The sequence below is a fragment of the Pelobates fuscus genome, chromosome 13 (genome assembly GCF_036172605.1).
Source record: "Pelobates fuscus isolate aPelFus1 chromosome 13, aPelFus1.pri, whole genome shotgun sequence".
NCBI classification, from domain to species: domain Eukaryota; kingdom Metazoa; phylum Chordata; class Amphibia; order Anura; family Pelobatidae; genus Pelobates; species Pelobates fuscus.
The window spans coordinates 56,734,401-56,806,489 of record NC_086329.1 but is presented as its reverse complement, the minus strand read 5'-3'; positions in this window follow the sequence as shown (position 1 = coordinate 56,806,489).

The window sequence follows — 72,089 nt, the reverse complement described above, 5'->3', positions numbered from 1 at the left end:
ATTTGTGTTACGATGGAACCTTTGGTGGAAATAATAAGGAAAATATCTAAATTGAAGGTATCGCGGTAGGTGACAAGGAATACAAGATAGGTCTTTCCTCAGATGATATAATCTTCTCACTTACAGTAAAGGAAAATTTTATTTGATCCTCTGCTGATTTTGAACGATTTTGAGCACCAGACAGAGGGAGACTGGACGTTATTTTGTACCAACTGTTTTCACCTTCCCACCAAGCTGCTTGGCAATGGTCTTGTAGCCCATTCTAGCCTTGTGTAGATCTACACTCATGTCCCTGACATCCTTGGACAGCTCTTTGGTCTTGGCCATGGTGGAGAGTTTGGAATCTGTGGACTGAGATTAGGAGCAGCTTGTTACCTGTATAAGAGACACCTGTGAGCCAGAAATCTTACTGATTGATAGGAGATTGTAACGGCACCCCCAGGCATAAAGGGGGTTAAAAGCCGTTTAGTAGATCTTCCCCTTCCAGAGATACAGGCACAGCTACTGCAGAACACCAAACTCCCAAACTGGATACAAAATAGCACTCCACCTCCCGAACTGGAACCTTACAAATAGCTGCTTGTAGACGAACAGGAAAAGCAGACAATCAGCTTACACTCCTGGCAATCAGTCTCTAACAGCATACAGTGAATCCCCCCAAGAACGAGACAAAGCTCCGTGTTGAGGGTCAAGCAGTGGTCAGACAGAACTGTGGGTTTATTGTTCTTATATACACATTAGTACCACCCACAGGGTTTTGGAAAACAACCAATAAACACGCACAATACACTCAGACACTCCCACACAAAATCCTCCCCTCTGCCTGTGATACAATTACCTTACACAATGGGTAATGTAATTATCACAAGCAGAGAAATACAGTTTTTCCACATTATTCATAACTTTAAAAGTATGCATGACATTCACATAAACTTACATTTTCAGAATCAGCATACTCCAAATACAAACATACATCAAAATCATACAAATTGGTCCAGTGGTTCAAAAGATAGATCGTAGTCCTTTGTGACCAAATGAAGCATGGCTTTTCTGCCCAAAACCAGTTCCACAGAGTCTTCTATCCTGGAGATAATTGGAAAGTAATCCAATTATCTCCAAGCACAGAGGCAAAACTCCATTGAACACATGGCAGCAAAAGACAATAAAATATATCAAAATATATAACTGCAGCCATTGCATAAAACAGGTACATTCAACATATCCCCAGATAGCTTACATCTGAGTGTACATTATTACTGAATGGCGCTCAGATCTCATACATACAGTTCAATTGCCATGGAGCCAAATTCTTTCACATAGTTTTTCATTATACGAATGGGCTCCATGGCATAGCTATCTGGGGTATCACTATTCAAATAGGGCAAGTACCGAAGGACCCGGCTTTCATGTCTTTGCAGTGGAAAATCAAGCGTTTCAACATGGGGCCATAGTCTAAAGGCAGCAGGCGGGCAACCAGGCTCCTCCAATGCACAGTGGCGAGATTGGTCTCGTCACATCTCTCCCCTTTTCCAAACAGACTAACAGGGTATCTGACCTCCTGCCGGTCAGTGCCCTGGTTAGTCCAGCAGCCCACCCACAAAACACAATCAGCAGTACAGCCCACCCACAATAACTGGTTACTACACCTGGGTAGAGGAGAAACTTGTCCATGTCCAGGTGCCTCACCACGGCTGTGCTGGGTACTGGTAAGCTGCCTTGGTGGGTTGCTGAGTGGGCAGAGACCAGCGGAACTCTGCCCTGGTGCCAGCGCTACCACGGAAGTAGCCTGGTTGAAGCCTGGTTGTTGGAGGGTGAGACCAACTGTCTCCCCTTTGGATACACAGCTCTGCTGCTAGAGGGGGAGACCAACTGTCTCCCATTTGGCTAAACAGCCCTGTTGCTGGAGGACGGGACCAACCGTCTCTGCCCACGGTAGCTCAGACTGCAGCTGGGGAATGGAGACTGGACTCCCAATTCCCTGTACAATGCTCTGCCACTGGGGAATGGAGACTGGGCTCCCAATTCCCTGTACATTGCTCTGCCGCTGGGGAATGGAGACTGGGCTCCCAATTTCCTGCAATTCACTCTGCCGCTGGGGGACAGGACCAGCTGTCTCTGCCCCCTGTAACTCAGCCTGCCACTGGAGAATGGAGACTAGGCTCCCAATTCCTAATAAATCACTCTGCTGCTGGGGAATGGAGACTGGGCTCCCTATTCCCTGCAGAGCACACTGCCGCTGGGGAGTGGAGACTGGGCTCCCAATTCCCTGCATATCACACTGCCACTGGGGAATGGAGACTGGGCTCCCAATTCCCTGCATATCACACTGCCGCTGGGGAATGGAGACTGGGCTCCCAATTCCCTGCATATCACACTGCCGCTGGCGATCTGAGCCAACCACCCAGCATCCCTGTAGCTCACCCTGCCGCTGGGAAGGGCGGACGCTGCTCTCCTCTCCCTGCAAGGTACACTGCCGCTGGGGAAAGGAGACATGGCTCTCTATTCTCTGCAAATCAATCTGCCGCTGGGGATCTGGGCTGACCGCCCAGCATCCCTGTAGGGCCGGTGAAGAGACCTCAGTCCCATCTCCACCTGCCGCCTGGGGTTCCTCCCAGTAAAGCTCTACAATATCTTCCCAGCTGAAGGGGTCTGGATCTGGGTCTGTCACCTTGCTGTCCTGCTGAGCCTTCTCAATGGAATGGAAGAGATCTCAGTAGTCTTGGTCCAGTTCCCACTCCAGGGTTGCTAGGTGAGCCAAGTCTTGCTCTATCTCATGGGGGTCATCCCAGTCATGCCTAGCCTCCCTCTCGTAGAAAATGTCCTGAAGTCTGGTCTGCGCAGGGCTCCCGAAGTCAGGCTCTGCAAAGGACTCCCATAAGAAGCCAGGACCATCAAACTCCTCTCCCTCTGGCTTGTCATGCTCGGCTGTCCAGGGTATATACTGTGCCATATACCACCAGAGTGCCTGGTAGGCATCCTCCAGCCATAGCTCTTGCCATACGCGGTGCTCTAGTTTCTTCACCCATTCCTCCAGGGACTGCTCTCCCAGGAAGGGCATCCACAGGGCCACTTGCTTCTGCAACCGCTGCTCTTCACTGGGGAGACTCAGTATTGAGTATTGCATTGAGTATTGTACATTATCCAAGGCCTGGTACCAGATGCCTTTCCTTAATGCATCCCGGCCATCCAGGTCCTCCTCCTCGTATAACACTGCTGGTTCCATTCTGTTGCTTTTAGGGTCGCTGTACTGGGACATGCGTTGCCCCCAACTTGTAAATCCACGGAATGGTGTCTCCTGTAGCTATCCGTCTGGCTGTGGGAACAATCCCGCCGCTTGCCACCAATTGTAACGGCACCCCCAGGCATAAAGGGGGTTAAAATCCGTTTAGTAGATCTTCCCCTTCCAGAGATACAGGCACAGCTACTGCAGAACACCAAACTCCCGAACTGGATACAAAATAGCACTCCACCTCCCGAACTGGAACCTTACAAATAGCTGCTAGTAGATGAACAGGAAAAGCAGACAATCAGCTTACACTCCTGGCAATCAGTCTCTAACAGCATACAGTGAATCCCCCCAAGAACGAGACAAAGCTCTGTATTTAGGGTCAAGCAGTGGTCAGACAGAACTGTGGGTTTATTGTTCTTATATACACATTAGTACCACCCACAGGGTTTTGGAAAACAACCAATAAACACGTACAATACACTCAGACACTCCCACACAAAATCCTCCCCTCTGCCTGTGATACAATTACCTTACACAATGGGTAATGTAATTATCACAAGCAGAGAAATACAGTTTTTCCACATTATTCATAACTTTAAAAGTATGCATGACATTCACATAAACTTACATTTTCAGAATCAGCATACTCCAAATACTCATTTGTGACCAAATGAAGCATGGCTTTTCTGCCCAAAACCAGTTCCACAGAGTCTTCTATCCTGGAGATAATTGGGAAGTAATCCAATTATCTCCAAGGACAGAGGCAAAACTCCATTAAACACATGGCAGCAAAAGACAATAAAATACATCAAAATATATAACTGCAGCCATTGCATAAAACAGGTACATTCAACATATCCCCAGATAGCCTACATCTGAGTGTACATTATTACTGAATGGCGCTCAGATCTCATACATACAGTTCAATTGCCATGGAGCCAAATTCTTTCACATAGTTTTTCATTATACGAATGGGCTCCATGGCATAGCTATCTGGGTATCACTATTCAAATAGGGCAAGTACCGAAGGACCCGGCTTTCATGTCTTTGCAGTGGAAAATCAAGCGTTTCAACATGGGGCCATAGTCTAAAGGCAGCAGGCGGGCAACCAGGCTCCTCCAATGCACAGTGGCGAGATTGGTCTCGTCACAGAGATCAAATACTTATTTCACTCATTGAAATGCAAACCAATTTATAACTGTTTTGACATGCGCTTTTTCAGGATTTTGTTTTGTTATTCTGTCTCTCACTGTTATATTACACCTACCATTAAAATTATAGACTTATAATTATTTTTGTCAGTGGGCAAAAGATCAAAATCAACAGGGGATCAAATTTTCCCCTCACTGTAGAAATCCAACTAAGTCAATTATACTGCTTTATTCTATTCTACAGGAGTTTAGCGAGGTCTCATTTTATAAACTAGGGATGTGCATGGGCAAAAAAATTGGTTCGGTTCGGAAATTTGGGTAAGTAAAAAAAAATCATCTGCTTCAGCAATTCGGACCAATGGCATTCAGTTTGGTTCGGCACTTTGGAACTGCAGAACCTCGTCACTTCGGAACTTCGACACTTCAGACATTTGTAAGCATCCGAATTTCCGAATGGTATGAAATTTGTACAAATGCACCTTCATAGCGAAACAAAGTGCACATGTTTATTGTACGTTTCACTGGACAGGGAATAATGAAACCGAATTGGGCAATAAATCATTACATTGTACAAAAGGAATTAGCTTGTTGGTCAAGATTCCTGTCATCATAGGTGACCCTGCTTTCCAGAAACACTATTAAGCCACCAATGCTACCTCAGCTTTTAAATTTAATCTAGATGCAAACTGTCCTAGATGGTTAGAAATAATGATGGATAAACTCAGTCATAACTCTAATAAATACACATTGTGACTACCATTGTCTAAATACCCTCGAATTACAGAGATGTTTACCACCACCAAAACAACTACCAAAGCATGGGATACTGTTTATGAAGTGGTCATGTCGCCCTCTAATTGGTCAAGAGCAATGCCTTTGTCTATATTAAAATACATTTTACCACAAATAAATGTAAACTACTGGCACTCTAACTCAATTTACACAACGTTTTACCAGGCAATCCCCTTATGTTTTCTAACAATCTACAATTTGAAATAAGATGTATATGACTTTATTAATTAAGAATATGATTTAATCACCAACAAGTTAATTTTTTTTCTATTTTTAATTTGTATCAGAGATCTAGTATAAAAAAAAATATTTTTGATCCTAATATAAGTAATACTATATATTTGTGCTACTCCTATATTATGCCCAGACCTGGGAACACAGAACATATTGGAGGATCGGCTTACTTTTCTTCCTGCTTTGTTCCAATCATCTGGAAAGCCATTTCAAGATCATCTAAACATGGTATTTTTTTTTTATTCTATATTTTTGAGTGCATGAGTGAACAAATCAGCTTACTCCGCCACAATAGCTTTTGTAAGCATGGTCATAAAACAGCGATTCAGAATTATGGCATTTAAGTAGAGCACATTTTGTGGTATATAGTTGCGTAATTTAAGCATATACATCTAGTGGTAACACATCACAGTTGAACTTAAAACAAAATGGCATAGAATGGTATAATAAACAGTCTTATAATGTTATAGTGCCAACGTTAACGGTGAGCAAAGTGTAAACTAGCAAGTCAACTGAGTTCAGGTAGAGGTTTATTATCTTGTTTGAGCTTGCGCTAAGCACGTTAATCCTGGCTAGGGAGGTGAGGGGTTAAGTGTATGGTGTGCCTGGTGGCCTACGAGGAGCCATGTAGTGCAGCGAGGAGAGTGCAGGCGAGCTAGCCTAGCGTACTGACAAGGCAAGATAGTTTACATGTGATAGGTGAAACTTGCTATGCTGCATAAGGCTAGTAGTTGGGGCAGCCCCTGGGGTCATGTCCCTATGTTTATATCTATGTTGCCTGTGGTGGGGCGAGATGACCTGCTAAATCACATGTAAAGTAATTAACGAAAACTTGAGAACATAAAGTGAAAGTGTGAAAGCGTTAAGACATTGAGTTAAGATAATAAGCACTGCAATGGTGACCCCCACCAGAGAGGCCAGCATCAGTCCATTCCCCTGCTCGGGAATGTGTGGGTGTTCCCGGTGAGTCCTGTCAGCCAATGCCCCTGCGCGATGGTGCCGGTAGGAACCGCTTCCAGTTGTCCCGGGAGTGCAGCATGCAGGAGTTCCTTATGGGTGGCGGTGCGCGGGTATAGGTCATGTGTGGGACAGTCCCTGTGGTGCATACGGGGTTGAGGCTAGGTTGAGGGTGGCCTTGGTGCTTTTCGCCTCTTGGACGCCTTATCCTTCCCCCACATTGGGCATGCTTGCGTCGCCCGCGCTGGGCCTTACCAGGTCGAGCTTTCCGCTCCCTCTGGGGTATATCAGTCTCTGTAATTGGCAAGGTATGTCCACTTTCAAGGGGCCTTTTGATCTCTCCGGCATAACACTTTTGGTAGTGATGGCGGGCCCTGCCTCATGGTCTGCGCTGGTTGAGTGCTTTAGGCTGTGCAACTCAGTTTGTCGTTGGTGGCCCCTGGGAGGTGAGTGTCTCCTCTGAGCCTGCAGGTTTTGGTCTGTGTTGAGTTGCAGCTTACTCCACCCGACTGACTAGGCCCCATGGCCAGCCACCGCCATCTTGGTTTCTGTGGTTTGACTGTGTGTGCTGCGTGGGCCCAACAGTGGTGAGAGTTGGGTGAGTGTGGCTGTGACATGTGGCCCGGGATGACCCCCGCCGGTCTGGGGGGGGAGTGTTTCACCGTGGTCCCTGTGCCTGCATGTGAGCCCAGAGAGCGGCATGTGTAGGCCACAAGCCTCGTTGTATCCAGTCAGCTTTGTCGGTAGCCTGTCCTGATTATGGGTATGATGGTCTGCGGTCTGTAGGTGTCAGCTTTCGGGCACAGTACCCCGTTTTTTGCCTCCAGACGTGGGAGCTCTTGTTGAGCACGACTGGGCTGCTTGCCTGCTTAGCTCCGCCCCCCCTAAAGATGGTATTTGGCCCATTCCAGGATACATACGCTGAACCTAACTAATGTCTCAAATAAAGGTTGGTGTAATTATGGCCTTGTTCGATCCTTGTCTCACATATTATGGTATTTCTCTAAACTTAGTACATTTTAGAATGATACTCATTTGTTGATTTAATTTAGTGGATCTTTCTATTTCAGTGTGAGTTAGCTTTGTTCAAACAGTTCTCATAAAGCATTACTAAGGTAGGCAAAATTATTATAGGTGATATTTTAATAGCTGCTACATATATATAAAGTCGCCAAATATTCCATCTGTTGCCTGTACTAAATAGTCTCAGATATTATTGGGACAAATTGTGTTTTGTTGGGGAACATCATCTAAACGCTGAGTCCGATCTGCTGCTTGCCTGCCCAGTCCCTATTTTGTCCCTATACATCTGTAGAGAAGTTACAACATGTCCAGACTATATTATCTTATCTATACACCAACACATGATTTCAATGACCTCTTCAAGATAATTTAAAAACAGATTAAATAACAGAGGACCCACAACAGAACCATGATGCATTTCACTTACCACTTTTGTCTATTCTGTACATTTTCCATGTATTACTCTTTCACTATTTAATCCTTAAGATAGTGTTCTATTCAAAAACAATATTTCAGTTTTACTAGTAACCTTTTTGTGTAAATATGTATCAATTGCCAAAATTCAAGTAGATCACATCCACGGGAACACCACAAACCATATTTCTACTAACTTTTTCATGGAATGCAATCAGATTTGTTTGGCATGACTTGTCTTTCATAAAACCATGTTGATTATTGCTAGTTATAATGTTATTCAAATTTTGTTTAATATTATCCCTTAACAGCCCTTTAAAAAATCCCCCAAGCACATATGATACGCTCACAGGTCTGTAGTTTCTGCATTGATACAGAGAATATATAAAATTGGTGAGAGCACTCAGAATAAAACAACTTTACCCAAACTTGGTCTGTCAGTCTAAAATCTCAGAGGTTCCAATATAAAGTCCTGATTTCCACTGCTTACAAGCCTGAAGTTTGAGCCAACTTTTAAGTGGCTCTGGATATGTGAGTGAGACCATTACATACTGCATTAATATTTTATGTTAACAATATTACCCTATGTCTTTCTTTTCTGTTTTAACATTTTAGACTGACAGACTAAGTTTGGGTAAAGTTGTTTTATTCTGAGTGCTCTCACCAATTTTATATATTCTCTGTATCACAGTTTTTTTGTGGCGGTGTAGCCCACAGAGGTGATTGTAGCACCATTTTATTTTAGGGATTTTTTATTCATCTTTTATTGTTTAGTTTCTGAATTGAGCTTTTGAACCCTTTTAAAATGTAGTTTCCATATCTGCTTTTCTCCAATCCTCTGGTATGATCACTGAAAGGAAAGAATCCTAAAAGAGTAAAAAGAGTAGTATGGATAGTTTGTCACTGAGCTCCCTAAGTACTCATGGGTGAATACAGTCTGGCCTTGGGGCTTTGATGCATTAACTTTTTTAAATTGCTGTATCACTGTATCCTGTATTCATCTCCCATTTGCTGTAAGGCCTTTGTAAAAGGGATTTGCCACTTTACAGCCATGCATTCTTCTTTTCTTATATACTGAAGAAAAAAAAAGTTTTTACCTTGTCCTAATCCTCTTCGATTAACACAACCATCTCAGATCCCAATGGATCAACAATTTCACTCTTACCGTTTCCAGCATTAATGTACTTAAAAAAACATGTTGGGGATGGTTTTATTCTCTTTGGCTATGAGCTTTGAATTTTCTAATTTTCTAGTTTAGCCCCTCTAATCACCCTTTTGCAAGCCCTATTGACATGCTTTTATGTATTATAGGATGTTACTGACCCAATTAATTTAAATGTTTGAATGCCCTTGTCTTATCGTTTATAACTTGACTGATCTTTTACTAAGCCACATTTGGTTTTAGTTTGCTTATTTTATATTTGTTTTCCAACGGTATGTATTTACAAATGTTCTTAAGTAGAATGTGTTTAACCCCTTAAGGACCAATCTTCTGGAATAAAAGGGAATCATGACATGTCACACATGTCATGTGTCCTTAAGGGGTTAAAGACCTTCCATTTATCCTCTGGGCTTTTGCCAAAATTCCTACCAGTTAATTTGTTGTAAAATGCTCTTATCCTATTTAAATTAGCCTTTTAAAATTGAGCTTTTTTTGTAAAGTGTATACTCAAGTTCAGTTACACACTTTATTACATTATCTAATGTAAACAAAAATGAAACTTTTGGTTCTATAGAAAATTAAAAAAAAAAAAAAACAATGTACAAAATAATAAATTTATTAACATTTTCTTTTCATTTTTAAATGATAATTTTGCAATATATCAGAGTTTTTATCCCACATAGTCTCTAATCCTCTCAAATATACTTTATCATATATGTATATACATATCTTATCAAATTACCTTTGACCTCATATTGCAGGTATGTTTCCACTTAAAACGTACACATGCAAATACACACACATACACATGGATACATGTTCACATGTACACACTCTGATATATGCACACATATACATAGAAACACACTGATATACAATGGCACACAGTTTTGTGGTTATGAGGGGGTGCTTGTGGTCTTGGTGGGTGTTACCAGATCAATGTATGTGTGGGGTGAGTGTGGGGTGAGGGGGTGAGTGTGACAAGGTGTGTTTGGGGTGATGGGAACATGTACGTTTTGGAGTAGATTGTGTGTAGGGACACTGTATTTCATTGATTGCAGAATATGACTTCATACCCTGGTAATAATGTATACATGAGCAACAGTGTGAAGGAATTAGTGGTCTGTTTTTGGAACACTTCTATTCTATTTTTAGATGATCTTAAAATGGGCATTGAAAGTCAGGTTACAGTTTTTGAAGATGCTTCCCAACTAGGTAAGGTCATACAATGTAAGTAGCTTATTACTTCGCTACAGAGGGATTTAAATAGATTACAGGAATCAACCTTCAAATAGCAGATAATATGTAATGTATATAAAAATCAAGTTATGTACTTCAGGGTGAAGAATGCACAAGCAGCTTACAACCTAAATGTTAGTGAATTAGGGAAAGCAACACATGAGAAGGGTATGGAAATTGTTATAGACAACAAACTAGACAACAATGTGCAATGTCGATCAGCAGTTGCTAAGGCTAATAAGTTATTGTCATGCATTAAAAGGGACATTAATTCCACACCTTGAATATGCCGGTATATAAAACTATACACAGGACTCATACACAGGACTCAGGGTTAACACATTAAGCCTGCAAGAAAGACGATTTAGTTTAAGGTAAAGAGAAAGGTTATTTACAATAAGAACAATAACAATGTGAAATTCTCTGCCTGAAAAGGTGTTTTTATCAGAGTCTGCACCGATTTTTATTTTTTTTTAATTCTTTATTTTTGCGTGTATTGGCAAACAAGATAACATAATTCGTGATCAGCAGGTAAAACATTTTTACAATACATGGATACTTTCGCCACTTAGCTTAGTCTACACAATTTTATTTTTAAATATGCGGGATTACCCAAGTTTCCCTGTCGTTTGTCCTCTAGCTCATGACTGGGTAGGGCGGTGATCTTGGGCCTTATGTGCCTTGTGGCCAGTGTACAATACGCCCTGGTAATTAAGCTATAGTGAGGCACTCATAGTTGGGCTTGGGTGCCCTCGAAGCCGGGTGTGAGGTCTCATTTTGTTAAGCTGTACCTGAGGGCGGGGGTTATGCTTTATGCACCCAGAGGGATGCTATTTTTGCGCTGGCACGCCGCTTGATAACGCTAGGGGGGGAGGGTGCTGAGGTACTGAGCTAGATCTAAGGTTTACGGAGTCGGCAACATAACATAGTAGTAATAGAATAACATATAGAAACATATAAGCAACTTTTGATCCCTTTTAGATAAAATGAAAAGGGGAATAATATGCAACATTTATAGGATTTGTGCGCGTGCATATGGTAGTGCACAGGCGACACTCAGTCCCAACGTTCAGGGTGGCTGTGCCATTGTCTTGGGTGCGCTTCCTCTTGGCACGAACGGGGTGATGTCTGCTACATTCCAGGCTGGGTGGGCTGTAGTCTGTGGTTGTGCTGTCGGTAGGCCGAGGGCTTGCAGGAAGTTCGAGGCTTCAGCAGGGTGTGAGATAGCGTGTGTCTTCCCTGCCTTGCTGGCAAGTAGCCTGCGGGGGCCCCACTTGTAGGTAATAGACTGCTCCTGAAGCACTTGGGTTATGGGCTTAAGAGAGCGCCGCCAGGACAGGGTGTTTCTAGAAAAGTCTCGGTAAAAAGCAAGCTGATCGCCTTCAAAGGGCACCGTGGGAGTACCCCTTACTGCCCCCATAATAATGCCCCGGTCAGCGTCACGTACCAGTTTGAGCAGGACTTCCTTAGGCGTCTCCTGGGCTGAAGTAGTTGTTTTATTAAGCCTGTAGCAGGAGTCCACTAGTATCTGTTTGGAGTGCTTGGGCATGAGAAGGGTGGCAAGGAGCCTCCTGCAGTAGTGGGGAAGTTCTGTATCAGTTATTGCATCCGGAATGCCTTTTATTCGTAGGTTGCGTGCCCTGGCTTTGTCTTCCAAATTGGCTAGTTGAGCCTGGTGATCGGCATATTGTTTCTACAGTGCTCCTATGGCAGTATCTGTGGCTGTCTGGGCAAGCTTGTGGCCTGCCATGCTTTCCTCCATAGTGTGCATGCGGGTAGTGAGTGCGGATACCTCCTCCCGTATTGCGCCAAGTCAGCCTTGAACATGGCTTGAATCTCCGCAACCAGGGCTTTGATATCTGCCCTCGTTGCGGGGGCCGAGTCCCCAAGCGCTGTGGCCGCCAGTGGCTCCGTTCGTCGCCTCGGTGGGGGAGAGAGGTCGGCTGTACTGCTGTCCTCGTCCGAGGACAGATGCGGGTAGACCTCTGCGGGCGCCATCTTGGCGTGTGTCGGCCTTGCTGCATTCCGCATGTAAGTGCCAATATCTTGCGAACCCGAGCCCGGGTCCGGTCGTAGCTTCTTGCTTTTTTTCCCCATATCGTCGGGGTTCAGGCAGCTGCCAGAGGAGGTCTGGTTGCGAGGGATTTTCGGGCTTTTCAGTCTTTTTCTCGGGCTGAGTATCAGAGCAGCTCCGAAACGCGTCCAGCTCGTTTGGGCGCCGGCTCCGCCCCGTCTGCACCGATTTTTAAACAGTGACTGGATAAATTCTTGCAAAAACACACTATTCAGGGATATAATATTTAATATGTGGGGTAGGAGCTTCTTGAACCAAGGAGAGTTCTGACTGCTATTCTGGGGTCGAGAATGACTGTTTTTTTTTTTGCCTTCTTTTGGATCCAAATGAGAAACAGATGAGAGAAGGCTGAATTTGATGGACACAAGGCTTTTTTTTACAGCCTATGTAACTATGTAATTTTCTTTGTTTTATAACATTGATAGGGTTAATAAAAGAATCAAAAGAGGGTACTCTATTCTGAGCCCAATTGCACACTAAAAATTAAGCAGTTCTCTAAGATATAATAGCCATTCCAATTATTGTATATCTTATGTGATTGCTCCGATCATTTGGTCTTGTGACTCAGAGTAGGAATAAAAATGCAGAACAATGTATTGTAGATTCTCTAAAATAATGCATTTAAGTACATTTATTTTACTTGCACAATGAAAACAAGATTGGAAATCTGAATTCTGTCAAATGCAATTGAAAATGGCTTCAATTTATTTGCTTTTACACAAATACTGTATCATTTCATGCCGTGATCCATTTTCCAAAACATTGCATTACAGTCATTCTCTGTATCTATTCAAAAGAAGTTTGGTGTTTCAATAGAAAGAAGTCATTGAGGTTGGCTTTTACACTGTATTCTCAATTGAGTTTCATTTGCAAGCTTTTTACAGCATTAAACTAACATTATCAGCTCCTAATTTTGGGCTATAATTAGGAGGATATTGCTTCTATGCATATTTTACATTTAGCATTAGAGTTATAAAATAAAATATACTATAAAATACATTTTATTTTTTGTAATATCAAAATGTAAATATTTGTTGTGCATAAATCTTTAATAAGTTCATGTGTTTTCAGAATTAAAAAGTGTAAAAGTATATAACAAGAAATAAAAAAAAATAGATATATGTACGGTTTATACATTATCCATTTGTGACGGACCCTCCACCGATGGATGCTCCTAGTGCTCACCAAGGACCATCAGCACCGCACCAGACACCATAAGCACTGCAGTCCCCATGAACCGCCGCTGCTTGGTTGGAGTCTCGCCGTCTTCTGCCCACCCTGGACCTACAACAAGGCTCCAGTTTCCAGTGGGTAACCCTCTCCTCCAAGAGAGTATAGCAGGATCAGCTGTATAGCTCTTACAAGAGCTAGTAGAAGCCAAGGGAGTATAATGATTATACCAATCCCTTTTGTGATTATAGCTGTTCCCTACAACACGAGACGAGGCTGCGAGTTTAGGGTAAGAAGATCTGAGAGTTTAATGGTACAGGTTGGATTTTTATACAACTTTTCAGGCCAGAGGAACACTCAGTGGACCTGATGGGGCACCAGGACACAAATTGTACAGACCAATACAAACAATGTAACAATGCCTGACACTCCCACATACAGTACACAATCCCTCCCCTCTGCCTGTGATACAATTAAGGTAGATAATGTATTAACGTAATTATCCCCAAGCATAAAAAGCACATATTTTTTATAAAGTACCATAAGTACCCCAAAACACAACATACCCCCATCCCCTGATAGCTTTGATCTGGGTGAACAACATACCCAAAAATTACCCAGATCAAATAAGGGGTTCAGAAATTTTATGGAAGTCCTATTTTTGCCCAGGCAAAGGCATGATCTCATGCCCAAAACAGTTCCATAGAATCGCGGCTAAGTGCCGCTGGAGGACTGACCGGGAACCACGAGGTTTTCATGCTGAAAATAGTTCCAGGGCATTCATGGCTAAGTCCCCCTGAAGTCTATTCGTGGTTTTGGTCCATGCAAACAAGATGGAGGCCACTTCAACCGTTCGGGAGTTTGACGAACCATTGTTTAAAGTCACAATAGCCACAAATAGGGTCTCTCAACCACAATAAATTAAAGAGGCCATAGTCACAGGGTAAAAGGCTGGCAAGAAGTCCTCTCCAAAGCCCAGTAGCGAAGTGGTTTTCGTCATACCATTGTGCAGTCAACAGAAAAGAGGAATAAACATTGCTGGAATTCATGTGAATTACAAATTATAAAAAAGGACCTAATCTAAGCCATCACGCATTTAACATATAATACTTAAAAGCAGAACTGTCAGAATGAACTTACCTTTATCCTATTGTTTTCTCTCCTCTTCCTCTCTCAGATTTTTTTTTCTATTTCTGATCTAGTTTTCTTTAAAACATGAGATAACGTAGGGACTAATTAGTCTTATTTTTTCCCACGCTTGACCAAAGGAGGAGTTTAAATCCACTCCATTTACTGTGTCAAGGAGAAGGATGAGTACTTTCTTTGACACAGGAAATGGAGCTAGCTTAAATTCCTAAATTAGATATCCCTCAACGCACTGCTTTTCAAGCTTTTTAAAAACACCAATGTTGAAACATTTACACACGCTAAGTTGATGGCTCAGTAATAGTCATTGAAATGAAAAAGTGGGGTGGTTCACTTTCTAGCAGATATAGGGAAGTTGACTAAAATATATTGATGAGCAATGAAAAGGTCAAGAGGACTGTAAAAAAGAAACAGAATTTTTTTTGTAATATATGTAAATATGATTGGTTAAACAAATTTACAAACGTAAAAATAGCATAGATAGAAAAAGAGAGTTAGTATATGAAGTTATGATCAAATATCGTCTGTTACAAATGTCAATGTATTTCATTATTTGCAACTAGCATGACATAATTCATAAATTTGCATCCACCTTTTAAAAGGAATATCATTATAAAGCCCTGTTTAACCCCTTAGTGACCAGACCGTTTTTAAATTTTCTTACCATTGAGGACCAGGGCTCTTTTAACATTTCTGCGGTGTTTGTGTTTAACTGTAATTTTCCTCTTACTCATTTACTGTAGTCACACATATTATATACCGTTTTTCTTGACACTAAATGGTCTTTCTAAAGATACCTTTATTTTCATCATATCATATCATTTACTATAAAAAAAATTATCAAATATGAAAAAAATATATATATATTTTTTTTAATTTGACCCCTAATATCTGTTATGCATCTACAACTGCCAAAAAACACCTGTGATAAATAGTTTTCTATTTTTTATCCTTAGTTTAGAAATACCAAATTTTAACATGTTCTTAGCTTTTTTTTGTGCAAATTATAGGGCTATAAGTACAAGTAGCACTTTGCTATTTCCAAACCATTTTTTTTTTTTCAAAATGAACGCAAATTACATTGTAACACTATCAGGAATCCCTGAATTTGCTTGTATATATTTTTAAAGAAGACTACCTAAGGTATTACATTTAGGGTATTTTTACTCTTTTCATGCAACTATTTTACCACCAGTCTATGCCAAATAAAAAAAAAATCATGCACCCATGTCCTATTTGGGACATTTTTGAAGCCGGCCAATGTAATTTACCCCCATCAAACCATATATTTTTGAAAATTCGATACCCTAGGGTATTTCAAATGGTGGTATTTTAACACTTTCCATGCACTAATTCCAACACCAGTCATTGTCAAACGTTTGGGTAGTCATTTATTTATGTTATTTTTCACACACATTCTAATTTAGGCATTGATTCTCAGCTCCTGTTAGGTGTTACTGCCAAAGAAACACCCCAATATGTGTTCAGCAACATCTCATGAGTACAGTGATACCACCCATGTACAGGTGTCTCTGGTTTTCTGGGGGCTAAAAGACCTTATTTGGAGGGTGCACATTCCAGTTTTCCAACTTGGAATTTTCACAGCTGGTCATCATGCATCCATGTCCTACAACGACTAATATGAGAGCGCAATTAATAATAAAAATTAAAATGCAAATAATAATATAAGATATAAAAAAGCAGCTAAAAACACACTTGAAACTTCCTTAAAATTTCACAATCAACAGTACAAAAAATTAAAATGTGTTACCGCTATATTGTATACACCCTGAATTATATACTGGGTACTCCACATATAATCTATGAAAAAAACAACAACTGAATATGCATAATTTCAATTAGTTATAAAAACACCTTAGAGGTATCTACAGCATATATTTTTCAATGTGTATTCTTTCAAAAATTAGTAAGAATATTGTAATGTCCAAGAGTTCTTGGGTATTAGTAGAAAAGGGTTAATCTTGCCACACAGGTAGGATCCACAGTCTAAGGATACAATGTATACCCCAGCAATAGTAGTACATTAAAAAAGGATACAAAAGAAATCCACATAGCGTAACACTGTATTTATTGGCATAACATTTAAAACCCTCTTCCCCAAATGGAACTCTTACATAAACAAATGGTGGTACTTGTTTCCAAGAAACCACAAAACAAGCGTGGGTATTAGAGAGTGAACGTTGTTACCACCCGTCCTTCTGATTGTATGGGTCGTGGCTGAATCCCCTTGCAGTGCAGCCAAGTGGTTGTGCTGGAAGGACGCCAAGTTTCAGAGCCGGGATCTGTAATCACTCCTCATTCACCCCTCTAAGTCAAAAGCCGTTAGCACTTCAACTCGTTTCGCCCAAACACCAGGCTTTTTCAAGATAGTGTAGCGGCCACTAAGAGTGTTCTTATATACTATCATATACGCTGTTCTTAAAGGACCACTATAGTGCCAGGAAAACAAACTAATTTTCCTGGCACTACAGGGTCTTTGGATCCCCCGCACCCTCAGGGTCCCACTCCCACCGGGCTGAAGGGGGAGGAAGGGGTGAATCACTTACCTTTCTCCAGCACCAGGCTCCCTCAGCTCTGGGAACTCTCGTCCATCTTCTGACGTCATCCGCCGAATGCGCATGCGTGGCAAGAGCCGCGTGTGCATTCAATCAGTCAATTGAGCATTTCTCAATGCTTCCCTATGGACGGCAGCATCTTCTCACTGCGAAAATCACAGTGAGAAGCGTGGAAGTGCCTCTAGCGGCTGTCAATGAGACAGCTACTAGAGGCTGGATTAACCCTAATGTAAACATAGCAGTTTCTCTGAAACTACTATGTTTACAGCTGCAGGGTTAACACTTGATGGAGCTGAGGTGGTCTGGGTGCCTATAGTGGTCCTTTAAAGTGCCAGATTGCTTCAAACGTTTTTACCTTTATATGAAAAGTGTTCTTACTAGTATTGTATGTTGCATAGGGCTTTGCAGGCACACAGAATCAATGACCTTTAAAAATATACATACTATATAAAAGACATTCTTATGTATAGGTATAATATATATTAAAATACAAATATCACACAACAAATTGATAAAAGTTTACATCCATGGGTGGCGAACCTAGTCCTCTATAGGCACTATATCGATGACTGCTTTTTTTATCTGGGAAGGGGAAGAGCAATAATTATTGATGTTTTTGAAATATAAGAAGGAGAATAGTTTTAATTTATCCTTTACATCTCAGCATTGTAAGAACAGTATTACATTTTTAGATCTGGTTTTATATGTAGAGAATGGAACCCTGAAATCTAAGACTTTTTTTAAGAAGGTTGATGTGAATAGCTTCATTTTAAGATCACGTTGCCACTATTCCCCATGGTTCACAAAAGTACCAATTTCAACACATTAAAAAGAACTGCACAGACCCTATGGTATACGAACAACAACTCGAAAAAGTGAGTAAAAATTTGTGGAAAAAGATTATTATTTAGATATTTTGGAAAACTCAATTACAAGGGTTCATACCTTTGATATGAATAAACTTCTAAATCCATCCAAGAAAAAGAATATAATAACAGATAGAAATTCATTTAATTGCCCAGTCATTTTCAACTATAGTAGCCAATCAAAATATTTAAAGAAAACCATAAGTCAACATGTTTTAAAACAGGATCCCTGTTTATCTGCACTTTTACCAGAAAAAAACGAGAATGGTTTTTAGAGGTGCCCCCACAATCAAAACTAAGTTAGTTCATAGTTTTAGACCAACAAAACCGGAGACACATTTTTTAAATGTGGAAATTGCAGTATATGTAAAGTAACAGGTCCCCATATGGGAATTTTTGTTAGTTTTTACTCTTCCATTACAAAAGAAACATTTGATATACAGGAATGTATTACATGCCATTCGAAACTAATAATTTATTTGCTGAGTTGCCCTTGTGGAATTCAGCACGTAGGGCAAATGAAAAGAATGTTAAAAGTTAGGCTGAATGAACGTGTACAATATAAGAAGGTGTATCCAAACATCCTAAGCTATTTTGGGATTGAAAGGGTTATTAAGTGTACCATCTTCTGCACTGTCTGCTTTCTTTTTTTTTCTCCCTCTCCCCCCTCACTCTGATCTTCAGAAAGATATTTATGACCCTCTGCAAGAATGTTGTCTATTTTCTATCAAACCTGTGTCTTATCTGCACTCATGTCGCTTTAACTCCTGTATTACACTCAACTTTGAATTCTATGTGTCGTCTTGCTTAGAAATGCTTCAGACTTGAGAAAGGGAGGTTCTCCCAAAAGCATGTCATTAAAAATCTCTGTTAGTTCAACAAAAAAGGTATTACAAGATACACTTTCTATCTGTTTTTTACATCTACATCACTGGACTAATACGGCTACAATCTCTACTTATATATAAAAGCAAAAAATCCTTGCACACAGGCTTAAGAGTTGTAGGTGCTGGGTGCCAGCTATGGTTGAAATTATCCAAATCAAAAGGGGGAAAAGCTGCCTGCACTCACGGTCTTCCATTAAAACTTCAATTCATTGGGTATGCATTAAAAGATCGACGTTTCAGTCCTGCAGCTAAGACTTTCCTCAGGATCAAACACATATATATATATAGAGCCCATGTTACCCCCAGATTGTCAGGGTTATTTACTAAAGTGAGAATTCAAAGCAAAATCAAAGTACATTTTAAATTTAAGGTTAAAATAACTTACCGTATATACTCGAGTATAAGCCGAGTGTTTCAGCACATACTTATACTCGAGTCAATACCTGTATTATCAATATCTGTATTATGGCAATTTACATTGCCATAATACAGACAATGGGGCTGGCAGCAAGCGCTTACCTTTCCTGCAGCTCCTGTCAGCTCCCTTCTCCTCCGCCCTGGTCCGTTCAGCACCTCTGTCAGCTCCCAGTGTAAGTCTCGCTAGAGCCGCGGGGTCATAGTGCGGCTCTCGCAAGACTTACAGTGTGAGCTGGCAGAGGGAGCTGACCGGACCGGTGCGGAGGAGAAGGGAGCTGACAGGAGCTGCAGGGGAGGTAAGTGCTTCCTGCCAGCCCCCCTCCACTGAACTGCCAATGCCACTGGACCACCAGGGAGTGAGAGCCCCCATCCCTGCCATGTATCAAGCAAAAAATAAATAATAATAAAACAATAATAAAATAAAATAATATTTAAAAACTAATAATAATAAAAAAATTATTAAAATAATAAAAAAAAATATATAAAAAATGCCCACCCCCCACCAAGGCTCTGCAACACACACACACACACTGCATCACACACACTCACACTGCATTCATATACACACACTGCATTCATACACACACTGCATTCATACACTCACTGCACTCATACACACACTGCACTCATACACACACACTGCACTCATACACACACTGCATTCATACACACACACACTGCATTCATACACACACACACTGCACTCATACACACACACGGCATTCATTATATACACACACTGCATTCATTATATACACACACTGTAAATAAATATTCAATTAATATAATTTTTTTACTCGAGTCAATCAGTTTTCCCAGTTTTTGGGGTAAAATTAGGGGCCTCGGCTTATATTCGGGTCGGCTTATACTCGAGTATATATGGTAACTCGAAATTATCTAAGTCACTATGCTTTTAGCTTGGCTACTCTGGCCTTATATGTGAAATTTTAAATTCGTATCCTTTGTTTCCAAATTGCATTGACCACAATGCAATTTATGCATAGCAGCAAAATGTCTGAAGGGTTAACAAAAATTATAGAACTTTGTCCCTATGTTTGTACTTTTCAGTCTGAATAGCACATAACAGAAACATTAAATGTACTGGTACTGTTTAAAGGGCAAACTAAATAGTGCACCTTTTCACAAGAAGTCTATATTTTACCTTCTTTTTACTGATATCTTAACAGAATTCAAAAATGTAAACATTGAACTGCTTTATAAACCTAAAATATATTCTTAGGAACAAATGCTAGGGCTTTCAGATAGGAAAAAGGCATTAAAATACAGAGTATGCACTGTAATTTGCAGATAATGCAGCTATTTTTTTTTTATTAACTTTTACCAAATCACATGAAAATACCGCCTTGTATGCGAACATATTTAATTTCCTTCATGGTATATAAATAATGCTTAAAACCAGCTGTGTGGTTATTGTACAAATCATAGGGTATTAATTTGCACACATGCTGATTATTAACTTGAACATATTTTGCATGTGCCAGAAAGTTGCCTTAGCAACAATGCTACCTATAGAGTTATGGTCCACCTGGCTACGCTCTGTTTTTCAAGTTTGATTAAGTCCAACAAGTTTGAATCTTGTACATTTACAGTGTGTTCAAGCCTTATCAAGGCATGGTTTAGCCATGTTCAATCCTGCTCAATTTTCAAGTTCATCAAGCACAAATAATGCCCAGTCAGTTTCCTGATACTGCCAAGTCACAGCACTGCTGCAACCGTTTCAAGGCAGACCCTTCTAATGGTTGTGGGGATCAAGACCTGCTCCATTATCCAGGTTAAGGTCTATAATGAGGGTGAAAATAAACAGATTTTATGGAGCTCACGGGATAGCCGTGACCACAGAATGTTATGAACCCTCAACAGCAAATGATATCAAACTTCAGTAATCTGAGGAACTTGGTCTCCAAAAGGATTGTGAATTCCTCATCAAAAGGCACAATAAAGAAAATATGTAATATAAGGAAACATGTTTTGTCCCCAGTCTAAAGAAAGCAGTGCATAGGTAAAATCATCTTTTTTTTTTTTGTTTGCTTGTTTTTTTGATGGGGCAAATAAGCAGCTTAATTTGCCATAGTAGATGTAGATGTAGAAATAGTCTCTGTGGTAATTAAATATATAAAAGAGAGAGAATACAACAAAATATAATGTGGTGTATAAAAATAAACAACTGCTATATAAAATCAATGCAGGTAGTAAACACTTAACACGTGTCGCCTCTAAAAAGACTTTACACAACTTTATAAAGTCTTCCACTGGGCCATATAACACCCTGAGCTAACCTGCCTACCTCTGGTCACCAGGCACCTAAGCATCTTATTGAAGAAAAAAACAGCTATCCAGAGGCTGGGATCATATCACCCAGGCGCTACAAAGTAGAGCTACTCAAGCTCTACACTCAGTAAGTGCACTAGTTCTTGCTCTGAACTATTTAATACAGACAACACTACACTATATTTTGTTGTATTATTTATCTGTTATATATTCAACTACCACCAAGACTACTTTTACCCCTAAAATCACAGCAAGGCGCTATCCCATCCTTCTACCATAAGCATTATTTTTGGGTGTTTGAGGCGCCTTCAACTGTATGTACTAGAAACCTATATTATAAATATTTCATAATTATTCATATACTTTAAATAATTTATTGTAATAAGAAAATTAAACCTCTCATCATCAATGCCACATATTACTACCAAACCAAAACTGCATCAGCAGTATTGTCTTGACTTCTGAGAGTTGGAACATAAGGACTACTGCCACTGCTGCATCCACCATTATTTGAAATGTTCAGCCTCAGCATTGTGGGTTTAGCAGCATAGACAAAGGGATAAAAAAGGATCAGCACTAATACACCAAACTAGAAGATAGATATAAAATTTAAAGTAGGCGACACACCTTAAAACATAATGCTCCCTCAAAGTCTTATAAACAAGAGAGATATGTCAAACAGGGGGCATAAAGGTAGCACCAGAAATGATAAAAACAGAGGTGTGTTATAACATATATATATATATATATATATATATATATATATATATATATATATACATATATATATATATATATATATATAAATATATATATATATATATGTGTGTATTAAGGCCATTTGGCCTGTATTTGTGGGAGGGGCTTAAATTAATTCACTCCCCTATATAAGGGACACCCCTTACCTGACTCCATATCGCTTGAGGTCAGCATCAGAATGATATCCACTTCCGGGTCATCCAGACGCCATTTTACCTGATTACTCCATGAGGTTTGCTAAGCTGAGCTGTGTCAGGAATCCAGCCACAGGCTTTTCCGGCCTACCACCTTCTTTCTAAACTCCATCGCCGTGGATGGTGTCCAAGTGACTCACCGTAAGTCAACCTACCCGTTACGCCAGGCATCAGTCCCACGGCACCATGCACGGGTCAGGTCCTCACTTTACAGCTGCTTTTTGTCTAAATCTGTTCTAAAACCATTGCATGTTCATGCATATCATTCGTTTAAACTCACTTGTTTATATCTGTCACTGGCTCATTTCAAGCATTAGCATACCCCCGAACTGGAACACATTCTGTTTAAATTACCTAAACATACAAGGCAATTCTGTGCGTTCATTTCGAATCTCACTGCTCGTTTCGTTTTGTTTCCCTGACATACCAGGCTCACGGTTCGTGCAATTTTCTACCAAACGGGAACTAGTTCATGCATTTACTATTGTACTACACACACGTTTCGAGCGTTTACAATCCACGAACAGAACTATGGTTTGTTACAATGAATGTCATTAAGCTATTATGTTCACATATTGTCAAACCGGCACTGTTCGTTTCCCTGTCATAAAACTATAATGCTGGGGCATAGCTCATGAACAATGTTTCCCATAAACCACACTGACCCCTACAGGTCACTCTCAAAATCTCACGTTAACCTTGCAATTGGATTAAAGGGTACTGGTCAACAGCAAAACTGTCTTCACATGTCATATACAATTTACCAGCCAATATAAATTACATATAAGATTGTTTTAAACATAACCATAAACCATAAATTAAACTCCAGCACGGGCACAACTTCAGGTTTAATTCACAATAATTTACATTTCACATCAAGACCAACAGTGGTTCTATCAACACTGCCACCTACAGGTCTGTCAAGATCATTGACAATTTTCATGGGGTTTTACAAACACCAAAACACTGACCCCCTATAGGTCAACAGATAAACAAGATTTCACATACCAATCAGTATCCAACTACACTGCCACCTATAGGGCACTCGGCAGATCTCCAGTGCACTTGCATTTTGCAACACCATGTTAACTGACCCCTACCATTCAATAAGACATACAACAATTCACATAGCAAGTAGTATATCAACATCTGGTATAAACACATATATTATTACACAGTAGCAGACACACCTGAATATACGTAACTGGTAATATCGTTCACATACTATTATTTATTATTAAAAAAATACAGACAAATGCAAAAAAAAAAGAGAATTTTTTTATTTTTTTTGTACAGTTTTTGCAATAATAATAATGTGTGCCTAATTAGTGCAGGTTAAAGAAAGTAATTACAAATAAATTCATTTGGTTGTTCTGATTTACAGAATATATAATGTGTCTGGGATTTTAAGTTTTTTTTGGTAGTTACAGGTCACAAAGCACACGGAGTAAAATAAACTTTTAATGTGGAGCGATTTTAGATTTTGGTATGTTTGTCTTGTAAGCTTAATAGCCATAAAAGAAAACAAAATTGCCACACAAAAGTATATATTTATATAAAGTAGACATCACAGGCTATTGTCCTAAGGTTGTTTTGACACTTTCACTGCCAATCTCTGCTAAATATTGGAGTAAAATTTAGTTTTTTGGGGCTTTTGGCACACAAACTTATAACAAAGAACTTCTCGTGTGTATTTTGTAAAGTTGTTGTGTGCTATTCCTGTACAAAGTTTTATTTTTTGTTCAGTTACTTCTGCTGAGTACAAGGATACCCCCATTGTATGTCTTTGGCATTATTTCGTGAAGCTACAGTGCCATATAGGAGACCTGTCCGTTTCAACATTTACAGTAGAATTTTGAGAGGCGGATTTAATGGGCCTATGCTTCAATTTGGGGTATTATAGCAGTTTGTCTGTTAAAAAAACCCCACAAAGGCCTACCCTTTGTAAAAGTAGGGGGCATCTCATATGGTGCATATTGTGCCTTAACATGCCCCCATTTTTTAACCAATATATGCGAAAATATGTGGTAAAAAATAATGTTGGGCATTTTTTACATACGGATTACATTTTTGCTGGGCATTTTGTACATTTCATATGTGCCACTAAGTTCAACCCCCCCAAAATTATGCTCAGCTAAGTCTTCTGAGTAAAACAGTATGCCCAATGTATGACCTAGACACTATTTTGTGAAGTTACACTGCTGTAAAAGAGACGTGACAAGTTAAGGTTTTTAGGTGTGAATTTTCATGGAGGGTTTTGATGCGTCCTTGTCCCACTTTGGAGCACTTGAGCAGGCTACATATTACAACTACACCATAAAGGCATACCATTTCTTGAAGAACACATCCCAGGGTATTTCAAAAGGCATATTTTGAACCTTAGCGTGGGATAATCTTTCCGCTTGCTTGTACCAAGTGTAGTTGTAATAAGCGTTTTTTTGCCTTTTTGACACACAAAGTGAGTTTGCACAGTATATTTTGCAAATCGTATGTGTGCTACGACTGTATAATACTTCATATGTTGCTCAGATATGTCGGCTGAGTACAGCAATACCCGCGTATGTACCTTTGCCTGGTATATGTGGACATCGGAGGGGCACATTTGGGACACAGCCATTCCAGTTCTTTTCAATCTTTAAATTTTTACACTGTGCCCATGTCCCATTTTAGAGTATTTTACCAGGCTATATAATGCAGCCTGTCAGAGCGAGCACCAGTGCTGGGGCAGCACGATCCAGTGCTCCCGGTCTGCCTCTAATACAAAATTTCCGTCTGCGGTCGGGAAGGGGTTAATGCAATGGTTAGACACGCAGGTCGGTGAGAATTATATCAATTAGGAGACTCGCAGGCCCATATCATACGTTGTGCAGCCACATTAATAGGGGTTTTAAAGTGGAACTAGAAAACCTATGCAGTTGATATATCAAGGTAATATAGGTAACATGTAACACAGTGGGGTATTGTAGTGATTATCCCTTAGTTCACATTGGAGTATCAAGTTAGCCCGAGAGGGGAGCACCCGTTCCCACTTATTATAGGGCATGGTCACACTCTAATATGGATTGGTTTATCCCCTGTCGTGGGTTTTCATTTTGATGTATTACAGTAAGATTGTTGTCATTTTGTTTTTTAGATATAGTTTTCATATGTATTTGTGTTGTTTAACATAAGGTTATAGTCATGGAATTTGTTTAAACAATGTGTGTTTGTCTGGTGTGAGTTGTGGCCGCTATGGTGTCTGTTTCCCTAGCTTGGGGAGCGTTCTCCTTGGGCCTCAGGTTGGTCTGGTCCTATCTCTTGAGTTCGGGGGAGGTAGCGGGTGGGAAGGGGCAGAGGGTGGTCTTGGGCGGTAGGGGTTAGTCAGTCTGTAGCGTTGTTGTCCTTGAGCTTCAGTGTAAAGCCGTATTTAGCAGTCTCGATTAACCAGTATGTCCAGGTCTCTGTGTAGGTCGTGGAGGGGGTAGTGGCGGCCTCTTTTGCCCTGAGTTCCTCCATTTGGGTGAACCATGTCCTGAGTGGGGGCGCTGTCTTTTGCTTCCAGAACTGATGTAGAACTTGCTTAGCTACGTTTAGGATACTAATTGTCATGGATTTCTTATATTTAGACCTGGGAGGGCTGTGTGGTGAAGTAGCATTGCTGCCGGTTCCAGGGGGGGGTGGCGCGTCGGAGAACATTTTCAACATGTCATGTATTCCCTCCCAGTATGGTCTCCCTTTCTCCCACCTCCCTTTCACATCTCCAGCACAGTTTAGAGTGTTCCGGGTCAATGTTGTGGAGGAGGCATGGTGTACCACTTTGTCAGTAGTTTAAATGCTGTTCTACTGTAGACCGAGCAGTGGTGAGTAAAGTAGCATATTTGTTCCCACTCCATGTCAGTGAACGTCTTGTTCAGGGCCATTTCCCATTTTCCTATAAAGAGTGGCTTTTCTGTGGGGGTCTCAGTCTGTAGCATTGAGTATAGGAATGATATTCCGTGTGGCAGGAGGTCTGGGATTATGCATAGTGTTTCGAACATAGTGCGATCTCTAGTGAGTGCGGTTCCCTGTGGTAGAGTGTGCCCTTTACCATTTGTTCTTAGAGAGGACTAATGGTTAGCCTTTTGCCTTGTGACTATGGCCCCTGGGAGGTATTGCCATTTAAAAACCTCTATTTATGGCTATTATATTTTGGAGACTGTTTCTGACCCTTTAATTTGTACTGTTACAGTTCTGCACTTTTTAAAGTGGCACTTCGGATGCAGCCGAAGTGCCGATTTAGGCGAAGGAACCGTCGTTCGTGCATACGAAAACGTGGCAGCGGCATTGTTTTGCCGTTGAGTTCATGGAACTAAAATCGGATAAGTGATGGCATGAACACCGCTGAACATTTACCTTCTCTGTGACTTTGACGCTTCTACAGTAGTCGAACGGCATTCGACTATACGAATGCCACATTAACATTGCCTATTTGCACAAACGCCCACCGTTCGTGCATTTGAATAGTATTTGAACTATGGTGAATAGACCAGCTGCACAGCATGAAAATGTGCGTCCGGTCGGTCAAAGGAGACTTCCAGCTATGTCCCGAACCACTGGACCAATTCGCATGAATTTTGGATATGTTTGTTCCCTAGTTATGCTGGTTCAGATAATTTGGGAATTCTTTTGGAATTGCATGTATAGTTTGGAAGTTATGAAAAATGTGTAAAAAGTTAATTTTTCGCTTGGAGATAATTGAGTTGATACAGCAATTAACTCAATTCTCTCCCAAGCAGAGGGGAGGAATTTACTGTAATGAATGGGAGGGTTTATCTGTGTGACTGTAAACTATTGGTTGTTGAGTTTGTGTTTTCAGTGCCCAACAAGGTCCACATGGGTGGTAACCTTGTGGGAAAAAGTGTATAAACAAACAGTAACGCCTCAGTGCATTCTGTTCCTGTTTTACCCTGAACGCGTAGTCTTGTCTCGTGATTGGAGGGGAACTGCTATAAGCATACTAGTATACTCCCCTGAGCTCTACTCACTCTTTTAAGAGAGGTTCCTTATATGCTCTCCTGGAGGAGAGGTCTTTCCCACACGGTCCTGGAGGACAGAGGCTGATCCAGGGTGGAAGGAAGATGGCGAGACTCCAGTTAAGCTACGGCGGTTGTGTAGTCTGCGGTGGTTGTGGTGTCCGGTGCGGTGCTTATGGTCCTCAGCACAAGCTAGGAAGCATCCGTCAACTGAAGGTACTCCGTCGGAGTACAGATGATCCGTTACAGCGTGTTTGAAGCTGTGTAGGAAGGTAGGTGCAGCCTCCCCAAGCATGTCTGTCAGCGGTTTGCATTTACCGTTTGTGAGAATGTGGTGTGGTCTAGGGGTTGGGGTTAGTAAGATGTCTCGGAATGCGTTTGGGTCTAGCCCAGGTGGGAAGTCAGTATTGTGGGTTAGTGTCATTACAGGGGAGGGGTAGGGCATCAAGTTGTTCGCACCGAGGTCCTCTGCCACACTGTCAGTGTGTCTAGTGTACAGGGACATTTCCCAGTTTTCCAGGCCTCCCCGGACCCAGGGGAGTACGGAAACCAGTCCGCCTGCCTCAGTTTCCTCTGCCACCTTCCAGAGCTTGTGGACCCTGCTTTTCGTCCACTCCATCACCCGCAGGATATGTGTGGCAACATAATAGAGGTGGAAGTCTGGCAGTGCCAGGCCTCCCCTGTCTCTACGTTGCATGAGTGTGGTGAGTTTCATCCAAGGCCTTTTCCCGTTCCAGATGTAGTTGGCCATGGCGGTTCTGAGAGAGTTAAAGAATGGCTTAGGGAGCATGATGGGAATGGCCTGAAGTAGCTATAGGAGTCTTGGGAGGAAGTTCATTTGTATAACCTGGACCCTCCCCAGTCTCGATATGTGCGGGTGTGCCCAGTCCCTCATGTCTCTTTGGAATGTTGTTAGCACGGCGGCAAAATTTTCCTGGAAGAGGTCTCTACTCTTATTTGTCAGCCAGGTTCCCAGAAATTGGATCTTATGATTGGTCCATTGGAATGGGAAGCTCCGGCGCAAGGGGTTGACGCGGCTGCCTAGCAAACTGACGTTCAGGATATATGATTTGGAGTAGTTTATTTTTAGGTTGGAGATTTCTCCAAATTCCTTGAATGAGTTTAGGATATTTGGTAGGGATATTTCCAGTTTGGAGACGAAGAAGAGTAGGTCATCTGTGAATGCAGCTACTTTGTGGTGGACTGTGCCGGTCGTGATCCCGGTGACATCCATGTTCTGTCTGATGTGTATCAGAAATGGTTCGAGTGCAAGGATGAAAAGCAGGGGGTAGGGGACATCTCTGCCTGGTGCCGTTGTGTATAGTAAATTCGGCAGTCAATGCCCCGTTGACCAAGACATGGGCCGTTGTCTCTTCGTATAGTTCTTCTATCCATCTCCGCAAGTGGGGTCCCATTCCCATGTGAGCCAGGGTGTCAAAGAGATACGCCCAGCTGACTCTTTTGAAGGACTTCTCCCCGTCCGTAGATAGCAGGAGAAGGCCCCCGGCTCTCCCCTTTCCGCCGTGCATAGGGATGAGTGCCCAGATGCCTCGTATCCCATCATGAATCCCACCTGGTCTGGGTGGACCAGCGAGGGGATATGCATCCGGAGCCGCGTCGCCAGGATCTTGGCTAATAGTTTGACGTCGCAATTAATCAGCGAGATTGGTCTGTAGTTCCCACAGTGCTCTCCGTCCTTGCCCTTATTGGGGATGATAGTGATATGGGTCGTCAGAGCTTATGGGCATGTGTTGGCTATCCCTCACCGCATTGAAGGATTCCAACAGCAGCGTGTAGAGACTTTCAGCGAAGGTTTTGTAGTACTTCAGCGGGAGTCCGTCAGGGCAGGGCTCTTGCCTGGTTTAGTTTGTTTAATTGCTAGTGTCAGTTCTTCTAATGTGGTCGGTTCATCTAAGAGTGTTGAGATATCCCTATCTATGGTCGGCAATGGGTGCGTAGTGAGGTATGACCGTATTTAGCCGTGGAGTCGTGTTTTTGCTGTCACGGTTTGTGGTTGTGGCAGTGAGTATAGGTCCGAGTAATAGGTACGTATTGCTGTCAGGATATGGGTCGGGAGGCGCTGTAGGGTTCCGCTTTTATCTCTAATTTTATCGATGTATGTCAGCTGTCTCTTTTTAGACAGCATCGTGGCTAGGAGTTTGCCACTCTTATTGCCGTGTAAGGAGACAAAGGCTTTGTGTCTAATCGCGTCTCTGTGGAACTTGGAGTGAAGCAGTGCGGTGAGGTCTCGTCTTAGCTGTAGGAGTCGTGTTTGGTGGGTGTGGTGTTGCGTGTGTTTGTTGAGGTCTTCCTCGTTTTGGATGTCTGTCAGAAGTTCAGTTAGTCGGGCTTCAGATTGTCTCTTAAGTGTGGCCCCTTGCTGTATGAAGTGGCCTCTTATTCCGCTTTTATGAGCCTCCCATCCAATCGTCGGGGATGTCTGCTCTGGGAGGTTATCTGCAAAGTAGTCCCTGAGTCACTCCCCTATGTGGATTGTTAAATCTACTCTGGACAGCAAGTAATCGTTGAGTCTCCATTTAGAGATTGTGGGTCGAAATAGTTGGGATTTGAGTTTGAGCATTACAGGAGCGTGGTCTGACCATGTCGCCACTCCAATGACCATGTCAATCACTAGGGGGAGGTAATAGTGCACGGTGTAAAAGTGGTGTATTCGAGTGTAAGATTTATGCGGGTGGGAAAAGAAAGTGTAGTCCCTTTTGTCTGGGTGGTGAGCTCTCCAGCAGTCGATTAGTCGGTGTCTGCATATGAGGGACTTAAGAGAGTTTAGTTGTTGGGCTGGAGTATGGGATGTGCCAGTGGAGCAGTCCCATGTTGGGTCCAGTGCTACATTAAAATCACCCCCGAGTATCAGGACCCCTTCCGCGAAGTCATGTAGTTTGCGGAATGTGCGGAGGAGGAAGCGATGTGGCTGTCTGTTGGGGGCATATATGTTCGCGAACGTGTATAGTTGTCCTGCAATCTTGCCCTTAAAGAACAGAAATCTACCTTCATTGTCCGTTAAGCACTCCCCCTCCTGGAACGGCACCCGCTTGTTCAACAGTATGGCGGTCCCCCTCCCATGATAGTCACTGTAGTAACCCTGTGGAAAGTGGTGGTTTGAAAGCTTAGGTGTGTCTCCCTTCTTAAAATGTGTCTCCTGGATCATGACTATCGAGGCTCTTTTGGCGTAGAAGTCTCTCAGGGCCCCTGAGCGCTTCTTTGGTTTATTAAGTCCCTTAGCGTTAATGGTAAGGATGGTGAGATGGTCTGGGGTCAGCGTCATGCTGCTTTGGTTTGGGTAGTTAGGGCGTGATCCCCAAAGTTGTCTCTGGGTGTCCGTGTCCATGGTGGGAGAGAGAAGTTGGGGTGGCTGGTGTAAGGGATTTAGGAGGGGGGGAGTTTTAGGTGCGTGGGGGTGTCGGTGGTTTTGGAGGATTTGAGCCTGTGCTCTGGGGAGCACGTCATTATTTTTTGCCAAGATTAGGTGTTTTTAATAAAACTAGTCAAATCTGTCAGCATCAAAGTAGCTGTTTAGTTGATAAGTGAGTGCACTGGATTTCTATTTTTTCTGTACTTATTGGCCCCCAGCAGCACCCTATTTAAGCATGTTTAGGTGAGTGCAGCCAGCCCCTTGTTTTCCCAAAAGTGGTAAGTGGTGTACCCTCAGGGTTCTGTTTTGGGACCGCTTCTATTTAACATATTTATAAATGATCTTGAAATAGGCATTGAAAGCCATGTTTCAGTGTTTGCAGATGACACAAAACTTTGTAAAGTAATAAAATGTGAGCAGGATATTGCTTTGCTGCAGAGGGATTTGGATAGATTGGGGACTGGGCACTAAAATGGCAGATTAAATTTAATATAGAGCAATGCAAAGTTATTCACTTTGGGATCAAGAATGCACAAGCAACTTACACCCTAAATGGTAGTGAATTAGGGCTAACCACACACGAGAAGCATTTGGGAATTGTTATAGACAACATATTAGGCAGCAATATGCAATATGCAATCTGCAGTTGCTAAGGCCAGTAAGGTTTTGTCATGTATAAATAGGGGCCTAAATTCTCGGGATAAAAATATAATTTTGCCTCTTTATAAATCGCTAGTAAGACCACACCTTGAATATGCTGTGCAATTTTGGGCACCTGTTCTAAAGAAGGATATCATGGCACTAGAAAAAGTGCAGAGACGAGCTACAAAATTGATAAAAGGAATGGAGCATTTTAGTTACAAAAAAAGGTTAACAAATTTAAATCTCTTTAGTTTGGAGAAACGGGGAGCCTCAGAGGGGATATGATACAATCAGGGCCGTCTATAATATGATTAGGACCCTGGGCAATGCATTTTCTTGGGCCCCCTGGGCCCTGCCCCTCCTATCCCTCCCCCCCAATTACGCCCAATGCGCAATCACACTGACAGACGTACTGGCACATACAGACACAGACAGACATTAAAACATTCACAGATACACACTGAAACACACATATATACTGGCAGACATACTGACACACACACACACACACAGACATACATACACACACAGACACATACACTGGCAGACATACTGACAGATATACTGACAAACACAGACACATACACTGGTAGACGTATTGACACACACACAGGCATACTGACACACACACACAGGCATACTGACACACACACACACACAGGCATACTGACATACACATAGACAGACGTACTGGCACATACAGACAGACATTAAAACATTCACAGATACATACTGACACACACATACACTGACACACAAATATATACTGGCAGACATACTGACACACACACAGGCATACATACACACACAGGCACATACACTGACAGATATACTGACACACACAGACACATACACTGACAGACGTATTCAGACATACACACACAGACACATACACTGACAGATATACTGACACACACAGACACATACACTGACAGATGTATTGGCACACACACAGACATACACACACAGACACATTCACTGACAGATATACTGACACACACACAAACACATACACTGACAGATATACTGACACACACAGACACATACACTGACACACACAGACACATACACTGACAGAAGTATTGACACACACACACAGGCATACTGACATACACATAGACATACTGACACACACAGGCCTACTGACATACACACACACATACATACATACACAGACAGACATACTGACACACACAGACATACTTACACACAAGCATACATTTAGCCACCCTCCAGGTTCTTACCTTCTCCTCTGGAACTCCCCTCCCTGCCATTCTCCTCCCGCGCGGCTGTGCTCTCCGTCGGAGGACGTCACTTCCTCCCAGCCAGTACAGGAAGGGGCCCGGTCGCGCTGTTTAAGCGTCACAGCGCCAGACTGGGCCCCTGCTCACACATGCTCCCCGGGTGGCCCTTAGTGCATGAGCCACCCGGGGAGCCTTCTCAGCGTGCGGGACGGTGCGGCTCTGTGCAGCTGCACCGCCGGGTCCAAGGGGGGCTGCGCAAATCGCGGGGCCCACGGGGCAGCTGCTCTGGGCCCCCCAGGAGCAACTGGGCCCGGGGCAGCTGCCCCGTTTGCCCTGCGTTAAAGACGGCCCTGGATACAATTATGCAAATATATTCGGGGCCAGTACAAACCATTATCTGGAAATCTATTAATAAACAGGGCTAAACATAGGACGCAAGGTCACACATTTAGGCTGGAAGAAAGGAGATTTCATCTAAGGCAAAGAAAAGGTTTTTTTACAGTAAGAGCAATAAGGATATGGAATTCTCTGCCTGAAGAGGTATTTTTATCAGAGTCCATACAGATGTTTAAACTGCAATTGGATACATACTTGCAAAAATGTAACATACTTGAATATAATTTCTAATTAGTGGGGTAATAGCTGCTTGATCCAAGGAGACCTCTTACTGCTATTTTGGGGTCAAGAGGGAATTTTTTCCTACTTTGTGGCAAAATTGGAAGCGCTTCAGACTAGGTTTTTTGCCTTCTTTTGGATCCACAGCAAAAACATATTTAAGGAAGGCTGAACTTGATGGACGCAAGTCTCTTTTCAGCTATGTAACTATATGTAACTATGTAATGACTTTTACCCTTCCTTAATTTGTTAAATGTCCTATTTTAAACTTGAAATTACTCCCGCTCCCTATTTTTCATTAACACCTTAAGGACACATGACATGTGTGACATGTCATGGTTCCCTTTTATTCCAGAAGTTTGGTCCTTAAGGGGTTAATGCAAGATAGAAACAAAGTTAAACGTTCTCTTACTTTTCTGGAAATACTTTGGGAATTTCCAGCCAAAACACACAAGTGGAGCATGTTGACCCATTTCTGAATTCCTCGAAAAATCCTAAAAGCTGCCTGTCTAAATATTTTTTTTTCCAATTACATAACTGGAACTTAAGCTATTGTTCAATTATTTTCAGTATGACTCTTTTTCGCCAAACCACTAACCACTTCCACCAGATCGAATACTGTTACTAGCAGTCAAAATTCCACAACTTTTGATTTTCTCTTAAAGCTTTTATAGACATGTCTTCATAGTCCTCTTGAAATGTATCTTGCCCCACTTTTAGGGCTTCCTCAGGGGCCTTGAATTTTGTTCTCACGTTTTCAGACTGGAAAAACATGCAATATTTATAATTTGTGCATAATGAAATCTTTATTTATGAAAATGGAAATAATGATAATTTTCAGTGCTTGTTGACATTCATCTTGACTTTTTTAAATTTAATATGCTAATTTAAATCTTGTTGTCAGCTTTCTTTATTTTTATTTCCTCTGCAGTTCTTACCTTAGGGATCAACTTGTATGTCTGCCTGCCTGCAATTTTGTCTGTCTGTCTATTACATTATAATAAAACAATCAGTTATAAATGTAGTATATTAAAAGTTATATAATTTAAAAATGCTGTTTTAAAGGTGTGGATTAAAGAATTTATTGAAGACATTCATTTATTTGCAGCAATTCTTTGTTTTTTTTTATCTATACCATGTAATATTAAAATTAAATATATACTAATACCCAGTGAATTTTGTTATCTCTCTTAGTTAATTTTATCAGTAAAAGAAAAAAAATATATACACATTTTATAAGATTCTTAGGTTACCTAGTCTTCTGTAGATTTGTAGTTCTAAGTTTGAGTGGATTTTATGTTGCTTTTAGATTAATGATGTTGAGTTTCATACAACATTTAGCATTATAAACTATGCATTTAACCTTGGGAAGCCAAAGTGTCTGGTATATACTGCACTGAAATTAAGTGAGTTATTTGACTGACTTGAAATTGGCTACATGTTTAATCCAAGCTCATAATTTTACCATTATCCACATGCTGCCTACACACCTCCTCACTCTGTAAGTTTTAATAATCTTCACTTTCTTCTGATTTATAACTGTTCTCTTCCTCACTGACATCAAATATTGTGATATATTGCAATATTCAAAATACTGGAGATAAACCATTCAAATAAATGGCTTTTCTCTCCATAAAGAGACAACCTCCACAGGAAGAAATATTGTGAAAAAAATTGCTAAAAATGATTACAGGTGAAGTTTGGATTCATAAATACACCTTCTTAAAGAGAAATTGCCTAATAAAACCATTGGAAAAAAATAAAAACGACATTGTGTACATTGTGTTAACATAACAAAGGGATGTCTTAATCAGGGGGAAAATGTTTTTAAGTTTTTTATTTTCCCTTGATAAGCAAGAGACTCTCTGTGTATCAAATTGGGTGATATTCATCTTACGACAATACTCACAAAGCAAGTAAAAATTATTACATTTTCTCAGCTGAAGTTGAAGATTGCTGGTCTATCTCCTTCCCTCTGACTATCGGCCCTGGCCTGGAAAGGAGTTCTGTTTTGGAGAGGTAAGTCCACTGAGGCCATTTGGACTGCTTTCACACCTGGTTTAGTTTTGCCATGGTTGCCATTGCTTTAAAAGGCATTTTTTTTCAGAATTTGATGACTTGCCATAACCCTGTGTTGGTGAAACTGGAAAATGCATTGATTGGTATAATAACAATATGCAAATTAGGAAATTATAAAAAAAAACTGAATAGTTGCATCTGTATTTCTGTGTTTATTCATAGTTTGGAAAGTTGTGATTGTGTTATATATCTGAAGTATTATCATGTTGGCTGTTTTTTTAATTTATACATGTTTGTTTATATTTTTATGGATTTTAAGACATGTTTAAGGACAAGTCGCCAAAGGCAAGCCCTTGTCCAAGATAAAGTAGAATGTGTTAGTTCCATTGGGAACTGAGTGTTCTGTGTGGTTTGTTCGGGGAACCTTAGTAATAGAGTCTTCAGACATGATGGCTGGCAGCAACGGTTCCAGATTCTGAAGATGTGTTAATAAAAAACTAGGCCGGAGAGCCACAAGTGCCGTTGTAAAGGCATTAGTTGGAGACACTGTAGACAGAGATGTTGATACCTGTCTGGAAGAGGAACAGAAGAGGCAAATGCAGAGGGGACAATACTTGCTTGGAAGGAAAGAGCAGGCGCCTGGCCAAGTGGAGACACCAGTTAAGCTTTTGCGACTTGGTCTGAAATCTACCAGAGTTCCTGTTAGCAGAGAAGAAACTGACCTGGTGAAGATACTCATTCGGAGTACATAAGCTCCATCACAGTGGACTTAAGGTTAGAATGTACCTACCGAAAGTTCTGTGAAGTGTGGATTGCGACTGCAGTGACTTTCAGCAAAGCAACAAATGTTATGGATTGGACATGTAATTTTGCCTGTGTAAGCCAAGTTTACGCAGAAACATTTTATTGATGTGGGTATAGAGTTCTCTTGTACAGAGCTTTAGGTTATTGTCAGGAATTCTGGCTTGTTTTTCTGGGGCATATGCCAGTGTACTGCATATTAAAAAAAGCAGCAAGCTTGCAAAGATGCCTGTAATAAAACTTGGATATTGCTGTTTTGACATCCATTATGGGTTTCTACTTTCAATTCAGTTTCTTTAATTTAAAGGCACATGGATATGTAAGTGCATGTTATGCATAGTTATGCATAAAAGCAGTCAATCAATGGAATGCATAATTATGTAAATTAGAGTCATAATGCATCTTCATTGTTTTTGTGCTATTTTACTAGCTTATTTGATAGTTAATCTGGTATTTACATACTGTTTAACAGGATGTACTAGGAACAAAGGGGTGATATGAATTAAGGAGTTAATCAGTTGCCACATACCTTGCCACTTGTATGTGCCTAACTGTCACGTATTCATCTGCATATAAAAAATGTGATTAATGACATTTACTGTTCTGACAGGAAAAGGTGTGCCGAGCAACATTACTGTCCTGACAGGAAAAGTTGTGCCGAGCAGCAATCAAATCCACAGGAGGGTTTGTGCTGAGCAGCAATTATGCAAATGGGAACCTGGTAACTGCCTTTGGGGTCAAAGGCTGATTATAGCCTATCAGATCCAGAGGAGGGGTATTTAGGCCCAGTTCTCATCCTGCTCAGTGCCCTGTCATGGTTTCCATAGCGGTAATCCGAGAGCGCGTTCCTGATTCAAGTTTCTTCTGTTTTTTTACTTTGGCTTTGATTTTGACTTTCCTGTATTCTGGTATCCATGACTTCTGGCTTTTCCTTATTGTTGTGTCTCTTTCTGTATCCCTTGACCTCGGCAAGTATCCTGACTACAATTCTACGTGCTGGATCAACTAGTAATCCTGACACTAACATTTTAATTATTGGCAACTGTCTTGTATAACACGCACAGTTTCTGTTTCCAAACATATAATGTGTATGCATGCCTTTACCCAATCTCACTTGTATTCCATCTTTGGACCCACTTACTAATTATAACTTTTTTTTGTAAATCTATATTTATTGAGAATTTTACATCAGAAATAGGAAACAGAGAAGAAAACAGTGTGAGACATGCAGGTCTCTGTCATGGAATGAACTTGTGAACAATTTCTGCATTGTATGTATTATCCCAAGGTTAGAGGGTGATATGCAATTTAGTATACCGTGTTGCTAACATTAGCCTTGTGTTTTATGTACTTATTATTTTCCTTTCCCCTTTCCTTTCCCCACTCCGTGGGATGCCAAGTTACATATCTCAGTCTGCTTGTGCCCGGCAATAAGCTGCGACTTATACCATGGTCTCGGACCCTGCATCGCGTAAGGGTCTCGCTTTATAACCCCTGTTGGTGTGCTATCGATCTATGTTGCGTTAGGACATCATTTCTGGATGGTCTGGTGTAGGTATGACTAGTGTCATTGTCTAAAAGAATGTATAGACAATGTCAAGGGTGTTAGGCGTTTTGGCTAAGTGAGTGTGTCCGCTATCCCTGCTTTCTCCTATGTACTAATTATAACTTGTGTCTCTTTTAATGCCATTGAGAATTTTCTAATTAACCCAGAATGAAAAAATATCATATTTAAATCGATGTTGACTAAGAAAAAAAAAATCATCAGTAAATAATAATGAAACCAGCTTTGAGAGTGTAAAGCCAAACCTAGCTGTAGCAGCAGTACACAGAGTGTGTCTTGGAGTTCTAGTAATGCTGTATCGCTGTCTAGAAATCCTCATTTAACTGTTTCTCTTTTAATGCAGTGGAATTAATAATTCTTCCACTTTCCAGCAATGATTAATTCAGGTGCCTTTGATGTTTTATGGATACTGCTTTAGTCCTGATGACAAGTCAAAAAGAAAATACAGCCCTATAAATATACAGATGGTTGGTTGTCCATTGAAATCTGGTCCTGTTACTCTTCTTGTTATATTGGGATTTAAACATAAAGAGACTATTGTATTTGATATTGTCTGTTCACCTGTATCTCCAACGCATTAAGCCTCTTTTGCTTAAGGAAGCATGAAAAGGGTTACTCAACATCGAGAGTATAATTGTCCAAGTGATTTGTTACCAGGTGCTCACACACAGACACTGGAGGAGCTTGGACAGCAATGAGTTTTACAACCTCTAAAACTGTTCCTGCGGGTCTCCTGTTAAGGCTGACAACGGCCAATGCTACTGGTACTTATCTCTCCCCACCACCCACAATGAGAGTTATGGAATTGGTAATGATGCAATCCACTTCACAGGCAGCATTAACCAATGATACAATCCACTTCACAGGCAACTGGCCCTCAACCTTTAGGGCCATGCAGGGAGTGCTGCTGAAGTGCTCCCTGCATGGTCCAAATGCCCAATTCCCAACTCCCGCTGTGCTGCCCTATAAATTGGGACTATTGGTATTTAGGCTCAAAAAGGCACTTGTAGTTAAGCTCAAAATTGAATGTATATAAGCTGAATACAGGCATCTGTTGGAAGGTGCATACTTTGGCTAATGGGAAATGGAGATTTGCCAATGATGTTCTAAGAGTTATGCTAGATGTGTTTGTTGTTGTATATCATGATAATATCTTGATATACTCCCAGTCTGCCGAGTAACACTATGTTTGTCAATGTGCTTTTAATACACAAAGAATGGACTACCTTGGGCACATTCCTAATCTTGGTCAAATAGAGTGAACAGTGAATACTGGATTTCACCCCCACAACAAAGAAATGAGTACAATGTCTTCTGGACTTAAGAAATCTCTACAGGAAATGTATTGAACACTTCTACAGAGTCATTCAGCCTATAACTGAGATAACAAAGAAAACAAAAGTGAAAATGCTTAAACCATAAAACTGTTTATCAACGCTCACATTCTCACAATGCAGAATCCTGAACAGCCATTCTATATTAAAGTTAGTGCTTCTGAAACATATGCTGGGTTCATTTTACCAGTGGAGGCAAAGAATCCTTCCATCTCGTTGCCTACTTCTCCAAATCTATTACATATTATGAAAGGAATTATTATTTGGCAAATAAAGAGCTTTTAGAAAATAATAAAACTAGATCTAAAAGAATGTAAACATTTGCTTGAAGGACCTAAACATCATGTAGATGTCTAGGGCAGATGATAAAAATACCAAATACTTACAAGGCCTGTAGACTACTTCCTCAATAAATTAGATAGGCTCTTTCCTTCAGTCGTTTTGATCTATTAGTCACATATAGATCCGGAATGAAAAATAGAAGGGCTGATGCCTTATCAAAAATGCACAAATCCACAAGAGACAATTTTACCAAAACATTTATTTTTTACCACATCAACTTACCAAATCAATAAAAAAGTGTCTACCATATCAGATGTACCAGAAATCACATTGGCTTTTAAAGAAGTTTCATGTATAACTACGACCCAACATGCAGAACTTAACTTAACAAATATAAATCAAATTGGAGAAATGTGTATTACGAGGCCTTAAAGTGGCTGGACTAAATGCAAAACAGAGTAGTACAGTACAAACCAATGTCAGGATAACAGAACGTAGAATAAATAAGAATATTGCCAAACTTCAAGGACAATAAATTGTAGAATTGTCAAGGAAAAGCCAAGGTCAGATAAGCCAGAGAAAAACTAGAAATTATGTGCTCTCTAAATTACCAAAAAAAATGGAAACCATGACAGGGCATGGTAAAAACCTAATATAAGTTTTAATTGCCTTTGAAAGTAAGGATTGGCCAGAATTGATGATGCAATGATACACACACATTTGTGTCACTTTTGTCATGCTCTTGCGCTGAGCCATATATGTGTTCAGTATTGCAGCAGCCAGCACCTGTCTGAATTTCATATTTGTGGGGAGCTGCATGGATCAGAATCCGCCATGTGGTGTGTCTCATAGCAGGGTCTACACCAGCATTAATATGCCAAACAGGCATGGACATGTGATCGTGCCTCTCAGGTGCTGTGACAAGAACATAACAGTTACCTCATACTGAGCAATATTTATGTTTTCCAGAGTATAATACCTGAAGACCATGGCATTTTAATGATAGTCCCTTGGGTGGTCATGGTGGCTTTAATAAAACAAAAGACTTAATGAACAGAATGTTGTGGTGCAGTTTATGTCACTGGATATCCACAGATGTGTTTGATCTAAGCACCACACAGTCTTTTAAACCATGGACTTTAAGTTGGGATTGCCTCTATCACAAGGTAATAATACTATAATTGTAATTGTTGAATGCTTTACCAGATCGTTCAACCTACTAATGAACTTGTTAACACATAGTGGTTTGTACTAACTCTCTCTATATTTGTATATCCCCTCGGAGACACCTTTTCTTAAATCAAACAATGCAAGTTTTCATGACCTTTCCTCATAAATATTGTTTGCCTTCCTCCTTATTAGTTTAGCAGCCCACTTCTGCTCCTTTTCTATTTCTGCAATATCGTTCTTTTAAACTGGTGCCCAAAATTGCATAATTGATTAGTAAAGAGACAAAGTCCATTTTTGGTACAAGCAACTTAAATGCTTTTGCAACGGCAGACTGGCATTGCATACTGTTGCCTAGTTTGTGATCTTTATCCCCTTTGTGACACAGGCTAAGCACCCCGATCGCGCCGTCCCTGCAGCTGTACTCGCTTTGACAGCTTGTTAAATCGAGCACAAATGCTGCAAGGATCCACCTCTCTGCTCTTCCATGTTCAGTGTGATAACAGTAAAAAAAAAAATCCCACCCCCATTTACCCAGTCCTAATAAAAATTAAACCCTTCCCTACCAGTGATCAAAATAGAGATCACAGTATTAGTTTAATACGTTTTATTTTATTTTCTTTCAACACTCAGGGGTTCAATTTATTTCATTAATTCATTTAAATATATTATTATTAAATTATTTATTAAAATTATTGGGGAATTTACTGTTAGGCTAGTTAGGGGTAAACAGTGAAAAAAAAAAGTTAATCAAAATTTGAAAAGTGTAAAAAATTTTTTTTAAGAAAGTTTAAAAAAAGTCTTAAAAATGTAATAAGCAAAAAAAACTTTAAAAAAGTAACAAAGGGGGCGGGGCCTGACCGCAATGGAGGATAGACGTGTCTCGGACAAGCTCCTCCACACTCTCACTAAAAAAGGCTTTAACAGCCCGATTGCCCTAGACAGGGGCAGCACCAAGCGAGGTCTAGGCTGCCTGACCCATCTGAGATGTGGCGAGGTGGTCGGCGGCTCCCTGAAAATCTGCAAGCCCCATCGAAGCAAAACCGGCCTACTACATGCCGGGCAGTGACAGCGGCCACAATACGGAACAAGCGTTGCACACAAAGTCATCCCTCTATGCAGGTGCCCCGTTACCCCCCGCCGGGAATGGCGGGGGTGATCCCGGCCCATACTTGAAAAGCAATCCAAACCGGGCAGGTCAGCCGCAAGCTTAAGACAGGCCAAAATGGCGGCGGCCACGCGGCACCCAAGCCCCGACGCCGATGATATCCTCACCCGGCTGGATCAGCACTTTCAAGACTTCTGGACAAAACTTGAGTGCATGATGTACCAACAAACCCCACCACAGCCATGTACTCACCCACACAGTGGCCTGCAACAGTCCGCAACTCCAGAGGCTCCCACAAGGCGGCGGATCGGGGGGCGCACCTCCACAAATCGCAGAAAAGCGAGACCACAGCCACGGAGGCACTTAACCTGTCGACCCCGCCGGGAAACCGCGGGAATGCGTCCACGAGGACAAAAAACACCCACGAGACAGAACATCTCAGCAGCGAAGGGCCCCCATGCAAAGCCCAGGCCCTCAAGATGGACCAGAACGCACCAGCAACCACCAACTACATGGTATCAGTCGCAGGACAAGCCACTGGCAGTCCAGCATGAACTGTCCCCACATGGAAGCTCACAGCCCAGCAGGGGTATAGGCTGAATGACCACCTGACTATGCTGACACACGAGGCTGGCTGCCCGGACAAACCACCCCACCATTACCAATGATGCATGGCTTTGTTGCTTATTTCTTAGGTTTATCAGTGGCTGTCCTTAGGGCATACCGTTGTTGTATATAATCGGTATTAGTTCAGTTTATAATGCCTACACCAGTAACGGGCTGCACTAGTTATTCCAAAACCATGAAGCCAAGACACAGTTGTGTTTACAGTCATTTGAATCAGACCAGTTAACCCTTGATAATGCAGAAAATACTTATGCTTGGATTAGGAAGGGAGGCTACCCCGACGGATAGGCAAGTTGAAGCAACATTTTTATATGTTCTTTAGCACCTTACAGCCTATGTATATACAGCACACCATGCCCAGGCTCCACACGCAGACCTACCTCTGCCACACTGTAACAAGCTACCACTCCTCAAACACACTAATTCACCTAACCCAGAGTCGTTGAGCATCACCTCTCTAATCCTACTCTACCTTCACGCAAACACTGCTCAGCTAAGCTTTAAGCATACATATATATATAAAAATGTGCGTACTCACATGCCAATATCTAACCCTTTCGTCACTCTTGCACCACGCTGTTGTGGCATATGTTGAAGTGCATTTATTATCTTATCTTAGACTACCCTGGGATTGCAGGGGGGACCTCACTAGATGTTTGTCAACTAAATACTACCTGCACCCACATGTTATATAGCTCAAACCCAAGCATATTGTATTTCTACTATTAAGCGCGTACTAACCTATTATCAGTCTAGATAGCAAAGCCCCACGTAACAATGTCTGAAAAGCTTAGCCTAGACCTTGATCTCTAGCCTACTGAATACTTAGCTATCATAAAAAAGAAAATGTGCATTGTATATGAAGCCACACTGTTGTTGTTCAATGTTTATTGCTTTGTTTGCCCTAGCTATCATGGCAGTGCAAATCTGCTTGTTAACTCATGCACAACCTAAATAAAGAATAAAAAAAAAAAGTAACAAAATACATTTAAAAAAAAGCTAATTACCACTAAACCTGGAACAAACTAGCAAAAAAATGATCCACGCTAAGGTTCAAAATATGCCTTTTGAATTACCCCGGGTCGTATTCTTAAAATTTTGAATAACCAACCTGCTCAACTACTCCAAAATGGGACATGGACACAACGTAAAAAATCAACGTTTACAAGTCCTGTGCTCAAACTCCCACTATTCATCAGCCCCAATACCTCAGTACACATCAGCCCCAATACCTCCTTGAGCTTTTGGCAAATATATCTCTAATGAGACAGAGAGGGGTATTTTTAATATAATAAATTAGGAGCCATAGAAAAATGAAGAAATGACCACGATGTCCCAGATCCCTGAGGAAGTTCAATTTTCGGATGGAACGCGTTGGATGTTGATTATTTAGGACTTTTATTTTATATATGTTATTTTATTATACTTCTCTATCGGCTTTTTTTCCTGCTCACTACTACCTGTTGATTCCAGTTCCACTCCAGGTGGAGGTAATGCCTGAAGCAATTGCCCTCTTGTAAGTGCATTTTTACTACATAAAGTGTAAAAAAGTGTAAAAAAGTGTAAAAAAAAATAAAAATTGAACGTTTGAAAAAAAAAATGGAAAGGCTGTGTCTCAAATGTGCCACTTCAAAAAATACATTTTAAAAAATACAAATTGAACGTTTGAAAAAAAAAATGGAAAGGCTGTGTCTCAAATGTGCTCCTTCAACGTCCACATATAGAAGGTAAATACAGGGGTATTGCTGTACTCAGAAAACGTAGCTGAGCAACATATGAAGTATTATATACTGTGCAAACTCCCTTTGTTTATCAAAAAGGCAGAAAAAATGCTTATTACCACTACACAAACACGAACATGATGCATAAGGTCCTGTCAAACAGGCAGCTTAGGTTCAACTGTAGAGTCCAGTTAAGCTGAAAAGAGAGTATAAAAACTTTTAGTCCACAAAAAGGGTTGTTTAACCGCTTAAGGACACATGACATGTGTGACATGTCATGATTCCCTTTTATTCCAGAAGTTTGGTCCTTAAGGGGTTAAAAAACCATCCACTCTGACTATTTTACTCTAAGCATAGTACACTTAAGCCAATCCAGTCCTGCCTCAACTAGTGTAACTAACTAAGAAAGCCAAGTCCCGTACAAACCCCAAAGACTAAGTCCCAAAGGAAAATATACAATGTTAGCGTAAACAATGAGTAATACAGACATACTATGATAAGAAACTATATACGAAATTGCTATAATAGGGATGGAGAACAGGATGAGAAGATAAGGGGAGGGAAAATACTCGCCTCCTGTCATTATTAAAATGAAAATTATTAGTACACTAAAAGCTAACATAATCTTCAATTTTACCACATGACAGAAGGCTTCATATTTTGCAGTTTTAATGCTGAGGTAAGAGAGAAAAGGCTGGATTTGGCAGAGGTCAGAAATAGAACGTCCAAAAGGTAGATTATTGCGTCCAATCCGCAGCCCATAAAATGTCGGGGAGCGAGGCCCCTGCTGACAAGGAATGTGCCCCAAAGCCCAGGTCTATCACTGCCAGTGAGAGCAGCCAACAAACCCTCTGGCCAACGTAGTGACCGAAGAGATGGAAAGGCCAGATGTAAGAGATGAGAAGTTGACGGGAGGAAGGAGACTGCAACGTCGCGGTAGCTTACACATAGCAACGTAGAGTTGATACTACACAAAGTTGTGGGTCTGAAGGGAAAAAGGGATAAAAAACTCAGGAGGAGTCTGATTTGGTATGGCGTGAGACCTGAAAGGTAACCCCCGCTGAACTGTTGGCTATGGGGCAGAGCACCGCTGGCCTCTGCCCACCAGGCACGGATGAGGGAAACTGCACCCTCCATCCCCAGCGACAACTTGATCCAACCAGGGGGGAGTGCATGCAGGTTGTTTTCCCGCAGGACTTTGGGTGTACAAATGGGCACTTGTGGCAGGAGGCAATCTGGAAAACTGGTCTGGGGTATGGATAGTCACCCATGGAGAGGGAAGATGTGTGACAAACTCCCCTTTTCAAGTGAGTTTGCCACAAGTTCTTGGAGGGGCCTGTTTGCCAGCCTCCTACCTGTCACGTCTAAACATTTGTTATGAAGGAACACAACTGCAGATTTCTTATAGTTTGAATATTTATTATAAAAAGTAAAAGGTATTGACTTTAAGTCCAATTTACAGGTACTGTAGCTTTAATTAGTAAACGATAACTGAAGTCCACAATTACAGGCACTGTAGCTTTTAGTAGTAAACGATAACTGAAGTCCACAATTACAGGCACTGTAGCTTTAAGTAGTAAACGATAACTGAAGTCCACAATTACAGGCACTGTAGCTTTAAGTAGTAAACGATAACTGAAGTCCACAATTACAGGCACTGTAGCTTTAAGTAGTAAACGATAACTGAAGTCCACAATTACAGGCACTGTAGATTTAAGTAGTAAACGATAACTGAAGTCCACAATTACAGGCACTGTAGCTTTAAGTAGTAAACGATAACTGAAGTCCACAATTACAGGCACTGTAGCTTTAAGTAGTAAACGGTAGTAATTAGCAGACACTGAATCAGAAAGAGTCTCTTAGTAGTATTAATGAATTAGGTGATAAGAAGTTACAATAGCTGTTCCATAGGATTTAACTGAAGCAAGACAGATGCAGCTAACTGATATAGTGTATGAGTTGAAGTTAGCTGTAACTGGTTTGTTTTATCGAAGGACTTTGGAGACAGGAAATAACAGCTTTGAGATGCAACGCTTATCACAGAGGTTTTACTTAGCTTCCGGCACATAGAACACTGGTTCCCGAGATCTCCTCAGAGGCGGTTATCAGGAGTGAAGAGAGTTCAGCTTTAGTCGTGGATGAGGAGAGGTGAAGGGAACTTGAAGTCTTCCAGTCCGGTCCGGTAACAGAGGCTTTCACAACGAAGTTGTAGCCGGTTCGTGAGTACGGAACGTAGTTCAATAATCCAGCGTCGATCAGCTGGTGCGGTCGGATTAAATAAGGAGACCGTGTCATAAAGGGGTGTGGCTAGGCTCCGTGGAACCAGGAAGTAAGAGGATACCATAGTTAAGGCATGACAGTACCCTCTCCTTAATGAGCAACCTCTGGGTGCTATTGACTTGGTTTAGAAGGGTAACGCTTGTGAAACTTGGAAATCAATTTGTCAGCATGAACGACAGAGGAGTTTTCCCATGTATCTTCATCAATTCCATATCCTTTCCATCTGATGAGGTATTGTAAAGAGCCACGATGGATCCTTGAATCCAGTATACTTTGAATTTCGTATTCTTCTTTACCCTGGACCAATATGGGATCAGGAGAAGTAGTGACATTTCTTTGGAAAGGGTCAGGATGATGAGGTTTTAGCAAGGACACATGAAAAACAGGATGTAGTTTCAAAGTAGGTGGAAGTTTCAATTTAACAACATTACGGTTGATAACCGATATTATTGGAAAAGGACCAAGAAAAAGGGAACTTAACTTCTTTGTAACTGTCTGAGCAGGAAATGAGGAGGGATGAAATCCATAATTGGATAGAAATTGAGTCATTTTGCTGCTGGTATGAAAAGAGTTATTGTATGCAAATTCTGCCATGGGTAACCATGTTATCCAATCGTCTTGTAAGTGAGAACAATAACATCGTAGATATTGCTCTAAGCATTGGTTGACTCTTTCAGTTTGTCCATCTGTTTGAGGATGATATGCAGATGATAGTTTACGTTGGATATGAAGAGTAGCACATAATGCATTCCAGAATTTGGAGGTAAACTGAGTTCCTCGGTCTGAAATGATTTCGTCTGGCAGTCCATGAAGTTTAACTATGTTGTCAAGGAATATTTTTGAAAGTTCAGAGGATGAAGGTAACTTCTTTAAAGGAATAAAATGAGACATTTTCGTGAAGCGGTCCACTACCACTAAAATGGTGGTATGATGGTGAGAAGGAGGTAGTTCCACCAAGAAGTCCATAGAAATGGATTGCCAAGGTCGTTCAGGAATCGGTAAATTCAATAATTGACCACATGGTTGATGATGGACATGTTTGGATCTTTGACATATAGAACAAGATTTGACATAAGATTCAATAGTTTGGTCTTGATGAGGCCACCAATAGTATCTTTTAGACAATTCAAGGGTCTTTTTTATACCTGGATGACCTGCCAGAGGAGAATCATGAATAAATTCAAGTACTTTAATTCTGAAAGAATGAGGTACATAAATCCGGTCTTTAAAATAGTAGAGACCGTTTTTCTTGGATAATTTAATTGATTTAGGAAGTTCAAGAGCATCTTCACTGAGATCTTTAATGTCGTCAATAAGAGAAGATAAGATTCCAATGACTGTAGGCGGAGGAGGTTCAATTATAGTGTCTTTATGGATCCTGGAAAGGGCATCAGCCTTTTTGTTTCTAGACCCAGGTCTAAAGACGATTTGGTAATCGAATCGGGAAAAAAAGAGATTCCATCTTACTTGTCGAGCAGACAGTGTTTTATTGGAGTGAAGATATTCGAGATTTTTATGGTCAGTATATACGATTAAAGGGGTCTGAGCACCTTCAAGAAGGTGTCTCCAGGTTTCTAAAGCCACTTTGATACTTAATAATTCTTTTTCCCCTATAGGATAATTCTTTTCGGCAGGAGATAATGATCGTGAGAAGAAGGCGACAGGATGAAGAGGTTCTTGAGGAGTTTTATGTTGAGAAAGGACAGCTCCAATTGCAATTTCCGAAGCATCCGTTTCAAGGACATAAAGATATGAAGGATTTGGAAGTTGAAGAACAGGAGCTGTTGTAAACTTTCTCTTTAATTCATTGAAGGCAGTTTGAGCCTTCTCGTTCCAATTGAAGGGATGTTTTTTACTGTTAAGTTGATTGAGTGGGTGAGCTATCTCAGAGTAGTTTTTAATAAATTTTCTGTAGAAGTTGGCGAACCCTAGAAATCGCTGCAATTCTTTTACTGTAGAGGGAACAGGCCAGTTGATGATACAATCGACTTTTGAATTATCCATACTTATTGAATGAGGGGAAATAACATAACCTAAGAAGGTTATTTCATTGACATGAAAAATACATTTTTCGGGTTTAGCGAATAGTTTGTGAGTTCTGAGTCTGGATAACACCCATCTGACATGTTTTCTATGTTCATCAGGAGTGTTGGAGTATATGAGAATATCATCTAAATAAATGATAACACAGACGTCCAATAGGTCTCTAAAGATATCATTTATGAAATGTTGAAAAGTTGCAGGGGCGTTGCAGAGGCCAAAAGGCATCACCAGATATTCGAAGAGGCCATATCTTGTTCTGAAAGCAGTTTTCCATTCATCATTAGCCTTTATCCTGATGAGGTTATATGCCCCGCGAAGGTCAAGCTTAGTGTAGATGGTAGCAGTTTTTAATCGTTCAACCAGTTCATTGATGAGGGGAAGAGGATAACGATTTTTAACTGTTATTTTGTTTAAAGCTCTGTAGACAATGATAGGACGTATAGTCTGGTCTTTGTTTCTCACAAAAAACATACTTGAGGCAGCAGGTGAACTAGAGGGTCTAATGAATCCTTTCCGTAGGTTTTCATCCAGATATTCTTTGAGAATTTGCAATTCAGCCTCAGAGAGAGGGTAGATGTGCCCAAAAGGTATGGTATGAGGTCTATAGGACAATCGTAGGAACGATGAGGTGGGAGCGTTTCAGCTTCTTTTTTACTGAATACGTCTGAAAAGTCTGAATAACAAGAAGGTATAGTTGGTTCTTTGGAGATCTGAAGAATGGGAATTTGTTGTAAACATATTTCTTTACAATAATGGGAGTTAAAGGTGAGAGAGAAAGGAGACCAAGAAATTTGAGGGTTGTGGTTCCTTAACCAGTTGATCCCTATTATGATGGGATAGAGAGGTGATGGAATAACATCAAATACTAGAAATTCAGTATGAATATGATTGGTGGTTACCTTTAGAGGGATGGTTTCATGAAGAATCGGTCCCGAGGAGATAAGGGAGCCGTCAATCACTCTAATAGGAACAGAAGTGTTTTTTCGAACACAAGGAATTTTATTCTTTGTTACAAAGGTTGAATCGATGAATACTCCATTTGCACCAGAATCGATGATAGCTTCAGTCATAATTCTCACCTTATCCCACTGTAGTATGAGAGATATAGGAGTGAACTGAGTGGTTGGTGTAGAAGGGAGTGCACTGAAGATAGCAGAGGCATAGGCTTGCCTACCGGCCTTTGTCCGTTTCAATAAGGGACAATTAGGAACCAAATGATCTTGAGAAGCACAATACATGCATAGGTTTAATTGACGTCTTCGGTTCTTCTCTTCAGGAGTGAGAGGACTTCTTATTACCCCTATTTCCATAGGTTTGCTTGGTAAGGAAGTCTTTTCAGGAGCTTTTGAGGGAGTGAAAGGTTTGCGGTCTTTAGAATGTAAGAGGGCTTTTTCGGCCTTTCTTTCTCTTAATCTTCTGTCAATGCTGATTGATAAGTGAATTAGAGCGTTCAAAGTAGTAGGGAGTTCTGTTCTAGATAGTTCATCTTTTACAGCTTCAGATAAACCAATTCGAAATTGGTTGCGCAATGTGATGTCATTCCATTGCGTTTCTACTGCCCATCTTTTAAATTCAGCAATGTAATCTTCAACGGGTCTATGTCTTTGCTGTAGAGTTCTGATTGTTAAATCAGCTGTTGCTTGTTTGTTAGGATCTTCATAGAGAAGAGACATGGCTTCAAAAAATTCATCCAGTGAGTATAAGATGGGGTCATCGTTTTCCAGAAAGGAATGGGCCCATGACATAGGTTCACCTCTTAGAAAGGAAATAACCGAACAAACTTTAGTTCTTTCTGTAGGATAAGATCTAGGTTTCAAAGCAATTAATAGTTTGCAAGAGTTAAGGAACTCCCTGTATTTAGAACGATCTCCAGAGAACTTTTCAGGGTTACATACAGCAGGATCACTAGCCGAGTGCAGAATAGTATGAGGAGTATGAGTTTGTAGATCTCTGACATAAGTGAGAATTCTTTCGTTAGTAACTTGCAGGTCTTGCACACCTTGGGCTAGTGTATCAACTCTTTGATTCAGCGTAGTTATCGTAGAATCGAAATCTGCTGGATCCATTACAAGGGCTGGATTATTCTGTCACGTCTAAACATTTGTTATGAAGGAACACAACTGCAGATTTCTTATAGTTTGAATATTTATTATAAAAAGTAAAAGGTATTGACTTTAAGTCCAATTTACAGGTACTGTAGCTTTAATTAGTAAACGATAACTGAAGTCCACAATTACAGGCACTGTAGCTTTTAGTAGTAAACGATAACTGAAGTCCACAATTACAGGCACTGTAGCTTTAAGTAGTAAACGATAACTGAAGTCCACAATTACAGGCACTGTAGCTTTAAGTAGTAAACGATAACTGAAGTCCACAATTACAGGCACTGTAGCTTTAAGTAGTAAACGATAACTGAAGTCCACAATTACAGGCACTGTAGATTTAAGTAGTAAACGATAACTGAAGTCCACAATTACAGGCACTGTAGCTTTAAGTAGTAAACGATAACTGAAGTCCACAATTACAGGCACTGTAGCTTTAAGTAGTAAACGGTAGTAATTAGCAGACACTGAATCAGAAAGAGTCTCTTAGTAGTATTAATGAATTAGGTGATAAGAAGTTACAATAGCTGTTCCATAGGATTTAACTGAAGCAAGACAGATGCAGCTAACTGATATAGTGTATGAGTTGAAGTTAGCTGTAACTGGTTTGTTTTATCGAAGGACTTTGGAGACAGGAAATAACAGCTTTGAGATGCAACGCTTATCACAGAGGTTTTACTTAGCTTCCGGCACATAGAACACTGGTTCCCGAGATCTCCTCAGAGGCGGTTATCAGGAGTGAAGAGAGTTCAGCTTTAGTCGTGGATGAGGAGAGGTGAAGGGAACTTGAAGTCTTCCAGTCCTGTCCGGTAACAGAGGCTTTCACAACGAAGTTGTAGCCGGTTCGTGAGTACGGAACGTAGTTCAATAATCCAGCGTCGATCAGCTGGTGCGGTCGGATTAAATAAGGAGACCGTGTCATAAAGGGGTGTGGCTAGGCTCCGTGGAACCAGGAAGTAAGAGGATACCATAGTTAAGGCATGACACTACCCTGTGACTATGGGCCCTGTGATCAATCTTGGTTAAAACCACTGTTTTAGCCAAGAACCGGACAGTTCCCACTTCTGGTGCATTCGAGATGAGCAGGAAGACAGCTTGGGCCTTAAGGGGATAGGGGAAATGCAACCGGATCTGACTTTTCTGGCTAACCTGGAGTGGGAGCTCGAGCAAGACTATGCTCGCCTATTTAGCCAACTAACGCCGCCTGTCTCTGACATGATGGAGCTTAACATAGAAACATAGAATGTGACGGCAGATAAGAACCATTCGGCCCATCTAGTCTGCCCAATTTTCTAAATACTTTCATTAGTCCTTAGGATAGCCTTATGCCTATCCCACGCATGCTTAAACTCCTTTACTGTGTTAATCTCTACCACTTCAGCTGGAAGGCTATTCCATGCATCCACTACCCTCTCAGTAAAGTAATACTTCCTGATATTATTTTTAAACCTTTGTCCCTCTAATTTAAGACTATGTCCTCTTGTTGTGGTAGTTTTTCTTCTTTTAAATATAGTCTCCTCCTTTACTGTGTTGATTCCCTTTATGTATTTAAATGTTTCTATCATATCCCCCCTGTCTCGTCTTTCCTCCAAGCTATACATGGTTTTTTTTATATATTTTTATTTTTCCCCCCGAATTTTTTTTTCAAAAATATGTACATTACCTCAATGAGCAATACAAATGTGCAAATAAATGTTTCCATTAGAACAGAAGTCTATAAAATGCATTAATACAGACAGTGCTTATAGAGCTTTAAATACGTACACATAAAAATCCATATATTGCATAGCTAAAATAAACCGCAGTAGGATAACAGTATCTATGAGTTACATAAGTAGCAGAATTGAGGTATCACTAAACAGCATTCATACTGAAACACACATACGAGGAACTAGCGTTATTCTAGCCATTTATACCTTTACTTCCCAAATGGGTACATCTTTCTCTAGTATCTCTCCGGAGTCAAACACTCATGGGGGGCATCACAAACCTTCTATATTATAAACCTTCATTACTAGCGATAAACTTGTCAACTATATTATTCCACCTACTAATTTTCCTCAAACCAACAGAGTTTTCTTTAATTATTCCAATTTCCATTTTACATTGATATGTTACTTGTTTTTTTTTATTTCAGCCCACTCTAACACTTTATTGCTTTTCCAATACCTAGCTAGAACTATCTTGGCTGCCATTAAAATATGTATTATTAACATGCATTTTTCAGTAGGCATAGAGGGCCATCCCTGATGTAACAAAAAGCTCTGTGGTGTAAAAGGTATATATATATCTGGCAGGTATTGTAAATCTGTTGATAGATATTCTTCCATGTATTGCTTAAAGATTTAGATTGCCACCATACATGGAGATAATCTCCTTTCCTATCATCACATCTCCAGCAAGCATGATTCTGATCTTTATACATTTTAGTAAATTTTTCTTGGACCATATACCATCTGTTTATGAGTTTATAAAAATTCTCTACTATATTCAGACAATGTACCGATTTATTGACCTTAACTATCGCAGTTATCATATCTTGCTCAGTAATTTCAATATGTAGGTCTTTTTCCCACTTGATTTCAGATTTCCAGACATAGGGCTTCTGAGAGTCCTTTAAGAACTCGTAACATCTAGTAATATGGCCTTTAATTCTATGAGTTTCCAGAATCTTTTTAAGATTACTTATGTTTTTATTAACCTGGAAATCCAAGAATTTCACCAAATAGAACTTAATTCTTAAATATGTAAATATCGCCTTGTTATCAATCCAAAACTCTATTTGTAGCTGGTTGAATGGCTTGATTTCCTTTCTATCTATAATCTCTTGAGTATTCTTAATTCCCTTCTGTGACCATCCGCTGATATTAATATCCTCAATATTCCCCTTAATCACCTCTATGGGTAAGAATGGAAACAATCTATATTCTATTTTAAAATCTTTCTTGGTTTTATTCCAGTATCTCAGAATACTGTCAATAATAATCAAATTTCCTGGACATACTGGTTGGCTCTTATTTTTCTCCTTTCTTGTTGCCCAGAATAGGGCAGACAAACTGTCTGTCTCTACTAATGATTGCTCTATTTGGTGCCAGGCTTGATCTTTTTGATCTATACGTAAGGTATAAACAGCATGTGCCAACATACAGGCATTGTGATATTCTATTATATTTGGGGCAGCAAGACCCCCATCTTTTTTTTTTCTTAGATAACAAATGAAAACTTATTCTGGGTTTTTTCCCCTTCCAAATGAATTTAGAGAAAGCTGACTGTATCATTTTTAACCAAGGAATTGGGACTTGTATTGGTAACATTCTAAAAAGATAATTCCATTTGGGCAGAATGTATGAGCGAATAGTGTTTATACGCCCTATCCAGGAAATCTCCCTACTAACCCATTCTTATTTGTATATTTTATGAGGGGGAGAAAGTTGATCTCTATAACTTTTTTAATGTTTCTTGGTATTTTAATACCAAGGAACATAATATTATCCTTTGCCCAGACAAAATCATAAGATATTTTAATAAAATGCTTATCTTCACTAGATATATTAGTTGTCATTATTGTAGTCTTATTAATATTTCATTTATAATTTGAGCATTCACTATACTGACCCAATACTTTTATCAATTCCGGCAGCGAGGATCTAGGATTCTGCAACATAAGCATAACGTCATCAGCATACAAGTTGATCTTGTGTTCTACATTATTTAACCTGAGTCCCTTAATCTTCCCATTTTGCCTTCTATCTTCTGCCAAAGGCTCGATGGTTAAAACATAAAGCAACGGGGACAGGGGGCAACCCTGCCTAGTACCATTCGTGATATTAAACTAGTCTGCGTCTATTCCTGGACCTATCGTCCTTGCTGAAGGAATAGTGTATAACGCCATAATGGCGTCATAGACTGCCCACACTATGCCATACAACTTCAGTGCATTCCCCAGAAAATCCATCTGACCCTGCCAAAAGCTTTCTCAGCATCCAATGACAGGGTCAGAAGGGAAACATTCTTTCTCAATGCAGCATCATGAACATCCAATATCCTTCTGAGACCACCTGAAGCTGCTCTGCCAGGAATAAATCCGGCCTGGTCCTGATGTATCAGGGCAGGAATACAGATTTTTAAGCGGTCTGCTATAATCGAGGCATAGATCTTTACATCTCCATTAAGAAGAGATATAGGGTGGTAATTCGCCAATTTAGCTGGATCTTTGTCCGGCTTCAAGATTGGGACAATATTTGCTTGAAGCATCTCTTTAGGAAATGTACGATTTACCACTATCTCATTAAATATCCTAGCAAGACGCACAGAGAGAGTATCTCTGAATATCTTATAGAATTTATTTGAATAACCATCTGGGCCAGGGGTTTTGTTGATCTGTAACTTATTTATTGCTGCTTTAATATCATCAGTAATAATTGGTTTATTTATTTCCATAAGTTGTTCTCTAGTTATTTTTGGCATTTTTGTATTTTTAAAAATATTCTGATGAAGGAAGTTGTTGACCTACAGATTCTAAGTTATATAATCGGCTATAATAGTCATTAAAGGTTGACCCAATTATCTTTGGGCACAAAAGCATTTCCTTTTCAGTCTAAATTTTATGAACCCTCCTCAGTTGTTTTTTTATTTTTCAATTTATTTGTGAGCAACCTATCTGCCCTGTTACTCTTATAGTACCAATTTATCTTTAAGGATTGTAAATTTCTATTTTTCTCCTCAAATAATAATTCATTTATACTATTTTGCGTTAATAACATATTTATGCTTATCTCCTGGGTTGGTGAGACTTTATTTTCATTAGATAATTTATAATAATCAACATAGAGATCCATCAGGGATTTCCCCTTCTGTTTTTTATCAATTGTATCCAATTTAATTAGATAGCCTCTTATAACACATTTATATGCATTCCATACTATGGGAGTGAGACTTCTCCACCCTCATTTTCCTGAAAAAAACTTTCTATCATCTCCTCGATAGAGATGTCACGAATAGTTCGCCGGGAACTGTTCGCCGGCGAACATAGCTTGTACGCGGTATATGCGATGTTCGGTCCGCCCCTATTCGTCATCATTGAGTAAACTTTGACCCTGTACCTCACAGTCAGCAGACACATTCCAGCCAATCAGCAGAAGACCCTCCCTTTCAGACCCTCCCACCTTCATGACGAATAGGGGGCAGCGACCGTGAACAAGCTATGTTCGCCGGCGAACAGTTTCCGGCGAACTGTTCAGGACATCTCTACTCCTCGATATATTCTCTATTTTCTTTTCTAGAAAGGATGTTATCATTTAATCTCCAGTTTGTTCTTCTGGCACTATTGTTCTCTGTGTCCAACTCCAAAATTATAGCATTGTGGTCGGACCATGAGACTTCATCTATAAGAACTATTTTAGTACAATTGGCCAAACCATCATTACCCAAGAATAAGTCAATTCTTGAATATGAGAAATAGGTTCTGGAGAAACATGTAAAATCCCTCTCCATTGGATGAAACACACGCCATATATCCATTAATCCGTATTTCCTTAGTATCGTTTGAAACTGAACTACCTGCGAAATTGCAGCTTTATTTGGCCCAGCAGTATTGGATTTTTATTATCAGTATTATAACTCTGGCTTCCTCATCTGTTTCTTGATAAATGATTTTAGCATCTGTATAATCACTTGTCAAAATAGCCACCCCTCTCTTCCTCTGCTTTTCTAATGAGGGGGATACTACTATTGAAAACCTTTGTGGGACAAATCTTAAACTGTCCTCTCTTTTCCAATGTGTCTCTTGCAAAAAGATAATTTGAGCTTTTTCTCTCTTAATATAGTCAAACAAAATCGCTCTCTTACAAGGGGAATTTAGGCCCTGAGAATTTAACGATATAATTTTAACCATTACAATTTTTCATCTTCGTATCAATCGTTATAAAAAATTCTCCAAGATCCAGAATCCATTATCCATAATATTGTTGGACTTGTTTTATAAATTTCTTCCTACTCTGAATTTGAGCCCCCGCCCCTAACACATAAACCACACCAATCATACACCATCCCCTCATATATGAGAGGCATTCATACAGATAACCCTGAGTCCTAAACTCTGGGTATAGCTCCCAAAGGGAAAAAAAAACCCTAAGTGGGATCTTGTCCTCATCAGGATAACTCCTAGATAAGAAAAAAAGAAATAGCTGAGCTATCCCATATAATTGAATTATTCCTTCGCCTACTAAATAGCTACGACAATATCCTAACCCCCCCCCCCCCCACTACAAGCAAAGTTTCCAAAACCTTTTACCCTTCAAAATTTGAAATCCCTTATTGTAAAACAATCCTATAAAACCCTATAACCTTGCAATTACTTGGAGTTCCATCCCATCTTTACCACCAAACTTCACATTAGAACTATTGATGGGGTTACGTCTATATGATACTAATCCTTTTAACCCGTGTGATTCAAATTTATCAACTTGTGCAAGTGTTATATATATATATAGCTGTTGTCCATTAATTTATTCCAAGTGCTACACAATTTTAAAACTATCCTAATAAATTTAAAATTAACCCAATGGTACATAAATACCACTGCCATTTATTCTTTTTCCTTGTATTCCTCTTAGTGCTTTGAATAACAACAAAAGTTTATCTCAACTATCCAACTTGCTGCTGTCTAACGTGATTCTCTCCCCGATCGTGTTAACATGAAATATACTCTATTTTTTGTCCTTATCTCCATCCTATATATTCCCCTTACTCCATTACCCCAAAATCCATCATTATATTCAAACAAGCCATATTTTATACCCTTCGAAAGAAAAACACCCTTTGTACTCAGTGCATTCCATAAACATTAAGACTAAAATTATTTTCCCTTAAGCAAAGAGTAGGCAGGATCCAACATTTAGTTCAAACAAGCCATATTATATACCAAAAAATAAAAAAACTTCCTGTATGCTCTGTGATCTCTTTAAATTTCAAATTTAGACCCTTAAATTATTTAAAAGGATAGGATTAAAGGATAGGATTGTTGAACATCTAAAATCACGTGGGTTTCAAGCTCAGAGACAACATGGGCTTACTGCAGAAATATCATGCCAAACTAATCTTATTGAATTTTTTTGATTGGGCAACTAAAATAACAGATCAGGGTGGTGCGGTAGACATTGCTTACTTAGATTTCAGTAAGGCTTTTGACACTGTTGCACACAGAAGACTTATCAATAAATTGCAATCTTTGAGTTTGGATTCCAATATTGTTCAATAGGTAAGACAGTAGCTGAGTGACAGGTAACAGACAACTGAGGGTTGTAGTCAATGGAGTATATTCAAAGCATGGTCTTGTAACCAGTGGGGTACTTCAGGGTTCTATACTTGGACCTATTCTCTTTAACATTTTCATTAGTGATATTGCAGAAGTTCTTGATGGTAAGGTATGTTGCTGATGATACTAAGATATGTAACAGGGTTGATGTTCCAGGAGGGGTAAGCCAAATGGCAAATGATTTAGGTAAACTAGAAAAATGGTCAGAGCTGTGGCAGTTGATATTTAATGTGGATGAGTGCAAGATAATGCATCTTGGATGTAAAAATCCAAGGGCAGAGTATAGAATATTTGACAGTGTCCTAACCTCAACATCTGAGGGAAGGGATTTAGATGTAATTATTTCAGATGACTTAAAGGTAGGCATACAATGTAATAGAGCAGCAGGAAATGCTAGCAGAATGCTTGGTTGTATAGGGAGGGGTATTAGCAGTTGAAAGAGAGAAGTGCTCATGCCATTGTACAGAACACTAGTGAGACCTCACTTTGGGTATTGCACGCAGTACTGGAGACCGTATCTCCAGGAGGATATTGATACTTTGGAGAGAGTTCAGAGAAGGGCTACTAAACTGATTCATGGATTACATGATAAAACTTAAAAGGAAAGGTTAAAGGATCTTAACCTTTCTTGCAGGAAAGACAAGACTGGGGGGATATGATAGAAACATTTAACTACATAAAGGGAATAAACACAGTAAAAAAAAATGAGACTATATTTAGAAGAAGAAAAATTACCACAACAAGAGGACAAAATAATTTTACAAAAATGTGCTTGCCATGTCACTGATTATCTTGTAATATTCCAATGGCTTGTATCTGCTGTTGTGGCAATATAAGCATGTATGTTACTCTAAGCACTACAAAAAAAAATAATAAAAAAAAAAAAAATTTAAAAAAAATTAAAAATAAATAATTAAAAATAAATAATTAAAAAATATATAGATCTCGGCCTTGGGGACGAACTTGCACGTATGGTGGTCATGCCCCCGAATAGCGCCATACTGGCTGCAGATAAACTCGAAAATCAGGGAAATCACTGGAAGCGACCTTACTACCCTACTACCCATGACGATGCTCCTACACCACACATCCATCCCCACACATAAATATAAACACTCACTGACTATCCATATGCTGAATTCTGCAAAAGCGCTGATCCCCCTGCACTGGAACAGGGCATCGATACCTACCTTCAGTCAATGGGTTGATAAAGTAGAAACAATTTATGATATGGAGATACTGACTGCTTCCCTGCAGGGACGCTTGGACAAATGCGCCCTACAGTGGTACCCGTGGAGGCTTTACATTTCTACGGGAAGGGCTTAGGTGCGGAGGGGTGCGCCGGGCTCAGGGAGCTGGGACCAGTACGAGCAGAAGTGCTGCCGCAACCGTGCACTGTTGGAACACGAGACTAGCACACGGCCGGGGGGGACCTCACCCGGGCAGCAGGCCCAAGGCCACACCGATACCTACCCTGCCCTTCCCCCACTGCCCTCTCCCACTCTACAACCACCTCCTACTGGACACCCCCTTCACCCCGACATACCAGATGAGTGACGGAACAACCCTGACCGGTTGGGGACCACCCAGGGAGATGGACACGACCGCAGCAGGGTACGTCAAAGTTACTACCTCCCACTGACAGGACTGGTCCTGACATTTGATGTACGGATAGGTTCAAAACACAGGAGCAGACGGGCTACAGCACAGGGGGGCAAGGTGACCATTAACCTCCCAGGAATAGAGAACCCAGAAATCCTGGGCCCTGACACAACACACTCTACCCCGACAAATAGCCTCTTTACCACCAGACATGTTGGGGGAGCCCAACGCCGCCCCCCCCCCCCAGCGAGGCATGCTCCACTCCGTAGGCTCCGCGGGGGAGAGAAGTCGAGACACGGCCCTGACAGACAACAGGCAATCCCACATAGACACCGGACACAGATAAACCAGGAGACAAAACACCCAGACTGGGGTGGGAACTAAACTAAAGACTAAAGGGATAGAGACTGGGCAGACCACAGGATATTATTCTCAGGCGCTTGTCTCCAAGAATGAGCCGACCTGAATGAGCTTGTCTCCACGAATGAGCTTGTCTCCACGAATGAGCTTGTCTCCACGAATGAGCAAACCTGTACATGGGGGGTACTGGTTTACTTGGGAGACTTCGCTGAACACAAATATTAGTCTTTCAAAACAGTAAAATGTATTACAACGATGATGTCGCCAGTAAAAGTGACGTTTTTTGCATTTTTAACGAACAAACAGCACTTACACAGACGATATTATTGCTGTGATACTTTTTACTGTTTTGAAACACAAATATTTGTGTTCAGCAAAGTCTCCCAAATACAACAGTACCCCTCATGTGCAGGTTTTATGGTGTTTTCAAAAGTTACAGCGTCAAATATAAGGCTTGTGTTTCATTTTTTTCACATTAAAATTCGCCAGATTGCTTACGTTGCCTTTGTGACCCTATGGTAGCCCAAGAATGAAAATTACCCCTATGATGGCATACCATTTGCAATAGTAGACACTGGCCAAAATTGGCGTTTTTTTTTCATTTTTCACACACAAACAAATACTAACGCTAACTTTGGCCTGTGTTTGTGACCAAATGGCTACTAAAAAAGACTGGACATACCCCATTTGCAATACCTTGGGTTGTCTACTATTGCAAATGGTATGCCATTATGGGTGTAAATTTATTTCCTGGGCTACTATACAGTCTCAAAGGCAACGTAACCAATCTGGCGAATTTAAATTTCAAATGTAACACGCTATATTTGACCCTGTAACTTCCCAAAACACCATAAAACCTGTACATGGGGGTACTGTTTTACACGAGACGTTGCTGAATACAAATATGTGTATTTTATTGCAGTAAAAGCAAACAGTATTATGACATTGACAGTTAAAATGTCATGTAGAACTAAAAAAAATTACATTTCTTATTTTCTCCCATTTGTTTCATATTAAATTATGTTTCATAGCTAAATATTTGATATTAAATGAAAGTCATGTTTCCCCTGAATAAAATGATATATAATAAGGGGGGTGCATTTAATATGAAAGAGGTGAATTACGTTTGGACAGACATATAGCGCAAATGCCAGGTTTTGTTTACGTTTTGTTCTGTTCACAACGTGTACATTTGGCTCAGTCCTTAAGGGGTTAAAAGAGGAAAAACTACCACAACAAAAGGACATAGTCCTAAAGTAGAGGGGCAAAGGTTTAAAAATAATACCAGGAAGTATTACTTTACGGAGAGGGTAGTGGATGCATGGAATAGGCTTTCAGCTGAAGTGGTAGAGGTTAACACAGTGAAGGAGTTTAAGCATGCATGGGATAAGCATAAGGCTGTTCTAACTATAAGATAAGGCCAGGGACTAATGAAAGTATTTAGAAAATTGGGCAGACTAGATGGGTTGAATGGTTCTTATCTGCCGTCACATTCTATGTTTCTATGTTCTTCTCCAAGGTCAGAAGAGAGGCCTGCCTAAAATGGTGATCCTACAAATTAGGATAAGTTTCCCTAATATGAACCCTTGCTTGATTCAACCCATATTATACCACAGAAAAAGAGAAGAAAATATACCAGCAACAAATAAATACATTATGTAGACAAATGTATTGGGACACACCTCATAATTATTGAATCCAGGTGTTTCAATAAGACTCATGCCCACAGATATATAAAATCAATCACCTAGCCATTTAGTCTGCATTTACAAACATTTGTGAAATTAATGGGCCATTCTAAAGAGCTCAGTGAACTCAAGCATGGTACAGTGATAAGATAACACCTTTGCAATATGTCAGTTTGCAAAATGTCATTCCAGCTACATATTCCATGGTCAACTGTAAGTGGTATTATTGGAAAGTGGAAGCATGTAGGAGTAGCAGCAACTCAGACGTGAAGTAGAAGAGCAAATAAAGTCACAGTGTGTGATCACTGTGTGCTGAGGCGCATGGTGCGCAAAAGTCGCTAACTCTCTGATGATTCCATAACTGAAGAGTTCCAAACTTTCATTGGCATTATTATCAGCACAATAATTATGCTGTGGGAGCTTCATGGAATGGATTTCCAAGGCTGAGCAGCTGCATGCAAGCCTCACATCACCAAGTACAATGCCAAGCATTGGATCAAGTGGTGTAAAACATGCCACCACTGGAATCTGTAGTAGAGGAAATGTGTTCTGTGGAGTGACGAATCATGCTTCTCTGTTTGGTAATCTGATAAGAGAGTTTGGGTTTGGCAGATGCCAGGAGAATGTTATCTAACTGAATTGTGTCAACTGTAAAGATTTGTAAAGTAGGGATACTGATATGGGACGTTTTTTCAGGGGTTGTGCTAAGCTCCTTACGTTTGATAAACGGGAATCTTAATATTTCAGCATTTCAAGACATTTTGGATGATGCTATGCTTCCAACTTTGTTGGAACAGTTTGGGGAAGGTCCTTTTCTATTCTATCACCAAAGAACAATAAAGACTTCAGGCCTGTGGTTCAAAGACACTTATCCTCTATATTCTCCAGTATAATGTACATACAAAAGAAATCAGAAAACATATACAAATAATTGTGCATTATATTAAATACTATAGTAAAAGGTTTAGTGAGTAACAGATGTGTCTCCACTCACATTTTTTAGAGCATTTTCAAGTTTATTAGGCTCTAAACTTCCAAGCATCTGTGTCTTTTAGGGTAGATCACACGACCCCTCTTTCCAAGGAAAAGTGTGCATGTTCCTCTCCACAACGTATGTAAAAGACACAGATATTTCAAACTAAGTGCAGCATCTTTGATGAAAATTTCATATAGATAAAATGAAATTAAAGTGCTCATCTTATTTAGAGCCTTTTGATAACTGGCTCTAAGTATGTAAACCTAGTGTCAATTTGTGGAGTGACACTACCCCTTCCCTGGAATCACTTGTGCAGGATACAGTGGATTGTATAAAATAAGGGAATGTATTACAGAATATGTATAAAATCACTATAAAAATATATTTCTAGAAAATAAAAAACAGATATATAAAAATGTTTCAAATATTGGTGGTCCAAAAATAAAGAGTCTACTTAAAAGCCAAAACGGCTTCCTCAGTCAGCTTGTGAAGGTCCTCTAATTGTGCTGTATTATAAGCGTTCAAAATCCCGCCAAAAAATTCATTCTCCAATCAGTTTGGTCCTCTGTTTCACGTGACGCGGCTAGAAGCTGTCGCGTCACTTCCGGTTTTGCGACACTACAAGGTCCATGATGCTTTGCGCGTCGCGCACAACTTCCGGTGTTCGTCCGGTTCTTTATGGGAAATGTAGTCCTTAAAAGCAGGGTTATCAAGTCTATATTAGAGCCTGCTTAGGCTCATAGCAATATGGGCATCAGAATGAAAAAGAAAAAAGTGTATAATTGCATATTATTATATAAAATTTATATTAAAAATATATAATATAGATATTAAAACCTGCCCCACATATTCTTCATACAATACCATATATGTACAGATTTAGTCAGAAAACACTGATTTTTATCCAAGTTCATAAAATTACCAATGTGCATGAATTAGTGAATGAATAAATCTGGTGTCTTAATGTCAGTTATAAATCCTGTGATATCCCATATACAACAGACATATACATGTTTAACCCAGTGGAAAAAATGGTGTTAGTAATTGATGTATTCTGAACATATACATATGCTCTGGTTTATAGAAAATTACATAATTCAAAATCTGCATTTAGACCTGAAGGGGCTAGAGTATTTAAATTGAAGATCCGTTTGGTTTCTATCTTTCCTAATTTTCTAATTGCATCTTCCCCTCGCCAATTAAGTGTAACCTTTTGAATTGCCACAAATTCTAAAAATTGGGGATCTTTATTGTGTATTAAATTGAAATGTTCTGAAACACTATGTTTGTCATAGCCTTTTTTAATGTCTCTTATGTGTTAATTTATTCTTGTTTGTAAGGGACTTTTGGTTCTGCCTACATAAAACAGATTGCAAGAACATTTTAGTATGTATATTACCCTTTTTGAGAAACATGTAATCATTTGACGTATTTTATATTTCTTTTCCCCTTTTGGGTCATAGAATTCTGTAATATGCCTTTTAGGGCTTTTCGTGTTTCTACAAGCTAGGCACTGTCCACAGCCAAAAAAAACTTCTTTTTGAAAAAGGGGGTGGGTGTATTTTCTTTAATATGGTTGTGTACTAGTTTTTGTCTTAGGTTAGGGGCTCCTCTATATACTAATTTGGGTCTCTCTGGTAATATAGAGTATAACATAGGATCGTTCCTTAACATAGGCCAATGTTTATTTATTATTTGTTTAATTTTGTGGCTTTCTTGAATAAAATGACATATAAAAGGCAAATTCTTATTTTCATTTCTGCTCTTGGATTTATATTCTAGCAGGGAAGATCTTTCCATAGTATTTACTTCTTTAATAGTGTTTAGAAGGGAGGTTTCTTAATACCCCTTTTCCATAAAATCTTTTTGATTTTAATGGCTTGAATCTCAAAGGTGCTTTGGTCTGTGCAGTTTCTACGAATTCTCATTAGTTGTGCTTTTGGGATATTTTTCAACCAGGGAGAAAAATGGCAACTGTTCAGGTAGATGTAGTTGTTCACATCTACCGGTTTAAAAAAAGTTTTGGTTTTGATGCAATTGTTTTCTATAAAAATGCTTAGGTCTAAAAAGTTAACACTTTCTTTGCTATATTCCATGGTTAATATGACTCCCCAATCATTTGTATTTAAAAACGTTAAAAATGTTTTTAAAAGATCCACTGAACCGTTCCAGATTAAAAATATGTTGTCTATGTACCGCTTATAAGAAACCAGGTTCGCTCACCAGTCCAAGTTGTCATAAATAAATTGGCGTAGCTTGGAGCGAACCTCGTCCCCATAGCAGTACCGACTTTCTGTAAGAAGAATTCGTTATTGAACCAAAAATAATTATTATGAAGGATAAGTTCTATTCCTTCCATAATAAAATGTATTTGTTCATCTGGATAGGTGTTATCCTTTTTAAGAAAAAATTCCACTGCCTCTAAACCTTTCGTATGTGAGATTATGCTGTAGAGGGAACTGGCATCCGCTGTTACTAAGATATAGTTGGGTTCCCATTGTATATGTTGTAATGTTTGTATAATGTTTAATGTGTCTTTCAGGTAGTTTGGAGTTTTTTGAACAAGGGGTTGTAAACATTTGTCCAGGTATTCCGATAGCCTACTGGATACGGAGTATATCCCTGAGACTATCAGTCTACCTGGAGGGTTGGTTAAGTGTTTATGGATTTTGGGGAGATGATAGAAGACAGGGATCTTCGGTTTGATGATGTTAAGGTACCTATATTCCTTTTCATTTAGTATTTCCATTTCTTTTCCTTTGCTTAATACATTATCAAATTTCTTTTTAATGTTAGTTGTAAGGTCTCCTGTTAGTTTGTAATATGTCGTGGTATCTTCTACCAATCTAAGGTCCTCTTTGACAATTCCACCATCTTTATCTGCAGGTTTAATAACCTTATTTTTGTCTTTCTGTAGTGATTTTAAAGCTAACCATTCTTCTTTGTTCAAATTCATATGTTTTTTTTATTTTGGGGTTTAATTTTATTTATGTCCTGCAGTACTGATTTCTCAAAGGTGATCATTTCTTTGGATATAAAGTTATTAGGGAAGAAGGTGGATTTAGCTTTGAGGTCCGTGTGTATGTATTTTGAGTCACTAATTAGATATATTGGTTTGTCTGTTGTCATGAAGCATTTTTTTAGGCATAATTGTCTTTTATATCTATTCAGATCTATTAATATGTCAAACTTGTTTAATGGTTGTGTTGGTACAAATTTTAGTCCTTTGCTCAGGATCTTTTGTTGTGCCTGTGGTATGGGGTTGCCTGTTAAATTGAAAATTATGGATTTGGTTTGAGTAATGGCTTTATTTATCTTCCTAAGTGTCTTTCCTCCCCGAGTCCCTCTCCGCTTAAATTCCTTTGTCTTTTGGGGGGGTGTTTAAAGGTGAGGAAACGTCTTGAGGGGATTGTGCCGCTTTGTATTTGCCTTTTTGGCGTCCCTCCTGAAAAAAAATCATCCTCTTTGTGTCTGTCTGATAGAATGTCAAATCTATTTGAAGTGGTGGCATAATTCTTATGAGTTTCCTTTCTATTTCTAGTGAGGATTGGTGACCTTTCTCTTCCTCTTCTTCCTAAACCATTTCTCTCTTGATCCTGTATCTGTGTGGCTCTTATGGATTTTGGTTGTTGTGTGGGGAACCGTGTGTGGGGTGATCTAACCTTTGAGTGGTGTCTCTCATGTGGTGAGTCCTCTCGTCTCTGCCGTGAATTGGTCCTATTCCTATTGTATTGGTTACCTTGTCTGACTACATCTGAGTAACTTTTGGTTGGTTGGTATTGTGAATAGCCTCTATTGTGATGGTACCTTGAGTTTACATGTAACTGTGTGTCTGTATGTTTCTTATTAGTGGCATAGGTAGTAACTTGATTGTTATCATAGTCATATCTATCCCTTTTATATTTTTTCTTTTTTATATTAATGGTTTCTGTTTCATTTTTTTCTATTTGTTTTTGAATGGTTTTAGTGATTGTTTCATATTCCTCAGGAGATGTGTGATTTCAAAGTAGGTTTTGTGCCTCGTTTATATCTTTATCTAGTTTTAATAGCGTGGTTTTCCTTCTCTTAATTATCATTCTCATGGTTGTGAAAGAGAAATTTTCTAACATCTCTTGCCATTCCTCTATGAAATCCTCCTCTCCTTTATCAAAAGTGGGATATTTATTGTATCTCAGTCCTCTAGGGGTGATTTTCTCTTTCAAATATTTTTCTAAAGTGGCTACTTCCCAGATTATGCGAACTTCCTGATTAATAGCTTTTGTTAATTTGTATTGACATTCCCTGATGTCATAAGTATCCATCCTTTTCTATTCTAGCATGACTGTGCCCCAGTGCTCAAAGCAGAAGTCCATAAAGACATAGTTGGATAAGTTTGGTGTGGAAGAACTTGATTGGCCTGCACAGAGTCCTGACCTTAACCCTATTGAACATATTTTGAAAGAACTGGAATGGAGATTGTTAGCTAGATCTTCTCATCCAACATCAGTGCCTGACCTCACAAGTGGTCTACTGGAATGGGCAAAAATTCCCACAGAAACATTCCAAAATCTTGTGGAAAGCCGTTCTAGAAAAGTTGAAGCTGTAATAGTTGCAAAGGAGGGACTAACTGCATATTAATAGTGATGTCCCGAATGGTTCGCCAGGCGAATAGTTCCTGGCGAACATAGCATGTTCGCGTTCGCCACCGCGGGTGAACACATGCGATGTTCGGTCCGCCCCCTATTCTTTATCATTGAGTAAACATTGACCCTGTACCTCACAGTCAGCAGACACATTCCAGCCAATCAGCAGCACACCCTCCCTAGCAGACCCTCCCACCTACTGGACAGCATCCATTTTAGATTCATTCGGAAGCTGCAACCATTTTATTTTATTTTTTTCAAACATTTTTTTTCAGTGCATTTAAATGTTACAAGCAGATTCCCCCAGACACTCTGTATTACTGCAGATACTCCCTCCAGACACTCTGTGTTACTGCAGATTCTCCCTCCAGACACCCTGTGTTACTGCAGATACTCCCTCCAGACACTCTGTATTACTGCAGATACTCCCTCCAGACACTCTGTATTACTGCAGATACTCCCTCCAGACACTCTGTGTTACTGCAGATACTCCCTCCAGACACCCTGTGTTACTGCAGATACTCCCCCCAGACACCCTGTGTTACTGCAGATACTCCCTCCAAACACCCTGTGTTACTGCAGATACTCCCTCCAGACACCCTGTGTTACTGCAGATACTGCCTCCAGACACTCTGTGTTATTGCAGATACTGCCTCCAGACACCCTGTGTTACTGCAGATACTGCCTCCAGATACTCTGTATTACTGCAGATACTCCCACCAGACACTGACACAGAGCAGAATAGGGACTGTTCCCCCTACATAGGGTCACTTGGCAGATATGGAATGACACCTATCCTAAGGAACTCTGATACACAATGACACAGAGCAGAATAGGGACTGTTCCCCCTACATAGTTACTGCAGATACTCCCTCCAGACACCCTGTGTTACTGCAGCTATTCCCTCCAGATACTCTGTATTACTGCAGATACTCCCACCATACACTGACACAGAGCAGAATAGGGACTGTTCCCCCTACATAGGGTCACTTGGCAGATATGGATTGACACCTATCCTAAGGATCCCTGATACACACTGACACAGAGCAGAATAGGGACTGCTCCCCCTACATAGGCAGATATGGATTGACACCTATCCTAAGGATCCCTGATACACACTGACACAGAGCAGAATAGGGACTGTTCCTCATACATAGGGTCACTTGGCAGATATGGATTGACACCTATCCTAAGGATCCCTGATACACACTGACACAGAGCAGAATAGGGACTGTTCCCCCTACATAGGGTCACTTGGCAGATATGGATTGACACCTGTCCTCAGAGACCCTGATACACACTGACACAGAGCAGAATAGAGACTGTTCCCCTTACATAGGGTCACTTGGCAGATATGGATTGACACCTGTCCTAAGGATCCCTGATACACATTGACACTGAGCAGAATAGGGACTGTTCCCCCTACATAGGGTCACTTGGCAGATATGGATTGACACCTGTCCTAAGGATCCCTGATACACACTGACACAGAGCAGAATAGGGACTGTTCCTCCTACATAGGGTCACTTGGCAGATATGGATTGACACCTGTCCTAAGGAACCCTGATACACACTGACACTGAGCAGAACAGGGAATGTTCCCCCTACATAGGGTCACTTGGCAGATATGGAATGACACCCGTCCTAAGGATCCCAGATACACACTGACACAGAGCAGAATAGGGACTGTTCCCCCTACATAGGGTCACTTGGCAGATATGGATTGACACCTGTCCTCAGAGACCCTGATACACACTGACACAGAGCAGAATAGGGACTGATCCCCCTACATAGGGTCACTTGGCAGATATGGAATTACACCTATCCTAAGGATCCCTGATACACACTGACACAGAGCAGAATAGGGACTATTGCCCCTACATAGTTACTGCAGATACTCCATCCAGACACCCTGTGTTACTGCAGATACTCCCTCCAGATACTCTGTATTACTGCAGATACTCCCACCAGACACTGACACATAGCAGAATAGGGACTGTTCTCCCTACATAGGGTCACTTGGCAGATATGGATTGACACCTATCCTAAGCATCCCTCATACACACTGACACAGAGCAGAATAGGGACTGCTCCCCCTACATAGGCAGATATGGATTGACACCTATCCTAAGGATAGGACACAGAGCATAATAGGGACTGTTCCTCATACATAGGGTCACTTGGCAGATATGGATTGACACCTATCCTAAGGATCCCTGATACAGGACTGTTCCCCCTTCATAGAGTCACTTGGCAGATATGGATTGACACCCATCCGTGGGGGCCATAAAAATAATGAGAGGGGGACCCACTGTCCTCCCCCTGCCCCCACCCCTTCGCGTTGGGTGGGGGCCCCTAGTCACCCACCCCCCACCCCAAAAAAGTTACCCCCACCTTCCCCCCTCACCCTAAAAAATAGTGAAGAGGGAATAAAATAACTAACCTGTAAACAAAAATTCAACTTACCATTTGACGTCTTCAGCCCACATAAAAAGCCATAAGAACCGACGCAATTTAAAAAAAAAAAACGAGCGCAAAAAAAAAATCCATCTTCACCCATGGAGGGCTCCACTCAGACTGAGCTCTGCAGGGCGGGGGAAGGCTTATAAAGCCTTGCCACGCCCTGCAATTAGGCTAAGAACACTCCGATTGGCTGGTTTAAGCCAATCAGAGTGGTCTTTGTCATTTTACACAGCGTGGGAAAATTCCAAAGAACTTTCCCACGCTGTGTAAAATGACACAGAGCACTCTGATTGGTTAGATTCCAAGCCCACAAATCACAGTGCTCTGTGTCATTTTACACAGCATGGGAAAGTTCTTTGGAATTTTCCCACGCTGTGTAAAATGACAAAGAGAACTCTGATTGGTGGGCTTGGAATCTAACCAATCAGAGTGTTCTGTGTCATTTTACACAGCGTGGGAAAGTTCTTTGGAATTTTCCCACGCTGTGTAAAATGACAAAGAGCACTCTGATTGGTGGGCTTGGAATCTAACCAATCAGAGTGTTCTGTGTCATTTTACACAGCGTGGGAAAGTTATTTGGAATTTTCCCACGCTGTGTAAAATGACAAAGAGCACTCTGATTGATGGGCTTGGAATCTACCCAATCAGAGTGTTCTGTGTCATTTTACACAGCGTGGGAAAGTTCTTTGGAATTTTCCCACGCTGTGTAAAATGACAAAGAGCACTCTGATTGGTGGGCTTGGAATCTAAACCAAATTTCAAAGAACTTTCCCACGCTGTGTAAAATTACACGGAACACTCTGATTGGTTAGATTCCAAGCCCACCAATCAGAGTGCTCTTTGTCATTTTACACAGTGTGGGGAAATTCCAAAGAACATTCCCACGCTGTGTAAAATGACACAGAACACTCTGATTGGTTAGATTCCAAGCCCACCAATCAGAGTGCTCTTTGTCATTTTACACAGTGTGGGGAAATTACAAAGAACATTCCCACGCTGTGTAAAATGACACAGAACACTCTGATTGGTTAGATTCCAAGCCCACCAATCAGATTGTTCTTTGTCATTTTACACAGCGTGGGAAAAATCCAAAGAACCTTCCCACGCTGTGTAAAATGACACAGAACACTCTGATTGGTTAGATTCCAAGCCCACCAATCAGAGTTCTCTTTGTCATTTTACACAGCGTGGGAAAATTCCAAAGAATTTTCCCACTCTCATTATTTTATGGCCCCCACCCACCATGCAGGGGTGGGGGCCGGGGGGAGGACAGTAGTCCCCCTCATTATTTTTATGGCCCCCACCCACCACGCAGGGTCCCCCTCAGGGTCCCTGAGGACAGGTGTCAATCCATATCTGCCAAGTGACCCTATGTAGGGGGAACAGTCCCTATTCTGCTCTGTGTCAGTGTGTATCAGGGATCCTTAGGATAGGTGTCAATCCATATCTGTCAAGTGTTCCTATGTAGGGGGAACAGTCCCTATTCTGCTCTGTGTCAGTGTGTATCAGGGTCTCTGAGGACAGGTGTCAATCCATATCTGCCAAGTGACCCTATGTAGGGGGAACAGTCCCTATTCTGCTCTGTGTCAGTGTGTATCAGGGATCCTTAGGATAGGTGTCAATCCATATCTGTCAAGTGTTCCTATGTAGGGGGAACAGTCCCTATTCTGCTCTGTGTCAGTGTGTATCAGGGTCTCTGAGGACAGGTGTCAATCCATATCTGCCAAGTGACCCTATGTAGGGGGAACAGTCCCTATTCTGCTCTGTGTCAGTGTGTATCAGGGATCCTTAGGATAGGTGTCAATCCATATCTGCCAAGTGACCCTTTGTAGGGGGAACAGTCAATATTCTGCTCTGTGTCACTGTGTATCAGGGTCTCTGAGGACAGGTGTCAATCCATATCTGCCAAGTGACCCTATGTAGGGGGAAAAGTCCCTATTCTGCTCTGTCAGTGTGTATCATGGATCCTTAGGATATGTGTCAATCCATATCTGCCAAGTGTTCCTATGTAGGGGGAACAGTCCATATTCTGTTCTGTGTCACTGTGTATCAGGGTCTCTGAGGACAGGTGTCAATCCATATCTGCCAAGTGACCCTATGTAGGGGGAAAAGTCCCTATTCTGCTCTGTGTCAGTGTGTATCAGGGATCCTTAGGATAGGTGTCAATCCATATCTGCCAAGTGTTCCTATGTAGGGGGAACAGTCCCTTTTCTGTTCTGTGTCAGTGTGTATCAGGGTCTCTGAGGAAAGGTGTCAACCCATAAGTCAAGGTGTCAATATGTCATATGTCAGGTGTCAATCCATATCCATTGTGATTTAGGAATGTTAGGTGATTTATGCCCTTTAAGGATTAAAACCAGACTCTGCAGCAACTGTGTAATTTTCCAAGGGAGTTTTGCTATGGTTCCCCCTCTGGCATGCCACAGTCCAGGTGTTAGTCCCCTTGAAACAACTTTTCCATCACTATTGTGGCCAGAAAGAGTCCCTGTGGGTTTTAAAATTTGCCTGCCCATTGAAGTCTTTGGCGGTTCGCCCGGTTCGCCGGTTCGCGAACATTTGCAGAAGTTCGCGTTC